General features: G+C 37.0%; 3 protein-coding genes across 3 annotated transcripts; 2 read left to right on the forward strand and 1 right to left on the reverse strand.

Annotated features, from left to right (window-relative positions):
* Positions 1-14,993: 14,993 nt before the first annotated feature.
* Positions 14,994-15,710, reverse strand: LOC105052534 (inositol-tetrakisphosphate 1-kinase 1). Its single transcript, XM_010933372.3, has one exon. It carries the CDS (start codon positions 15,708-15,710, stop codon positions 14,994-14,996), a length of 717 nt encoding a protein of 238 aa, XP_010931674.2.
* Positions 15,711-27,173: 11,463 nt separating this feature from the next.
* Positions 27,174-33,725, forward strand: LOC105052535 (serine/threonine-protein phosphatase PP1). Its single transcript, XM_010933373.4, has 4 exons — positions 27,174-27,449; positions 32,406-32,965; positions 33,052-33,255; positions 33,412-33,725. The coding sequence occupies exons 1-4, from the start codon at positions 27,242-27,244 to the stop codon at positions 33,433-33,435; spliced, it is 996 nt and encodes a 331-aa protein (XP_010931675.1). The 5' UTR covers positions 27,174-27,241; the 3' UTR covers positions 33,436-33,725.
* Positions 33,726-36,013: 2,288 nt separating this feature from the next.
* Positions 36,014-49,843, forward strand: LOC105052536 (U1 small nuclear ribonucleoprotein A). The gene is made up of 5 exons (XM_010933374.3): positions 36,014-36,324; positions 39,449-39,621; positions 43,777-43,870; positions 44,803-44,876; positions 49,278-49,843. The coding sequence occupies exons 1-5, from the start codon at positions 36,237-36,239 to the stop codon at positions 49,569-49,571; spliced, it is 723 nt and encodes a 240-aa protein (XP_010931676.1). The 5' UTR covers positions 36,014-36,236; the 3' UTR covers positions 49,572-49,843.
* The last annotated feature ends 2,800 nt before the right edge of the window (positions 49,844-52,643 follow it).

The following is a 52,643-nucleotide window of genomic DNA, read 5'->3' on the forward strand; positions in this document are numbered from 1 at the left end:
GTGTTGATGTAGAACTAGAGAGTTTGTGACTTTGTGAGAGCTAGAGTCCCAACTACAGAGTCTCCCTCTAGTTTGAGCTCTAGTTTGAGCTTGAGACTTGGGTATCAAAACTTACCTGGAGGATCTCCTGGCCCTCTATTTATAAAAAAATTGATGAGGTCGTTAGAGAGTTTGTTAAGCCGTTCGAGAAATTTGTTTGGCCATTAGAGGTCAACTGTAAGTGAGATAGGGCATAGCTGTATGTATTAACTGGAAATGAGGTCATATGTAGCTATATATGCCAGCTGGGGATGAGTTGTAGTATGGCTATATGTGAGATCGTAGCTAGCTATGGCTTAATTGTAGAGATTATGGTAGGCTCTTGCAAAATGATTGCTGCCTCTAATGTAATGGCTCATCTCGGTAAAAGACCGAGGTGAGATCAAATATCATATGAGATAGGACATCTCATATATATATATAGAACACTTTGCTTCGAGTCGATATTTTATATGAACTGAAATGAGTCAGATCGATATTTATATGAGCCAATCATAATACTTCATTAGAAATCAATTCAGGTAGCTCAGGTCGGTGTTTATATGAGCTGAAATGAGTCAGATCAGCATTCAGCCTCCAATTCAGATCGGTATTCAACTTCCAAGTCAGGTTGGCTTTATATGAACTCAGTTTTTAATTCAGGTTGGCTTCTTTATGAGCTCGGCCTCTGGTTCAAATTGACTTTGTGATGAACTCAACATGTTGAGGTTGGCTTTAGATTGAGCTCAGCTTCCTGATGTTCTCAACTTTCTGTTGAGGTCGACTCTCGTTGAGGTCGGTTTTATGGTGACCTCGGCCTCAAGTTGAGATTGATTTTATGGTGACCTCGGCCTTAAGTTGAGGTCGGCTATATGATGAGGTGAGGTGGGATAACCCCCACAACACTTGTCTCTCATTTCTGAGTCCGAAGAAGTTGCTTTGGACGAAAGAAATAGTCCAAGAAATAAGTTCTCAGCTTGTTTGAGATGGCGAATTTGTATCATTTGATTTTTCAAGTGAACTGCTCGTAACTTTGAGTAGATCGAAAGATATCCTCAATCCAGATATCAGTATTTAATAAAACTTCAAAATAATCTCGATTTGGAGATCGATAATAGAATTCAAAATAACTTCGATCCAAAGATCAACAATAAAATTTCAAAATAATTTTGATTCGGAGATCTGTATTTGATAGAATATCAAAATAACAGTGATTCTGAGATTGGTATCTATATGAGCTGAAAGATAATATTTATTCGTAGATCGATACTTAAAAGATCTTATCTCTATTTGTGCCTCTTGGAGCTCTTCCAATCTGGAGATTGGATTTAGAGAGATCTTATCTCCTTTTCTGTCCTTTGGAGCTCTACCAATTCGGAGATTGAATTTTCATATATTAGAAGATAATGTGCAAGAATAAACTCATAGGAGCATTTTTTATTAATAATACTTTGAAGATCTTCAGAATTTCAAATACGGAGAGATCGGTATTTTGCAGGATAACCTCAATCCTGAGGTTGGTATAATCTTGATCCAGAGATCGGTATTTTGTAGAGCTAAAAAGATAACCTCGATCGTGAGGTCAATATTTATGTAAGCTGAAATATAACCTTGACCTTGAGGTCGGTATCCGATAGAAATCTAAGATAAACTCAACTTTTAAGTCGGTATTTGATAGAACTGAAAGATAACCTCGACCTTCAGATCGGTATCTTATAGAACTAAAAGATAACCTTGATCTTCAGATGTGTATTTTATAGAACTAAAAGATAACCTCGATCTTCAGGTCGGTATTTGATAGAACTGAAAGATAATTTTGACCTTCAGATCGGTATTTTATAGAACTGAAAGATAATCTCGATCTTTAGATCGATATTTTATGGAACTGAAAGATAATCTTGACCTTCAGATAGATATTTGATAAAATATCAAGATAACTTCGATCTTGAGGTCAGTATTTAGGAGATCTTATGTCCATTTGAGAATCTCAAGATAACTTCGACCTTAAGGTTGGTATTTGGGAGATCTTATCTCCACTTGTGCCTCTCAAGGTTTTACCAATTTGAAGATTAAATTTTGAGGAGGTCTTATTTTCATGCCTCTCGGGCTATACCAATTCGAAGATTAGATTTTAAGAAAATCTTATCTCCATTTGTACCTTTTAGGACTCTTTCAGTCTAGAGATTGGATCTGGAAGGACTTGTAATAGAATTTTAAGATAACTTCAATCCAAAGATCAATATTTCATAGAGCTAAAAATAACCTCGACCCTGAGGTCAGTATTTTATAGAGCTGAAAAGATAACCTCGACCCTGAGGTCAGTATTTGATAGAAATCCAAGATAACTTCGATCCTGAGGTTAGTATTTAATAAAAATCTAAGATAACCTCGACCCTGAGTTCGGTATTTGGTAGAAATCCTTGACTTCATATCGATATTTTATCGATCTGAGAGATAACTTCGATTCATAGATCGATATTTGGGAGATCTTATCTCCATTTATACCTCCTGATGCTCTACCAATTAGAAAAATTAAATTTTGAAGAGATCTTATTTCTATGCCTCTCAGAGCTCTACCAATCATGAGGATTGAATTTTGAAGAGATTTTATCTCTATGCCTTTTGGGGCTCTACCAATCATGAGGATTGGATTTTGAGAAGACCTTATTTTATGCCTCTCGAGACTCTAGCAATCCTGAGGATTGAATTTTGAGATCTTATCTCTATGCCTCTCGGGGCTCTACCAATCTTAAGGATTAGATTTTGAAGAGATCTTATCTGAAAATTGGATATCTTACCTTCTGATGAGCCTTTGTTGAGTCTTTCTGTTGAGGTCGATTTTCATAAGCTAGACCTCCTAATGAGCCTTTGTTGATCTTTCTGTTGAGATCGGTTTTTTCATGAGCTTGACCTTTTGATGAGCCTCTATTTAATATTCTCTTTATCTTTAAGCTTGATACTCTTTTGTTTCAGTTGATATGCTCAAGAACTTGTTGTTCTGCAAGAAAGGAATAAAATAATAGATGAGGCTTGAGAGTCTATTACCATGGGGATTATGCATTTTATTTGAGAGCCTTTAGGTTCTGTTTGACTCAGCTTTATTCTTTGCCTTAGCTTGGGCTTATTTTTGCTTTTTATTAATCTGATTTTGACTTCAGCTCGATCATGATTTTGACTTCAGGTTGACCTTGTGTTTCTCCTGTGATCCTGCAAGAAAGAAAAAAGAGGGAATAATAGAAGGAAGCTTAAGAGCCTTGTGCCATGAGTTTTTGTTTGAGAACTCACGAGTTCTGCTTGACTGCTTGTTGTTCGGCTCTAATTTGATCTGTAAATTGATTTGGGCTTTGGAGACACCCACAAATCTCCTCGATGTTGTCCGAGGTCAAATGCACGCGGTGCAAAGTCGATTTCCTGGCCAAGGTGGTAAAATTCCTCAACAGAGGGAAAATTTGCCTTCGTAACAGACTGCCGTGCTAGGAGAACTCACACGTATTGGGAGCTTCTTCTTTTGTGTCAGGATGGCGGAATACCATCTAGGACTTTCCCCTGCTTTTCAATCCGGAGTCCTTTCTTCCATATCAGGTGTCTTCTTTGAGTTCTTTTCCTATTTAATATAAAAAAAAATTATTTATCTAAATAATTTTATTTTAAACTTATTTATCAGAATGATGCAAAATCGGTAAAATGCCATTTTGAATGACGTTTTCTTATGGCCACGTTACCCCCTATTTTCCATGTAGATCAGGAAAAAAAAATTAAAAAATAGAAATGCCAAAAAATATGACGATTTTAAAAATGCCATTTGAAATGGCAATTTTAAAAATGCCATCCCAAATGGCATTTTTAAAATTGCCATATCTTTTGGCATTTTTTTCCCCTGCAAAAAAAAGAAAAAAATGATAAAAAATAAATAAAAAAATTAAATTTATAAAAAATAAAAATTTTAATTTTGATAAAAATAAAAATTATCATTTAAAATTAGTATCTCCATTTGAAATTATCTTTTTAAAAAAATATCTGAAAAAAATTGATGTAAAAAAAAATTAAAAATACCATTAAAAATTTTAAGAAATAGAAATTATAATTTTAAAATTTAAGAAAATAATAATTTTAATTTTAATTCAAATAAAAATCATCATTTCAAATTACAATCTCCTTTTCAAATTAATTTTTTTAAAAAATATCATAAAAGAAGAAAAAAATAAAAACTATAAAATTTATAATTTTGAATGAATTTTAAAGAATAAAAATTTTAATTTTAATTCAAATAAAAAAATAATTTAAAATTATTTTGTTTATTTAAAATTTATTTTTTAAAAAAATATCTCAAAAAAATCTTAAAAAATTAAAAAAATAAAAAATACCATTAAAAAATGAGAAAAAATATAGCTAAATAAAAATTATAATTTTGGATTTTAAAAAATAAAAATTTTAATTTTAATTCAAATAAAAACCATCATTTCAAATTACTTTCTCCATTTCAAATTAATTTTTTAAAAAAAATATGTCAAAAAAAATAAAAAATTAAAAAAATACCATAAAAGAGAAAAATATTTAAAAATTGAGACAAAAATAAAAATTATAATTTTTAATTTAAAAAAATATTTTTTTAATTTTAATTAAAATAAAAAATACCATTTCATATTATTTTTCTCATTTTAAATTATTTTTTTAAAATATTCTAAACAAAGAAGTAAAAAATGAGAAAAAAATGAGGAAAAAATAAAAATTCAAATGTTAACTCAAATAAAAAACATAAATTCAAATTATTTTTTTCATTTAAAATTAATTTTGTTAAAAAAATATCCCAAAAAATTTATGGAGGTTAAAAAATAAAAAAATATCATAAAAAAATAAAAATATCAAAAAATGAGAAAAAATAAAAATTATAATTTTGAATTTAAAAAAATAAAAATTTTAATTCAAATTTTTTTTCAATACCGCACCTACGTAGCTGTTTGTGCTCGTACCAGATCGAGATGTACCAGTGCGGTCTGATTTATCTCATAATTAAATTATCCGATATACTATTATTATTTACATTATAATTTCTATAGTCCTTTTAGCATAACTTTTTCTCTCCTAATATTTTGAGATATATTAGAGTATGTGTAATCATATCCACAAAGTATAATATCTGATCACTTGAAATTAAATAATATAAAATAAAATTAATAATTAATAATATTAAATAAAATAAAAATATCAAACGTACAAAAAATAGTACAATAAAAGTTTCAAAAATACTAAGTACAAATCTAAAAAAGACTAAGTCCCACAAGGACGTCGTAGTGCCCGTGATCGTTTGGACCTTCTCAGGAAGGTCCTCAACGACTGCTTATGCTCCTACTGTGATGGCTCCTCCTCTATATCAGTAGAGGAGGTCTGCTGGTCATGCTGCTCAGGAATAACGGATGCTGTCAGATCATCTACGAACTGAGCAATCCGCTCAACCCTCTCATCTGAATACACGGATGGTCCTGAAAAGAAAGTATTATACTCATGTGGCCAACTGGTATCCGATGATGTCATCTGGGGGACGTAGGAAGAAGAAGGCGCTGCCATCTGTGGATCAAAAGGCGGTGGCATCTGTACAGCATCTAATGATGACATCTGCGAAATATGCGGTGATGATATATGTGGAATATATGGTGATGGTGTATATCTCATATTTGGTGCATCGGCTGCTCCATACCAAGGCGCACAGCTATATTGATCAACACCAATCGCCACCAATGTTCCAAAATTTGTTCTCTCTATCTCACGCAGTATCCGAATCCGTTCGTCCTCATCAGTCATAGATAAAGCACGACGAGCGTCCAACACAAGATCCGACATAGAATCAGTCTACAAAATAAAAATAAAACAGTCAATATACTGTAAAATATAAAATAAAAATATAACACAAATAACATAAACTAATTTTCGTAGTCTTACCAAAAGACGCACAGCAGAACTCTCGCCCTCGTATCCGAGAACTGCATACCGAGGATGTCCAATGACTCGCACTATAATGCTAAAAAATCAAGTCATGTAGTCATCGGTATATGAACGATCTCTCAAAATGGGATCACCATGAACAATGTGATCTCGACGTGCATCCCAAATATCGATGTACTCTGCATGTCTGATACGCCAGTCAATACGAGCTCTCTCTCGTCGATCAATACGATGAAGTCTCTGGTTGGTATCAAACTGCTCTGGGATATCCTGAATCTGACCAAACAGCCACAGGACACGATCGAAAAGATATCATTCTACCACATCAAAACAAATAAGTGGCACCCTAGCAGTCCATATGTCATGTCCAACTGTACACATCTGCGGCAATATAGCCAATATCTCATCTGTATATGGCTTCCACAAAAACTGATAGAGTTAAAATAAAAAAAATTAGTAAGCTAAAATTTTAATAGATTATGAATACTGTAAAATGATATTTATAAAAAAATTAAAATTTATCCGTCTATATGTATTAACTAATGTATCCAACTGGCATCTATAAACCCGTGTCACTCTCGTCGATACGTAATGAACGTTGAATGCAACGTTCCATCTGTTTCACAATCTACTCATGTTAAATAATTTTTATCAAATTTAAAATAGTAAGTTTCAAATAAAAAAATAATATTTTTATACCTATATCCCAATGGTCCATCTAGTCTGAATGGAACATCAGGATCATGCTGCTCTGATGGTATCTCGAGCAACTGTCATCGTAATGGACTGATAGTCGGCATACGCTCTCATACCTAAATCTGCAAATTTAAAAAAAAATCATACATGATATACCCAATGTTTGAAATATAATTGAATATTAAAAATAAAAATTTTTAATTTACATACCTATAATAATATAAGATAACCATCAATCTCACTCTAATCAGCATAAGAACCCCGACACATAGCTCTGTACAGGCAAGCTAGTACTGCACTGCCCCAACTGAGTCTACGAGCGAAGTTTAAATCCTCTAATAATGGCAAAAATATCAACTTCATCTTATTCGATGAAGTATCGGGTAACAGGACACCACCTAACAATCACAGTACCTGACCTCTAACATACTGCTGCACCATCTCCTCTGGTGCATCATCCGCAATATGAAAATGTCGATAATAATCATCCAAACACTCAATCCTGAGTCGTAAATGATCGAAAAAGTGTGTGTTGGGCTCCAACTCTAGCAATCGCAAGCACAAAGCCTGCCACTCCGGAATGGTAAGCGTGGGATCAACTCTGGTAACTGGATCGTCATCAACTGGTAGTCCAGTAAGGTTCCTGACATTCTGTAAAGTGATGGTCGCCTCACCAAATGCAAGATGAAATGGTGTATCTCTGGACGTCATCTCTCAAGCAAAGTAGTAATAAGACCAATGTCCATCTGTATATGACCGATCCGATATACTCCATAGAATCCAAGATATCGTAAATAATCCAGCACTCTATGTGAGATGTCCTTTGTCCTCCAGAAGTCAGCATCAGATCGTCGTAGACGAAGGTGTCTGAGCTCCTACAATAAAATATAATAATTAGATAATGTATATGATTTTTAAAAAAAAAATTAAATAGTAAATAAGATTTGAATGCTTACGTCGCCATCTAAAATAGTCTGTGATCGATGGTGCTCCTGCAATGTAAGAATACTGTTGTCTCGAGGATCGGAATACCACGGATCGTAAGTCATAATACGCTAATGAATCTAAAATAATGATATTATCACAAGTGTATTAAAAAATAAGAAATATGATATGATAGCCATTCATTTTATGAGAAATATATTTTAAACACAATATTATCATACAATACAACTTAAACACAAAATTTAGTTCATCTCACAGAAATACATAAAATAATGACGAAAATACATCTTCGGAGCCTTTAATTTCTTCCACTGCTTGAAGTTGAAGTGTGTTGAAGTATCCTAGGACAGCGATGGTGGTCATGACCCTGTTCCTTACAAATGCCATAGTAGTTCTTACTTCTTATTTGCCTATCATCCATCTCATTTCGTAGTCTTATTGACTTTGATCTACCTTTCTGCTTGGGTCTCAAACGATGATGATCAGGAATACATTTGAACATACGTGTATACATCCAATAATCTTCATGTGGCAATGGATTAAAGTCATCGCTCGAAGCATTCATATATGCTGTAATTATATATGCATCATCTACAAAATCACTAAAATGTACAATAATTTCTTGACACACAGCTAAAACGTGTAAACATGGATATTTGTACATGCTCCACTTTTCACAAGAATATTTTTTTTCAGCTAAAGTAACAGTATGAGAATTTCTTCCACCTCGTAACTCTGCGTTTGCTCTCCTCGTAAGTACTTCATATATACCTCTTTAAAGATTGAATGCTGTTACTCGATGCTAGTTAGCTTTAACTTGATCTTCAGCAATCTTAATTGCAACATGAGGAGTAAAAAGATTATTTGGATTCTCTTCTACATATCTCAAAATTTGGACATACTTCGTATTGAAGTATTTCACAAGACGATAAAATATCATTTGAACACAAGCTGTAATTGGCACATTTCTAGCTCCTTGTAAAAGACTGTTAAAAATCTCTGATAAATTTGTAGTTAAAACGCCATATCGCAGGCCATCATCATGTGCCAACATCCACTTCTCCTTTTTTATCTCGGACAATCAGCTCCAAGCCTCTTCATTCACTGTTCTGATCCTACCCATAATAAAGTTGAACTTACGAACTTGATGAGCGCTTCCTACTTGTCATACTGCTCTTTTCAGCTGCATATTTTTAAAATGAGTGTTGAAATTACTGCAGATATGTCTTAAGCATATCGGTGATAGGCACGTGGTGGACTCCATCCAATAGACTCATCTGCGATGGCATTTAATATACCTGGATGCCTGTCAGAAATTAAGCATATTCCATTTCTATCTTTGACGATATATGTTCTGCGCTGGAAAAAAAATCAACTCCAACTTACAGTTGTCTCCTCATCCATAATTGCATATGCTAATGGAAATATCACATTCTCTGCATCAATTTCTGTGGCAATTAACATCTTACCTTTAAATTTTTCATACAAGTACGTGCCATCAATGCTGATTACAGGACGGCAGTGCATAAAACCCTGGATAGATGGTTTGAAAGCTCAGAAAATATAATTTAAAACTCGGACATTGGAATTCACAGTTTGAAAAAAATTCCATGAAATAACTATACCGGGATTTGCATGTTGAAGTGCAGCCACATAATAGGATAATTTAGCATAAGACGGCTCCCATTCTCCATAAATATCAACCAATGCCTTCTGCTTTCCACACCATGCTTTCCTGTATGATACTATATATTGAAATTGATCATTAACGGCTGCCACAATAGCTTTAACTTTGACACCGGGATTTTTCTCAACAATATATCGAACTAGTGTGCCAATCATCCTTCCACTGACATGTTGTGGTCTCGACTCAACCCCGTAAACAAACAAGTGTGAGGATCTTCATATTTTGTGATTTGAAAATATCCATATTTTTTCAACAATGCAGCACGAAACCTCCATTTATAATTTTGAGCATTATCTGATGATGCGCATCGTACGGATCATAATTTTGAATGCGACTGAACTACATTATATGTCCGATGCTTCATAATATGATAAAGATCAATAGCTCTCCTTACATAATCTTTACTCTCAAACATTAAATTTTTAAAAAATTTAGTCATCGAGGAATCCTAAAACTGATAGTCAGAGTTCAATCTTCGACCAGCACTAACACAACCATCATCATCTAAATTTATATCGTTAAAAAATTATGGGGATTCGTGCAAACGAGGTTGAGGTTCTTCCACATTAATATTAGCCTGAACATCTTCATCATCATTCTCATCTTCACCATCATTATCATTACTGCTACTGTCCTCATCCGTCTAAAAATCTTAATCTCCGCTTTCATCTGACTCAAAGTCTAGATTATCAGAATTTATTCCACCGACTACCCAGTCATCATTTTCTATATGAGTGTCGTCTCCCGCACTTACCACTATTTCTAGCAAAGGAGAAGTCACCATAGCAGAAGACACAGGAGAAGTCACCATAGGATTCTGAATAATTGGATAACTAGGGCCGGCAATAGTGAAATATTGTTCTGCAAATACGGCCTCAACATTATCGGTTTGCACCATAGGAGTTACGAAAGGTAAGGAAGGCCCAACATTATTATCCGCTTGAGTTAAAAGCCAACTATAATATCCAAAGCTCGATACATCTTTCTTTTCAATATATAATTCTAAAAATCGACATTCTGCATATTTCAAAGGAAAGGTCAGTATTTCTTCGACATCTTCATCGTCATCAATTGGAACTAAGATATAATTGCTCTCCATTAACTATCCTGACAGATTAGGAGATTTTCATTTCAATTTTATTTCATATTTTTCTTTGTCTATAGGAATCTGTTGTATAAATGGTCCAATAATTCTTAACGTGATAATGATGACGATATTCTAATCATCTGATTTGCATAGTGACTGTACTGCACACCAGTTTCATCATTTTGTATCATGTCATCATAATACAATAGTACACGAACTCGAGTACTGGCCATTTTTTCGAAGAAATTTATGATAAAATCAAAATCAAAATATTTAGTATTACTAATTATTTTATCGTTTCAAAAGATTTACATGATAAATGCATCATATCATCAACAAATAGGTACAGATAGATCCTATCCCATTCGGGAATTGCAATAATTCTATAGGTTAACTACATTAATCAAATGATACGCAAAAAGGACCGAAAGAAATTTCGACAGTATTTTCTCTTAGTTCTCTCCACACGATTGAAAATGTGTGAGGAGAACTAAAAAAAAAATACTGTCCGAAATTTCTCTCGAACCCTCCACATATTATTTGAATAATGTAATTACCTATAGAATTAAATGCAATTCTCAAACTGTCCAAACTAGACAATCAATTGACCAATGTATATATTTTATAGTACCCGTACAAAAATATATAATCAAATATATATTTTATACGGATAATGTAAAATATCCTACATTGCTCAACTGACAGGTCTACGTTTTCATAAAATGCTTAAAATTTTTAAATTATGATCGAATCGAATTTTAAAATAAATCTTAATCTAATGAGATAAAAATAAAAAATAATGAGATAAAAATAAAAATTAAAAAGACTAAAATAGAAGGGTGCCGCAGGGTCGCACGGACCCATCGTCGGAGGGCTGCCGGGGCCCACCACCGAGGCCCGCCACCACGAATCGAAAGAGAAGGGTGCCGCAAGGCCACACGGACCCGCCGTCAGGGCCCGCCGCCGCGGATCGAAAGAAAAGGGCGCCGCAGGGCCGCACGGGCCCACCGCTGGAGGGCCGTCGGGGCCCGCGGCCCGTCGTCGGGGGGCCACCGCACGGCACGCCGTAGCCCATCGCCGGGGGGGCCGCCACCGGGGCCAGCCGCGGGGAGCCACCGTCGGGCCGCCGTGGGGAGCAGCCGTCGGGACCCACCACCTGCCGCCGGCCGTCTGTCGCCGTCGGCCAAGGAAAAAGAGGGAGAGAGAGAGAGGAAGAGGGAGAGAGAGAGAGGAAGAGGGAGAGGAGGGGGCCGGCCAAGGGAAGGGGAGGGCCGGGGCCCGCCGTCGGGGCGCGCCGGCCCGCCGCCGGCCCTCTGTCGCCGACGGCCAAGGAAAAAGAGGGAGAGAGAGAGGAAGAGGGAGAGAGAGAGAGGAATAGGGAGAGGAGGGGGCCGGCCAAGGGAAGGGGAGGGCCGAGGCCCACCGTCGGGGCGTGCAGGCCCGCCGTCGGCCCTCTGTCACCGACGGTCAAGGAAAAAGAGGGAGAGAGAGAGGAAGAGGGAGAGGAGGGGGCCGGCCAAGGGAAGGGGAGGGCCAGGGCCGGCCAAGGGAAGGGGAGGGCCGGGGCCCGCCGTCGGGGCCACCGCCAGAGTGCACCGGGCCGCCACCGGCCCTCTGTCGCCGACGGCCAAGGAAAAAGAGGGAGAGAGAGAGGAAGAGGGGGAGAGAGAGAGGAGGGGGCCAGCCAAGGGAAGGGGAGGGCCGAGGCCCGTCGCTGGGGCACGCTGGCCCGCCGCCGGCCCTCTGTCGCCGGCGGCCAAGGAAAAAGAGGGAGAGAGAGAGAGGAAGAGGGAGAGAGAAAGGAAGAGGAAAGAGAGAGGAGGGAGCTCACCGTCGTTAGGAGGTCACCGTCGTGCCGCCGGAGAGGAGAAAATGCCGGAGATAGCCGGAAAAGAGGGAGAAGAAGGAGAGAAGGGGATTTTTTTTTTGGAATTTAAGCCTAAAAAATGCCAAAGGGAATGGCGTTTTCAAAAACGCCATTCCCTTTGGCATTTTCATCCAATTTTTTTTCTTTTTTTTATGGTTTTTTAATTTTTTTTTTATTTTTTTTACTTATTTTTATGTGATTTTGTAATAAATAAAATTAATTTAACATCAACATTGGAATTTGAAATGATAATTTTTTATTTGAATTAAAGTTACAATTTTTTTAAGTAATAATTATAAATTTTATTTTTTTACCATTTTTTATTTGAATTATAATTAGAATTTAAAAAAAAATTCTACCATTTTTTTTTTCAGATATTTTTTTTAAAAAAATAATTTGAAATGGAGAAAGTAATTTGAAATGATATTTTTTATTTTCATTAAAGTTAAAATTTTAATTTTTTTTAAATTTTAATTTATAATTTTATTTTTTTTCATATTTGTTCTTTTTTTTACTTTTCGTATGGCATTTTTTTCTTTTATTTTTCTTCAATTTAAATTAAAATTTTAATTTTTTTATAACTTAAAATTTTAATTTTAACTTTTTTCTCATTTTTACCATTTTTTTCCTCTTTTTATGAAATTTGTTTGAGATTTTTTTTATTTGTTTGTAATATTTTTAAAAAAAATTAATTTGAAATGAAGAAAGTAATTTGAAACGATGTCTTTTATTTTAATTAAAATTAATATTTTAATTTTTTTAAATTTAAAATTATAAATTTTATTTTTTAAAATTTTTGACTTCTTTATGGCACTTTTATTTTTTTAATTTTTTATTTTTTTGAAAATCTTTTTTTAAAAAAATTAATTTGAAACGGGAAACTAATTTGAAATGATGATTTTTATTTGAATTAAAATTAAAATTTTAGTTTTTTAAAATTTAAAATTTTAATTTTAATTTTTTTCTCATTTCTTTCTCATTTTTTCTTTTTTTATGGTATTGTTTATTTTTTAAATTTTTAAAGTTTTTTTAGATATTTTTTAAAAAATTAATTTTAAATGGATAAAATAATTTAAAATTATTTTTTTATTTGAATTAGAATTAGAATTTTTATTTTCTAAAATTTATTCAAAATTATAATTTTTATTTTTTTCTCAATTTTTTCTTCTTTAATGATATTTTTAAAAAAAATTAATTTGACAAAATTAATTTTATGCTATTTTTTATTTTATGCTATTTTTAAGATGTTTTTGGAGATAATTTTTTTCAAAATTTAATTTTTAAATAATTTTAGAATTATAATTTCTATTTCTTTTCGATTCATTTTTTTAATGATATTTTTAATTTTTTTTTACACCAATTTTTTTCAGATATTTTTTTTAAAAAGATAATTTGAAATGGAGATACTAATTTTAAATGATAATTTTTTATTTTTATCAAAATTAAAATTTTAATTTATTTATAAATTTAATTTTTTTATTTTTTTATTTTTTTATTATTTTTTCTTTTTTTAGAGGAAAAAAAATATCAAAACATATGGTGATTTTAAAAATGCCATTTGGAATAGCATTTTTAAAAATACCATATCAAATAGTATTTTTAAAATCATCATATTTTTTGGTATTTTTATTTTTTAATTTTTTTCTGATCTACATGAAAAATATGGGGTGACGTGGTTATGAGAAAATATTATTCAAAATGATGTTTTACCGATTTTATATCATTCTGATAAATAAATTTAAAATAAAATTATTTAGATAAATAATTTTTTTTTATATTAATTAAAAAAAGAACTCTGCCTTCTTTTGGGCACCTACTAATATAAATGATTAGTGAATAAATTGGACTTTTTATATACCTTGTGTTCGGATGTTTCTGCTGAGAGGGGTTCTCGAAAGAATTCTTCGATATTTATCGAGGTCCGTGAAGTGCGTTGCAAAAGAGAAGACAGTAACTACCCACAAGGAGTTTGAGGCGGGCCAGAGATTTTTTGCCGGAGTCGTCTGTCCCTGTTTTGGAGCCTCGCCAGGCTCCGCTACTTCAAACAAGACGGAACCAACTGCTCCCCTTCTCGAAGGTAGCGGGGGTCCCCCCTTTTGTACTCTGTGCCTTTCTTTTGGCACCATCCATAAGCGGATACCGGCACTGGGAGGAGAAGATTGATTCGGATTCAAAAGTAGGGAACGAGGAATTACTGTGCCCCGAGGTGGAAGCGATTAGGACGGCTTGTTGTGGGGGAAATCCTTTGATCCCCGATCTGACGTTGCCGCAGAGACCTGGATTCCCGACGACGAAAGCCCACCAACGAGAAGATGAGTCCACCCGAAGGGATCTGGAGCCCTAGGGCTTTGATGGCTCCGTACGGGGAAAGGGATCAAAAAAGTTCAAAAGGAGTGTTCTCTGTTCTTACTTCTTGGCGACGACGGAGGAGCTTGGGCCTATCGTTCTGGAGAGTCTTGACGTCGAGAGTGCGCATCAGCTCGGGATTGCATCGAACTGACCGTGCTTCATGCCAGGAGTCACACAGGGGCTTGAGAGCTTAGGCTCACAGCAGCTCGGGAGAGAATCAGACTGTCCATGCTTGATTCCGAAGGTATGCGGCAGCTTGGGAGCCCGAGGAATTATCGGCTGGGCCGGAGAGTTTTGAGCCCAGGGAATTACCGACCTGGGTGGTTTGGTGCTGGGAGGCATATGGGAATGCGCACAGACTTGATGGCCAATTTAGAGAGTTTTGAGGTCGGAGAATCACCGACCTAAAATTTTCTGCGCTGTACATGTGCGTAGACGCGCAGGAGGCTCAGAGATGACTGAACTAATGGGGTTTGGCACTGGGATGCGTAGGAGAGCGGAGTCGGCCTTAGCCCGGCGGGATTTGATGCCGGAAGGTGTGTGGACCCTAGGAAGGGAGCCGGAGACTTCTGGAGGCTGCTGATTCGGTGGCAGACGAGGGACATCTTGTGCAATTTGGTGCTGCCATCAGCAACAAGGGGCTTGGCACCGACTGGGAAGTGGAGGGCACCGACAATGCCGGAGTTCGATAAGGTGCTGGAATCGTTGATCACGACCTGGCTGGGGAGCCTGAAGGTTTCCTGGTGCTGGAGGATCTCAAGCTCGGAGATGACCCGGAGCATGGAAATGCGGTTGTGGAGACGCTCGATGGCATGGGGAGAATCGATGACAGGGTCGTCGGGGTATCGGGCAGCGAAGTCCAGCAGCTGGGCCTTCCAGTCGTCACCATAGAGCTTGTGGATGATGCAGTCAAAGGGCCCCTGGTCGACGAGGGCACAACAAGGGTCGATGGAGATGAGATCGATGCCGCGACTGGCAGCGAGGCCAACGAGCGAGGGCTGTATGACGACGCTCTGCTGCTTCTTAGGGGCGAGGGCGTACCCTATCACTAATCTTTGCTGGAGGTTTTCTCTCTCTCTGTTTTTTTTTAATCGTGTCACTTGTAAGGCGACTTCGGCCATATCCGAGGCTGGATGCATGATGATTTTCTTCTTTTTTTTTTTTTTTTTTTTTATTATGTTACCTGTGGGGTGGTGTGATAGGCATCATTACACCCATTTGATGCAAAAGAACCAAATCGAAAAAGACTGCCATAGATTTTCGAAATTTGAGTTTTTTGGAACAGATATCCCATTTGGACAGATTTTTTTATTCTATTTTTTTTTTTTTTTCAGCTCATGTGTCCAAAAATTTATTGACATGCCAAAAAAAAATAAAATAATAGATAAGATTTGAAAATTTTTTATCATAAAGGTCAGAAATTTTATTTGAAGGTCTTGAAAAAAAAAAAGTCGGCAAAGATATTTTTGTCCCTCATAATATTCTTGAGCACCGAGCTTAGTCCTTTAGTTTTCTGAATTGATGAGTGTTATCACTTCACAGTACGTAGGAACTGCCTCCATTAATGTCATTATTAACAATAAGAGAAAGTTGGCATGCTGTCCCTCTGTTCATAACTGCCTCTATATTTAAAAGGGTATAAAGTAACCAAATCACAAGGAGACTTTTTCAGAGTCATCATATCACTCATAGGGCATGGGACAAGAGGAGGGGGAGGCATTAATGCCTCCCATCAAATCCAAGTGATCTAAAGCATATGTGTGCATGGGACAAGAGGAGGGGGAGGCATTAATGCCTCCCATCAAATCCAAGTGATCTAAAGCATATGTGTGGTGGTTGGCGTAGCTCAAAAGTCTTCCATCCCATGTCTCTAGTTGCTACTCTACAATACATTAAAGTGAAAGTGAAGCTGCTTCTTGCACACTTCTAGAAAAAAATGATGAAGGTATAGAGTTGTTTTGTACTTTCCGATTCATTATTTTTCTATAAAATTTTTGGGTGAGAGTCCTTCCTTTAATGCTAATCTATTGCTGCGAGGCTCAAAATCTGAGATAATGGGATCGAAAAAAGCCATACTGGAGGGGCTATAGCAATTCGATCTGGCAAGTCTTCAAGAAATCTGCAAAATAAGTCAAGAAACCGGATGGGGATCTTTCAGTTCTTGACTCTTCGATGCTTAAATCAGTTCGAACTTTGAGAATAGGAGATAGAAAAAATATAATAGAGAGCAAAAGTATTGATATAAAAATAGAGAGTTTGTGACTTTATGAGAGCTAGAGTCCCAACTGCAGAGTCTCCCTCTAGTTTGAGCTCTAATTTAAGTTTGAGACTTGAAAGTCAGAACTTACCTGAAGGATCTTCTAGCTCTCTATTTATAGAGGAGCTGATGAGGCCGTTAGAGAGTTTGTTAGGCCGTTGGAGAAGTTTGTTAGATCGTTAGAGGCCAGCTGTAAGTAAGCTAGAGAATAGCTATATGTATTAGCTAGAAATGAGATCATACTTAGCTATATATGCCAGTTGGGAATGAGTTGTAGCATGGCTATATGTGAGATCGTGGCCAGCTGTGGTTTACTTGTAGAGATTATGGTGGGCTCTCGCAGAATGATTGCTGCCTCTAATATAATGGCTCACTTCGGTACAAGATCGAGATGAGATCAAGTATCATATGAGATCAAACATCTCGGATATATGGAACACTTTACTTCAGATCGATATTTATATAAGCTGAAATGAGTGAGATCGGTATTTATATAAGCCGAATATATTTCACTAGAAGTCAATTCAGATAGCTTAGGTTGGTATTTATATGAGCTGAAATGAGTCAAATCAGCATTCAGCCTCCAATTGAGGTCGGCATTCAGTTTTTAATTCAAATAGACTTTATATGAACTCAACCTTTAATTCAGATCGATTTTCTTATGAGCTCAGCTTCTGATTCAGATCGATTTTATGATGGACTCAGCTTGTTGAGGTCAGTTTTAGGTTGAGCTTAGCTTCCTGATATTCTCAGCTTTTAGTTGAGATCGACTTTCGTTGAGGTTGGTTTTATGGTGACCTCGACCTCAAGTTGAGGTCAGTTTTATGGTGACCTTGGCCTTAAGTTGAGGTCGGCTATGCGACCCCACAACAACTATATTTAGTTGGTGAAAAAAATTATTCTGAAAAATGATATTGCAAAAAATTATTACATTTGATCGAAGATAAATCTATATAGAAATATTATCAAATTTATAAATATACTCTTAAACATAAAATAATTTTTTAATACTAGGATAGCATTACCATTTTTAATTAATTTTTATGTAATGACTATAATCATATAGCCCTTTATATAATACCATCTCTATCATAATTTTTTTACGAAAGTTCTTTATTGAATGAATTTAGAAAGACGTCAGAATAAATTTAATAATCACATATGTAGCTGTTAGGATTTGATACCTCAAGATTCGATCTATATTAAGCCTACAGCGAGGTTTGCGATGAAAAATGAAGTCCAACAAGATCAAGATCACCTCAAACGAAGTTCGGATGGCCGAGATACATGCTTTTGAAGTTTGCACGAAATTCGAGGTGATGAAGGACCACCGGCGGCACGACCGCAGGAGGCAGGACACCGCCCAGCGTGCGGCAGCATGTGGGCCAGGCGCACAAGGCGCGGTCTGGCATGGGGAGTGCAGTCCAAGCACGGGCGCACGATCCGACCAAGGCGCATGAGCGTGGGGCGCGGCCCAGGCCCAGGCGCCCGATGCGGGCGCGGCCCAGGCCCGTGCGTGCGGGCCAGCCCAGGCCCAGGCACCACGTCTGGGGCCTGTATCCCGGTCCATCGTGGATTGGGTGGTCCACAATCCAACGCATGGACCGCATGGGTATTTAAAATACGCATTTCTCGCGGTCCACGATACTATTCCATGGACCGAAGCGTGATTGGACGGTGTGGGTTGATTCGAGACTCCATCCGATGGTTCAGAGACCTAATTGGGCTTGATTAGGAGTCTTAAACCTAAGCAAACTCAAGTTTAAGGCCTTATAAAAGGCCCAGATCAAGAAACAGAGGTCTGGGGGGTGTGGCTTAGTTTTTTCATGGGAGAAGAGACTGTGGACGTGCACGGGTTTCAGAGGAGACCATACCCTTGAAGAAAGAGAGAGACGTGCGGTGCTGTGAGAGAAAGAGCTTCGGGAGGCTTTTGGACAGCGGACAGCAATCGCTTCAGGGGTTCAGGAGGGTCTTCTTAGAGAGAGAGCTTTTATGAGGGGAAACTTTCTGTGAGAGAGAAATTGAGAGTACGAGGGTTAAGGGCGATATCTTCTCTTGTAAAATTTTTTTTCATAGTGAAGTTTGCATGCCCCGTGGAGGCGAGCCCTTTTGTGGCTGATCCACATATTTTGATTATTTTTATTTTATTTCTTCTTTCTTCCTGCTGCATCATGCAGTACTGAAAAGGTCTTGGGAGGTGGTGTCCTAGCCAGACATCCACCCAACAAGTGATATCAGAGCGAGACGGTACAAGGACGCAGATTGCAGTAGTGGTGAGTAAGACTGAAGATGGAGAAGACAGGATCAATCAAGATGGAGATCAACAAGTTTGATGGAAAAAGTAATTTCTTTTTTTGGCAAGCAAGGGTGAAGGATGTGCTCATCCAACAAGAATTGATCGATGCTTTTTTGTGCGAGAAGAAGCCGACCACCATGGAGGTGCGGGATTGAAAATGGCTACAAATGCAGATGGTGAGTACCATCCGTATGTACCTAGCGGATGAGGTAGTGATCCATGTGCTGAGCGAGACTTCTCCAACGGTACTATGGTTGAAGCTCGAGGAGTTGTACATAGCGAAGTCTCTCACCAACACTCTTTTTCTTTGGAGGCAGTTCTACCAACTGCGGATGACTGAGGGACAGAACGTGCAGAAGCATCTAAGCCACTTTCAGAAGATCTTCATCGACCTCCTCAGTGTTAGTGAGAATGTTGAGGAGAAGATCAGGATGCTGGTTTTACTAGCGTCGCTTCTCCCTTCGTATGAGTCCTTGGTGACTACTCTTCTAGTGAGGAAGAGCACCATCAAAATGGATGAGGTCACCACGGTGATACTCCAGAATGAAATTCTCAGTAGGGAGAATCCGGCTTCGAGCTCAGATGGCGATACCTCAGCTTTGGTGGCTTCTGGAAGAGCAGGAGGTGGTAGACGGAGCGACAGGAGATCACGACGAGGTCGATCCAAGTCCATGAGGGACTTGAGCAAAATCAGATGTTACCGGTGTGAGGAGTTGGGACATCTAGCCAGAGATTGCCCTCAACTCAAAAATCGGATGGTGGCTGCTGTAGCGACGGCTGGCAACGATTCAGATGGAGATATCTTGGAGATATCTGACAAGGTATCTACTTCTTCCCAACAGTGGATATTAGATCTGCACACACCCATCATGTATGTTGTAGAGAGGAGCATTTTGATTCTTTGAAAAATAGTGAGGGTACTGTATATCTGTCAGATGGATCGAGCTGTGTGATCAGAGACATTGGAACGGTCAGTTGGAGGACACATGATGGTGCAGTGAGGAGATTGAGAGAGGTCCGATATATACCCGATTTCAGATGAAATATTATCTCACTTAACAGACTGGATTCAAGAGGCTACAGGACGGTAGCTGGTGGAAAAATTCTGAAGGTGCTATGCGATAATTGGATTGTACTGGAGGGGAAGAAGGAGAGCAGAGGACATTATTACCTAGCAGGAAGCCTAGTGCGAGATGGAGCTTCGAGAGTCAGGTGGAGTCCAGAGCGAGGTGGAGCTCCAAGTGGAGGTGGATCAGGCAAGAGACAGGAGACTCGAAAGGACGAGAGGCGACGTCGCAAAGTGAGATTCCTATTGCCGCAGGATGATGCCTCGAGTAGGTCTCAGATCAGGAAGAGCACAGCATACGACGGAGATGGGATTGAGCGATCTGGCTCAACTCTCATGTTTGTCCATCTATGATCAGCAAGCGATTGCCCCAGGACATGGGGGCGAGGAGATTCAGAAGCTCTCAAAAATAGGAGGAGGTTGAATATCGAGTCGAGATGGAGATTGATAGGATTTGATATCTTGAAATTCGATCCACATTGAGCCCACAGCGAGATTCGCAATGAAAAATGGAGTCTAACGAGATCAAGATCATCTCAAACGAAATTCAGATGGCCGAGATACGTACTTTTAAAGCTTGCACGGAACCCGAGACTATGGAGGATCGTCGGCGGCCGACGGAGAGGCGGTGGTGCGGCCGCAGGAGGCGGGACGTTGCCCAGCACGCGGCAGCGCATGGGCCAGGCATGCGGCGCGCGGCCCGGCCCAGGCGCATGCGCACGGGGCACGGCCCGGGCCCAGGCGCTCAATGCGGGTGCGGCCCGAGCCCGCGTGCGTGGGCCGGCCCAGGCCCAGGCACCATGCCTGGGGCCTGTACCCCGATCCACCATGGATCGAGTGGTCCACGCCCAACATGTGGACCGCGTGGGCGTTTTCCATGTGTTTCTCGCAGTCCATTGTACTATTTTATGGATCGGAGTGCGATCGGACGGTGTGGGTTGATTCGGGACTTGATCTAACGGTTCAGAGACTTAATTAGACTTGATTGAGAGTCTTAAACCTAATCAAACTCAAGTTTAAGGCCTCATAAAAGGCCCAGATCGTGGAACAGATGTCGGGGGGGTGTGGCTTGGTTTTTTCACGGGAGAAGAGACCATGGATGCGCACCGATTTCAGAGGAGATCGTACCTTTGAAGAAAGAGAGAGACGTGCGGTGCTGTGAGTGAAAGAACTTTAGGGAGGCTTTTGGACAGCGGACAGCAGTCGCTTCAGAGGTTCAGGGGGTCTTCTTAAAGAGAGAGCTTTTGTGAGAAAATTTTTTTTATGAGAGAGAAATTGAGGTACGAGAGTTGAGGGTAAGATCTTCTCTTGTAAAATTTTTTTTTCATAGTGAAGTTTGCATGTCCCGTGGAGGCGAGCCTTTTTGTGGCTGATCCACGTATTTTGATTATTTTTATTTTGTTTTTTCTTTCTTCCTGCTGCATCGCGCAGTACCGAAAAAGTCTTAAAAGGTGGTGTCCTGGCCAGACATCCACCCAACAGTAGCTTTATTAGAAGTAGTTTTATCAAATATGGATTACCGTCACTCAAAAATTTATCAAATACCAACTCCCAATGATATTTGATTTACCTTTTCTATTTGAAAAATAAACATGGAACCTATCAACTTTTTTACCATATCTTTCTTCTTTTTTTTCATACCAAACATGGTAATCTGACATGAGAATCATTTTTCCATGCCAAATTACCCCCAATCAAATGGCCCCTTAGAGTAGTTGCTAAAATGCTAGGAAATTTTTTTTTAAAAAAAGGTTTTGTTTCTGTTGCTGTTGTTGCTATCGTGGGGATCAAGTGGTTGCTTCCGCTACCGTATGGATGATGTTATTGGAGAATCCTAACTGTATGTTCTAAGGGATGTGCTTAGATCCAAATGGGTCATTTGCTTGGTCAAATTAGGTTATGACTCATGCCTATTGCCTAAACTTGGCATAGATTCAAGTTTGAAATTCCGATCTAAAACTAGGGGTATGTTTGGTTAGAGAGAGATGGAGAGTTGGACTCTAAAATGGAATGAGAATGAAGGACTCCTATTCTAATCATTTGATTGGAAAAAATCTCATTCGTATTCTAATTTCAGAAAGAAATGGGAATGTCTCAATCCTCTAAAATTCAATCCTTATTTTTTTTTAATATTTAAATATCTAATTTTGATTGTGAATCAAATATATTGAAAATTATGATCATTTCAATTCTCATTTCAATCCATTCTAATTTTGATTTTAATCGCCAACCAAACATGTCCTAAATTTATTAAATGGCAAGACACAAGATCTGGCCATATAGAACAACATTATTGCTAGGAAAGAAGATTTTCGGCCTTTGTCCGTGGCCTCATTAGTGGCAATCAAGTAAATTATTGATCAATCCCATTTATTGATCGGGTCAAAAGGAAGAATAAATATAAAACTTAATCTCTTTATCAATAACCCGATCCTTTAAACCTGCTTAAACAGATGTTGAATAGTTCAAAAAAGTTAAAAATATTTGAAATGGTTCGAATCATGACCCGAACCAAACTTGTTTAATACAAGATTAAGATAAGTTAATTTATTTACAACTTGGGCCCATTTATATCAAATCTTAACTAGATTAAATTAAATTGCAGGTCAGATCATAAATTGCTACTGTTGCTGTCTGTCTCTGACGGAATAGACGGCCGAGAGCCGAACACTGTGCCAGAGCACCGAACAGTGAAAAGTCGGGAGAGAATGCCCGCTTGTCGGAGAAAAGACACAGTTGAGAGGGCCGAAGACGAGATCGAGGGCTCATGATGTTCAACTAAAAATTGAACAGAGGTCAGATCAATGGAAATTGGACGGAAAGATCGATCGACGGCATTCGAAAGCAGCAACGAGACCCACAAGGTAAGTCTTCATCGGAGGTTGCTCCGACGAGGACCCTCCGATGCTCAAATCAGTTTCTACCTCAATAGATGGAGGAGCGAGAGGGACAGAGTTTTGGCTCTATGTTTTTGTGTGTACCTGTCGGGGATCCCTTCTTATCTCTATTTATAAAAGGAGAAAGATCAAGGATGGAAGAATAGAAGATCATTCCAATTGTGTTCCATCATACGGAGCCACATGGGGCATCTTTAAATGGCCCTAATGGCGGGCGTGCCTTTTGTTCGGCGCACAGATGGCTACGGTGGCAGGTCTTACTGCGCATGTGGCGCAATTAATGACTTCATAGTTTTTCATCACAGTGCGTAACTTACCGCCTAAGGTATGACTTCTAGATGATGTGACTTGATGTGACTCAACAAGATAGCGTGGCAATCATACTTGATGTTTAACTGCTCATCTGTCGAATGGTGCTACCCAATCATTGATTCCGATAGTCGGTAGGGCGTCGAATAAGTAATCGGCTATATGTCGAATATTACATCTCATCGTAGGCGACACGTTGAAATAAATCGGCTTAGTGCCGACTTGATTATGTGTGCTGCCCTTAGTCAGTCAAATATTGTCGATCTCAATCGGTGAAGAGCTGATTGAGGTAAAACTTACTGATCTAAGTTGGACTGGACCACAATAATCTGATCGGTGTAACGCACTCGATCAGTCAAGAGACGAGGAAGAAAACTAGCCGGCTAGGTGACGAAGATCTACCTCATTAAGGCTACAGCCATCATTATTCTCGTAGCACTCAAAATTCTTGCAAAGAAAAGCCATGCAAGCTGATGTCAATAGCCCATTACTCCATAAGCCATGTTGATCGTGCAAAGATAGCTTTGTGCCTCCCTAACGTCAAAGAGGAGATTGGGAGAAAAAAAGGTGTACAATTTTGATCCTTCCAAGGCTCCTAAATTTACTTCAATATGCATTGTTACAAGTCAAAATCTAGTAGCTTTCCACCCTAATGGATCTAAGTTCAAGAATCTCTCTGCCGTCTTTTTACACAAATCCTTGTTAATAAGGTTTGATTTGTCACCGGAGTTGCATAGTTCTTCCAGCATCATGAGTCAGATCCTCTACAATTGAATTGGTCTAAAAATTTGGATCGTTAAATATTAATAATATTTGGATGTAGAATGTAGTTAACTTGCCATTCAAAGCCAGCACCAGATGTGTTGCATGAGAACCAGTAGCACAGCTATTGAAGACATTTTATTATCCCGGAACACAGGTTGCAGGAAATCATATTGTTGGCCCAATATTAATGCGGGCCAAACTTGGGCCCAATGTCCCTTGTTTTTAAGCGACTAAGATGGAGTAGTTAAGCCAACATTCTATCATCTATTTGGGCCAATTTTTTCTTCTTTGTAGTGCAAAGAGAAAGTCTTTATGCATCGCATGTAATGCAACATGGAGCGTACCACCCAATCACATTGAAACACATAGCCATCACTTTCCAACGCACTGCAGTCTATTTTTTCCATTTAAAATTTTGAATGACAAAAATACCTCTTCTGTTCTTAAAAAATTATAATATCCTATGACCATATTATAAATATCCCGCAGTCAATTATGATTTCATGTATACAGGAAATCATAAATTTTTTTTAAGAAGTCATAAAGAGGAAAAAATATTTTCATCATTGAAAATTTATGAAATTTTTAAATAACAAAAATGCATCTTTCTTCTTTATAATATCCCGTGGTCAAATTATAAATAGAAAGTCATAATTTGACCACAGGATATCATAATTTTTTCAGAAGAAGAGAGATATTTTCGTCATTCAAAATTTCAAATAAAAAAGCAGAACTACAGATATTAAATGCATGTCAGAAAGCGATGGCTACATAGTTCAATCAGATAGAGTGGTGCATTTTTTCTACAATGTATGCGGTGTAAAGAATTACTCAACAAGATGGACTCTTGGACAAGTAGCCATATTATCCCAACTTTTCTTACATTCTAAAGCTGGAAGCATTTTACTTGGAGCCAGATTGCAAAAGCTAAGTAACTTGGGTGGCCTTGCTTCAGATATGATCAAAGAACAAGAAGAAAAAAGAAGAGAAGCCAGGCGTTCTAGATTGGGCTAATTACTTCATGGAGAAGGAAAGATGGTTAGTGGAAGTTTACAACTTTACAAACTTTTCATGGCATCAAAGTTTACTAAAGCAATGCCTATCCCTTGAAGAAGAAGTGGACCTTCTTTTATGTTGATTACTTTCTTACTGCTTTTTTTCTCATGTAATTTCTTCCAATCCAATCCAACGTTAGTATGTGTTGTTCCTCATCATTCTTCATCCAATTGGTCCCCCATGCAATCGGTTTTCCTTTTAAATGAAGAAGCTTCACTATGGAGACATAATTAAAGATATCATGTTATCAATGCAATTATTAAAGTAAGCTTTTTCATTAAGTGTAAGGGCCATAATGCAAATTTGTGGTTCCGTTTGGAACTATATCTACTAAAAAATGAGGGCTTAAACCCATGTAGTAAGGTCATGATTGGAAGATTATTGTGCACCACTTTGTTGTCTACAACTGAAGGAAAGTAATGTTAGTTGCACTCATTTTTCCCAAGAAAAAAAAAAAAGCTCAAGATTGTTGGTAACAGTGTTATAACCATTATAATGGCTGTTGTAATTGTTTTGGCCATCCTCCACTACATTATATACATAAGCAGGTAGAAAAAAAATAGCCATTATAATGTGTTATTCATCGTTATAATGGCCCACCATAATATGACTAATGAGCAACGTTTTCACTTGTATGAGTATCTTTTTCAAATAAAATACTAGTTTTTCAAAATTTGAAGTTCGTTTGATGGTACAATCCAAAATTTTTATCCAGCTGCTGTTATTGTCCATTTTTCTACCATGATACCATTATAGCATTTATTATTTTTGTCCTCTTATTTTTTATTATAATACCCACTATAAGTGCCCTTATTGTAATTATTATTTAAATATTAAAAAATTGAATTGTTATCTTTTCAGATAAAGTATGGCCACTATAACTGTTACAATTTACGGTTTGACATGCATTTAAAATGTTATTTGGACATGCAGACAAGTGACCTCAAATGTAGCTTGCAATAATGATATAATGCTTCTGACAGGGAAAGTAGCTTGCAATTATGATATGTTGCTTGCCCAGTTGATGAAGCCCCACCAAGCAATAATTTGCAAATGAAAACAAATAAAAAAATAAAGCAAACTAAATGGCCATTTGATATATTTATTTAATTTTTCTTCATTGATTATATCAACCGAAAGCAGAAATGGCCACTATTAATTCTTCATGCCTTTAGTGATACCTTAGCAAAGAAATCATGTGTTTTATTGGATATCCATTATTGTAATAATTCAATCTCGGAATAAACTTGTAAAAAATATATACCTTTATTTGACATCGTAATCCTAAGAATTTACTGCATCATCAATTAGGACTACATCAAATACCATCAGTCAATCACCATCTAAAACAAGTCAATAAGCCTACACTCATCATCACCTAATCATAGATAAACATCACAAATCATAATGCTTCAACAGTGACCATGTATCTCTCCCCACCATCCACTCCAAAAGTCACACCGACCTAGTCAATCACATAGCACACCCATTTCTAGCTTCAATCATGCACCACCGATTCTTGCATCTTAAAATTAATTCTCATCATGTCTATTTAACTATGCCATGACATATTGTCCAAGATCCACACCTAACTTTCCTACCAGAATCCATATCTCACACTGGGTACCACACCTAACTATTGAAACCCAGAATTTCAGGTGGAATGTAGACTCTCTCTTTCACCAATTAACCATGTCAAGGCCAACTCTATCCAATCTATGCCAACCGCAACCATTATTTTGTCGTCTTCATTTTAATAAATTTTGGACTCGACCCACAAAGCCAGACAAAATAAACCGGACCCAAACCGGTCCAACCAAACAACCGCAAGCAATAAAGTCAGCCTGTCTGGGTCAAAAATGACATGGATTGGATCCCTCCACCGCAAAAGTAAACCACCACGTCATCGCCTCAAATAAATAAATAAAATCCAGCGAGGGACGGAGGCGAGCGAGAGAGGGGCAGGAGAAGGGGAAAGCCTTGGGGATTTGGAGGGCGGGAGACAGATGATGATGACGAAGAGCTCGATGGGGGCGATGGAGGGGGCGGTGGTGGACGACATTGTCCGGCGGCTCATCGAGGGCGGCCGGAGCGGCGGCGGGAAGCAGGTCCAGCTCTCGGAATCGGAGATCCGGCAGCTCTGCGTCGAGGCCAAGCGGGTCTTCCTCTCCCAGCCCAGCCTCCTCGATCTCCACGCCCCCATAAAGATCTGCGGTGAGTTGGATTCCCTTTCTCTTGATTCCTTTTTGTTTTCTCGGGGTTCTTGCTATCGTTGGCGCATTGGGCTAAGTATGAGTTGGTTTTGTGGAAGAGTTGGGGCATGAGATGGCAGGTCGTTGGGATTTTTATTGGGTGGTTTGTTTTTGAATCTGTGCCATAACAATCTCTTCTGGTTGAGGAGATTTTGGGATCCGGAGGTGGATTTGGGGTGGTCTGGAGAATCTTTCTGTAAGGTTAGTTAGAATGATGTCTCGATTCGTTGTCTCAATTACAACATCCGTGGAAGTTGTCTGGGATTTTTTTTTTAATTTTTTTTTTTAAAAAAAGGCTTCCAGGTTTGACTTTGCAGCATGAAGGCAATAGAGTTTCGATTTTTCTTCTGTTTGGGTATTTGGAGTTACAATGGAAGCACGTGAACTCTCTCTAGATTAAAGAGATGTGTATCTAAGAAGGAGAATGCAAAGCTTCGAATAGATAACGTAAGCAACAACAAGGAAGCACGACTTCATAACCAGTGTTTCTAAATGGAAATTAAAAACAATGATCTGAATGTCGAGACATTGCTGTCTGCACTGTGTAACATATCCATAAACAGTGTTTTTTCCTCCCTTTTCACAGAATACGTTCATTTATAGGGCTTCAATCGGCTTCTCATATATTTCTTTGTACATCCAACCAATGCAACCTTAATTCTCCTTATAATAATATGATCTAATATTTATAGTTCTACTGTTGGCCGAGGATTTTCCTTATGTTTCATATGGAAGCTGCGAACACAACACCTACAGGCACCTTGCCGCTTGATCCACTCATCTGTGATTCTAGTAGTCATACTTTGGTTTATTTATCTGCCTGTCTCCAATACAATGGCCATCACATTAGACCATGTCCTTATTTTATCGCTTTTGCATGCCTTATACTTCATTAACATCTGGTGCTTTCTAGCATGATTTTAATATTTTAGTCAATTTTACTTTCATTTTATTAATCAAAACTAGTATCTCTTTGAATGACATAAATAGTCAAGTCTCCTGCTTATCGTCTTTAATGATCATATCTTAGGACTAACTATTGGTGAGGTCTCACAAGTCACTGCAATCAAGATCATGTCTTAGGACTCCGCACATGCTGAAAAAGAAAAATTGTCTAACTTTCTACCTTAACAGTGACCTAATTAGCCCAAATTAATTTTATTGCATGAGTTCTTCAAGCCAATAGAAGTCATGTTTATTCTTTCAAAATATATGCCACTTCAAGCAACCTTGTCATTTAACCTTCTCAACATGACCCTGAATTAATTTTTTAGGCATGTTGCAGTTTTCCATGGTCTCTGTTCCGGCACACTTGCACTATAGACATAGATACTTAGCTTATTTTTAAGCTTATTTCAATGTAATTGGTTAATTTTATTGTCACTTTTATTTTTATTGTGAATATCACTGCCCTTCTTCGAACATTGGCATTTTCCTTAATATGTTATTAAGACAGTTTACCAAACTACTCAAATTTTCCTTTTATCTTTTTACTGATGAACTTGTATTCCTTTGATTGCTTGCCTTTTTGCAACTTATGCAAAAGCTATCTGTAGCCTTTCCTTCATTTATCATAGTCAAGGTTTGCTGCACCACCATCCTCCGTATCTTTTCTCTTCTAAATTACATCCTCAATTTGATTCATTCGATGCACTTTGAAAACAACCTTTTCGTATTATCTTGGTTTCCCATTTTCCCACCAGATTTGAATTCACTACACTCTTAATGCACTTAACTTGTTTTGAATGTCTCATATTAGCTTTCTTGTTTACCTTGATCTCTTCAATATTTTTTCATTTTTGCCATTTTTATTGTAGTGGATCCTCTTTTCATTTATCGACTTTTGGATCTTAAGATACCCCACCAAATTTTTTTCCTGTCTATGCAATTTCCCTTTAGATATTCTGTACTTTCTGTTTGAACTTGGCAACTGAAAATCACTGCCAATTTATAACATGCATTCAGCTTTCTTTTAGGGTTTTCATCCTTGCTGTTTCAACTTAAAAGCTGAAGCTGACAGTTCTGTCAAGTGGATTTGGTCCAGCTTGGATCATGAAAGGCTAAAGTTTTCTTGCCACTCTGGAAGATGTTGTTTTAAAACTTTTGTGTTGTTTTTTATCCACGTATAGCAGTTTATTGGTTGGAGCTGGTGCCACCTGTGTGGTCATTATAAGAGTTGAGCTCATTGTTGTCACCAACAGCCACCCTTTGGCAATCCACCCAAGGCAGCCAGCCTAGTGCCTTCACTATTTTAAATGAAGTCCCAGAAAGTGGCTATAGCTTTGCAAAAACTCTTAAGTGAGAGTTTCTGTGCCTATTTCAAGCATTTATGTAACACATTAAGCCAATCTCTCTTGAGGAGTACTTTTCTTGTTACCAGATATCCATATAAGTTAAAGATTATATATTGAAATGAGGGATGCAAATGGGCTACCTGCTGGCCAAATTTTTACTGTTCAGGCTGGTTTGTCATGTCAGTCCTATTGAAAATTTTAATTTTCTTGATTGAAAGCCAGCCCATTAGCATACTTAACTAATATTAATCTTAATATCTGCATAGATAATTGGTAGGATATTCATAATTTCCAAAATCAGTGATTTCTCAGAGCATAGTTCCAAAACTAGGGATTCTCAGTTCCATTAGAATCCATGGTAGTATAACAATTTGGCTGGGTTCCTGTCCATAACAATCCAAGTTCCAGATCACTGCATAGAAGCCCTCCCCATCCTATTTGTTGAAAACCTACTATTTTATGATCATATCTCTTCATTTCACCTCATATTCTTCTGAATCATCATAATGCCATATCAATCGTTTCTTGTTTGAAATAGGCCTAATGGGACAGAATCATATAGAATTCTGGCATGACGAGCAACGGTGCTTCAACAACTTACTGTCAAGTTCAGAACCTATGAAAAATATAGCAACGGGTCATATACTAAGGTTCTAAATATCAATTCCCATTTCCGGTTCAGACAAGTGAAACGAGCTTCTTTTTCAGGAGTCTGGGTAGTTCTTGCTCCAGCTTCAGTCACTTTGGCCAGCCAATAATAAAGTAATCCTAAAGTTGAAAATAAAATGGTGGTTCTACCATCTTTTACATCCAGAAGAAAAAGTATAATTAATCAATATTCAAGAAACAAAGTAGACATCATTTTTAAGTAAGTATTGTTTGAGACATTGAGTATATTGTTTTGGTGGTTTCATGATGAAATAATATATGTATGTACATATGTATTATTTTAACATGCATTTATATATATATAATAAGTCTTATAGAAAAATAATTTGAATCTTGTTTCACATTATTTTAGATCATATTATATCATTTTATAGTTTGATGAAAATTTCAATACAAAAAATAGATGTCTATAAGGCTTAAGATAGCTAAGACTACATCAAAAGTTTTACTTCTCTAAATTTCTTTGGACTCCGATATTGAATGCTTCCAAATATTCACAGAACTTGAAAAATTTAAGCTTAATCTGGGGAAATATTTCTTGGACCTGGTATGATTAGAAAATGATAAAGACTTAGCATGAATTGCCTACATACACAACAAATTTGGCCCATAAGACGTTTCGGACAAAACTGAGTCCAGATTCATATCAGTTCTAGTTCAAACTGATGAGTTGTGGTTTCAGAATTAGACTATAACTTCAACCATGGCATATACATATCCAGATCCCTTGTCAAAATACAAATCCTGGTCCACTCACTAAATCTGAACAGGCTACATGACCTTACAACTGCTCCATTGAGCATCCAATTCACCATCAAGAGGCATATTATGTAGCTTTTGAGAGATGGTGTTAAGCCAAAATTCAGAAAGAGTGTCAATTTAATATTAAACTGATATGACTTGGCCGTTTCAGAACTAAAAACTATATCAATATATCAGTCATTTGTCCTGTTGACCTGTAACAATTGCGTAATTGTTGGTCAAAATTGTTCTTTTTATTATTCTAATAAATGTTTAAGTTAGATTTCTCAATCTACAGTAGTCACTGGCCATTTGTCCATCCCATAGGTGCACAACTTGCAAGCTTCTGCTACCAAGGCTGGTAGAAAATGTTAGAATTACTTCTGATTGTGCTCAAAAAAAAAAAAAAAAAAAAGAAAAAAGAAAAAAATCTGATTTTTCTGCAACTAGGTTCAGTTATCAGATTTATCTGAGTATGAAATTATCGATATAGTTTACTTGCATCATAAGAATTAAAATTATGTTGATTTGGCCAAGCTGCAGTGTCTAACATACTCTAGAAATTGATGTGATTATAGCTGTAGTTGGAAAGCTTATTCTTCCATTATTCTCAAATGTTTATGTTGTCCTTTTATTATTAAGATTCCAACCGTCTCCTGAAATGTAGAAGTAATAAATGTTCATATTTGTGCCTTGTTGTCTTGGGAGTTGTCTACTCCACTTGGGGACATTTTGTAATGCACATCATAGGGGAAATTGTTGGAGTCTTGCAGAAATCATATTTGAAAAGCTGGAGATTTCTACATCCTTGATCATTGTGTAGCAATGCTTAAAAGTTATCGAATGACTTAAGTCTTTACTGAGCTGATGAGTGGCCAACATAGTGTCCAAGTTCATAAGCATTGCTAACTGAACTTGCCTTACGGGCCTATGCACTTCAAAGTTCAGTGTGCTATTATGCTGGTTGTGATACCTTAAAAGTTCATAGATTTTATGATAAATTTTGTCTAGGATATCCATCTGATTATTTTTTTTTAATTGTAGGCTAAGTCTCTGTTGTACAAGGAATGAATACATGTGAATATTACAACTTCTTGATCAACTTAGAATCCATAATTTAGCTTTCTCTCCAGTTAAAAGTGTGCATAGTAATATATTGAATTCATGCAATCTTCGAAGTCCTGTCTCTTTCTAACATAGTTGATGTGTTACAGGTGATATACATGGACAATATCTTGATCTTATAAGGATATTTGAATGTGGTGGCTATCCTCCAGCTTCAACTTACCTATTTCTTGGGGACTATGTTGATAGGGGTAAACAGAGTTTGGAGACAATATGTTTACTTCTAGCATATAAAGTAAAGTACCCTGACAAAATCTTTCTTCTGAGGGGGAACCATGAAGATGCAAAAATCAATAGGGTATATGGTTTTTATGATGAATGTAAGCGGAGGTTCAATGTTCGTCTCTGGAAGATATTTTGCGATTGCTTCAATTGCTTACCTATTGCAGCGCTTGTCGATGAGAAAATCTTGTGTATGCATGGGGGGCTTTCACCAGAGTTGACCAGTTTGGACCAATTAAGAGATATTGAGAGGCCCACTGAGATTCCAGATGATGGTCTTCTTTGTGATTTGCTTTGGTCTGATCCTGATCCTGAGGTTCAAGGGTGGGGAATGAGTGATAGAGGGGTTTCATGTACTTTTGGTGCTAATAAACTTGTTGAGTTTTTGGAAAAGAATGATCTTGATCTTCTATGCAGAGCTCATCAGGTCAGTTAAATTTAACATCATTTTTCTCATTCTTTTTTTTTTTGTCTTTTTGAAGGAGCTATTATCTCTAACATGTGAACTTTCAGGTAGTAGAGGATGGATATGAGTTTTTTGCACAACGGAGATTAGTCACGATATTTTCAGCTCCAAATTATTGTGGTGAATTTGATAATGCTGGTGCTTTGTTGAGCATAGACGAGTCCCTACTGTGTTCATTTGAGATATTGAAACCCATTGGAAATAAAGCTGGACCAGGCAGCTCTAACACATTAAGACCAATACCGAAGAAGGTAATTCTTATATCCCATTGTTGCGGGTTTTTTCCTGATGACTTGTTGGTGAAATTATGTAATTTATCTTGTTGCTTAATAAGCAATTCATTTTATACTTGTTTTCTTGGACCCTATTGTAGACACTAATTCACTATTCTGGTTTCTGGTTAGCAGTTGGCAAAAGGCGGGAATATTTGATGTCTCTACATTTATGACCAATCCGCTCAGCTAAAATGACAATGTCCAGAGGGTTTTCATCCAAGCTTACATTAATTCTCTTTTAGCTTCTAGTATCTAGTCTGGCAGGCGTTGCAAGACATTTAACACCTCTTTAGACCATCAGGAAGTCAAAGCTTGTATATTAATTCAAAGCTTGTGTATCAATTTCCAGGAAAAATCTGTCAATTAATTCCAGAGACTTTCTTCTTATGTACAGCAAAAAAGTGTTGTTTAATGTAATTTTTCTCCCTTCCTCCTCCTTTACCCATCATCTACCTAGTGGATTTGTCGTATGTTTAAGTTGGACGGCTTTAGACTTCTCTCTGGCTTGTTCTTGATTTGAGGTGGGATCATTGGTTGTCATACTCTATGATACTTTTCACTGCAGCCTTGGTATCTTTGGAAGATGGTTCATAGTTATCATCTTTTCTCGCCTCATAATAATGTGAAATTGCTTTAGCAATGAACCACTATTTGAAATGTAGAATTCTAGATCGTCCTAAAACAACAAAGTGCACTTAGACTGGAAGGCTGTCTATGGTTTTGTCTTTCCCTTTTCTCATTCATCAAATTAGTAGTCCAATGTAAGTTCTATCATATGGGTAACCGTAAGCTCCTTCAAGAAAATGTAATGTCGTTACTTGGATTGTCTATATTTGATACTGCATTTATAGAGCTTATTAAATCCAATGTAAAATGCTTGGTTACTGCAGCACGTGAGAAACAGGGTTGTTTGCCAACTTCAACAGAGTTTCTGTGCCAATGATCAGCTACTATGATGAAATAGACATAAGATATGTTGGACCAAACTGCTTGGAACTGATTTCTATTCCCCCCCTCTTCCCTCAAATTTAGGGATTAATTCCACCATTTTTTTTAAAGTTCTATGTGGATGCTAGGGACCAAGGGAAAGGTAAGGAAACGAAGGAGGTAGATCTCCATTGGAATAATTGCTTTCTCACAATTTGCAAAATATAAAATCCTCCCTTTTTCGTTCTCTTTTGTGGGTTCTGGATTGTAGAGTGGTTTATCTGACTAATTGTATCGTATCATGACCAGTGGCTGTTGGAGTATGACTGGACTCTGATAATGTTTTTCCAACTTCCAAGAATTTAGAACAATACTTTTATAGAGGGAGACTCCTTTTGGATGGCTAAGATGGATTGCTTCCAAAGCCCTTGAAACTCTACCTAGTAATCTTGTTCAAATTAAAGTATGATGTGATATTATCAACCAAACAGCAATTAATTATATAGAAAATTTAACACAAAAAAGACTAGAAATCCAGTGCTCAAAAGATTCAACTTATTATATAGTGCTATTAATCAAATTTTTGCAATGAAATTGGTATTTAAGTTATAGGCATGGCCACATATTGATCTAGATACAATGAAATTCCATTTGGTTCATTCATTTCTCTTATTAAAAATTTAACTGGAGCCTTACAATAAATAACTATATCACAACAATTTTCATCCAAAGAATGTACAACATTCATCTAATTTTTTTTCTATATTGTATAGAAAAATAATGGTTTTAAAATTACGGAATGTTCTTTCTTGATTTAATCTATTATTTTAATACCATGTATACCCTCCCATTTTTCTTAAAAAATTAAAATTACTTTTGTAAGATATCTGAATAGATTAAATTCTACCTATTTCTCATATTCATCTTCCAACAAAATTGGACTCTATTCAACTCCTAAATAGAATCACTTGCTCTCTTCTCTTTTTCCTCAAATATGTATAGAATGTGCCTAGTTGGTAGCCTAATAAAACATGAATCTCTTTGAGTTGAATATATATACAATGAAGAGGTTTCTTATAATTCTAGAATATGCTGCCACGAACGTACAAACATTTTTTCAAAAAACAAGTTTTAGGTTATAGCTAATTGTGTTCATAAGCTTGTTGTAGTATTGAGTTGTTTTGTTAACCAATGTGCCCAAGCTATCTCATGAGGATCTAAACATGATCACATATAAAGATCTATGAAATCCTCTAGTTTCTCTTTTTTCTTAGAAAAAAAAAAAGAATGTGAGATAAAATAGGATTCAAACATACCCATTGGATACTTTAGGTTCAATATTAGATCATGACATACAAAGAACACATGCTGAAGCATAATCGATAGTTCAAAATTTTTTGAAAAATACTAATTAAAAATTCAATATTTTTTTTTGAGATATATATCCGCATCTATTTATATTTGACAAATATAGATGTGGTTATGGATATTAGTCGGTTGCTAAAATTTTTTTTCGTATCTATTTCAAGCAAATATGATACATATAGGATTATAAAAGTATAGATCTAAAAAAAGATATAAATCAAATAGTTAAAAATCATAAAATCAAAAATATTGTTGAATAAAGACTAAATTAAATTAGCAACATATTGATACGATTATTGATTTTTTTATAAAAAATTATAAATGTTATATAAAATTAAGATTTATTAATAGAATCAGGTATATAAATATTCGGATATTTAAATTTGGACCGACATGCGGATATGAAAATTGATTCGTGCAAGTATTATCTGATCCCATTTTATGCCTAAAAAACAGGAAGAAACCCAGGTCAGCAAGGTCGCTGGAGGTGCGTTCCACGAATAAGTAGTTCGTGAGCTAAAACTTTGGCTCGAGTTCGGCTACAATCTTGAGCGGGCCGCGAATCAGAGAAGCAAGAGGACTCCTTTGCAAGAATTCGCTCTCCGCCTCCCTGTTTCTCGGTATCTCTCTCACTTCCCTCCCCGCTCTCGCTTGCGAGGTAAAAGATGAGCACCGGTGGTGATGACGCTTCGACGATTCCACCCAACATGACCATCTACATCAACAACCTCAACGAGAAGATCAAAATGGATGGTAAATTCTCTCCCCCTTTTCTTTCTCCTTTTCTTGAGGCGATGCAAGAATCCATTTGCTTAAACCCTAAACCCTCAACACAAGATTAGAGTTTATGTGATCATATCCTTTTGTTACTTCTCTGTCTTTGGTATATCGAGAAAAACCTAGGTTTTATGTATGCCCTTATTGTTTTGTTTTACTTCTCTATCGTTCAGCTATGGAATTATAATCTTTGACCAAATGATATTTCATCAATTCTTTGGATCTAGGAAAATGTTCCATGCTAACGTGTTCGGGTCCAGAACCATAACCATGTAATCCAATGCACGGGATCTTGTAGCAGTTTTCAAGAAGGCCCTATTAATTAGCATTACAAGAAGAAATCACTTATGGAAACTAATATAATTAAATCAGCTCTTTATAGACAAACTTGGGATCTGCGATCCTATGTAAGAGCGATTCAGGAACATGGGATCCTTTTCTATCAGATAGGGAGGGCTGCTGCACAAAATGTACTTCTAAATAATTGTCCTGTGGATCCTATATCCATTTATATGAAGAAGATATCATGTAAAGAAGGGTATTCTTATTTGTGCAAATGGTTCTTTGAACCTGGAATGGGCAGACAAATTAATGATACTTCTTTATCTTTTGGGTTGTGTTGCCAGATCGGTTGCTCGAGATCTTTGGTCTTCATCCGAACTTGATGAAAACAAAGGATCCCTTCTTATGGACTCGTTGAGAAATGCCTGTTGCAAAAAATATGTTATTACCTTTTCTTTTCTTCCAAGCTGAATACCTCAGTGTTGGTGATGGTCTGCTGAATACATGAACTGCTTTACCTGGTCTATAATTTTCCAATTTAATCATAGAGTCTTGATCTTGATTAGTTTGGTGATTGCTAACTTGACATGGATTTGGGAATGAGCCTTGAAACTGACTCTGAATCTGAGTAATATAAGATGGGGTTATGTGAAAGGAAGAATGATGTCAAATTTGGACATTATGTTTTTTGTAGACTGGATTTGTTCAATAACTCGGTAATTTAGGGTACCTCATAAGGTATAGGTGTTTGTTTGACTTGGGGTTTTGGCAGAATTCGTGTGGCTGATGGTCTTTGAGAAATAGGATGTTCCATGTGCTGAAAGATTATCAACTGCATTTAGAGGTATGGTTTTAGGTTTCAAGATCTGCTTGTGTGAATTAGACTGTTCTTATATGACTTGTCTTCATGTGTTGTGGGAGAATTGCTTACTAGTATGCTACATTGGAAAAGGGGTACGTTTGTGCCAGGCTTATGACTGAAAGTTTCTGTAGCATTTCTACCATGTTTTGATGTACTAGCCTGACTGCAGAGAAAATTTCTTGCTTTTCTCTGACCTTTAATTAGATGTAGTGTATTACTCTTTAGTACTGGAAATGGAAGTAAGAAAATAATGAACATTTTGGAACTCAAATATTTCGCCAAAATTTAACGGAGTTTCATTTTTGAAGAAAAAAAAAAAGGCATAACCGAATCTTACAATTATAAAATTTTAATGAAAAAGATAATAATTTGAAAAGGTTACAGCTGTTTGGAGAATTTCATGGCTACCATCCTGACTGTAACTAATTTATGGAAACAGGATGGGAGGGGGATGCCAATAATAAAATTGAATGGTTGGTGTAACAATGGACTCTGAAATGCTTGTATTTATTGTAATAATAAAGAACTTATACAAAGAAGTGAAGAGCATTGGAGTTGATGAAGTAAACATTGATTATTGTAACTGTTCCTCTTCTTTGGGCAAGAAGACTTCAGTTCAGTTCCTATCAACAAATATAGTTGGACATGCTTACATCATAAGGTCAATAAAATTATACAGTGAGTTGAAACCTGCCCCTACGGTTGACAAGCTAAAAGGTGCCTTGTCTGTATCTCAGATTCCCAATATTGTTTAGTAGCAATAAGCAACATCAGAGGAGGATTGTGGCAGTATTTGATTTGGCCAAGAATCAGCAAATAGCAGATAAGAAGTGTTATGCATTAACATTATGTATCCCCAGGCCTTTAGATTTTGTCTGCCTAATTCATTGTGGAATTTGATATTTGGGGCTTCCTTTCCACTTTATGGACATCATCTATGACTGAATATTAACCTCTTTACTCATATTTTGATGCATCTTCACCTTAATTTTGAAGCAGTAATAAAAAGAAGCTAAAATTTTCACAATCTAACCATCCTAACAGGCTTGCCATAGTTTCTTGCTTCTTTGCCTGTACACCTTTCATATGTTCTCTCTCCTAGATTTTGTTGTATTTATTTGTTCTGCTAACTGTTAAGGAGCATAGGAATTTGACTCAAGAAACTCGTGCAAGCATTGGAAAGCCAAATATTCTGGTCATCCTTTTCCATGGATTGTTATGATGGATATTTAAAGTAGATGATGTGTTATGTTTGTATTTGCACCATGCGGAGGCATTTGTTATGCCTAATGTTCTTCAAGCTTAGCAATCATTTAGGTGCAAGTTTTTAAAGAAATCTAACTTGTACGAACCATCGACCTCCTAAGTTGGATCCATTCCCACTAGGATCTATTAGTTGGATCTATTTCAGAGGATAATTAAGATTTGACTTCCTGAACTAACTCTCTCCATTATCATCTCTTCTTCTATGCTTCTCAGTCTTGTTTTATCTCATTCAGATTTTTTTCAGGTCTCTCAAGAAGTCCATAGCAGCCTGCATAAAGCCTCTAACATTAACTGTGGACCTGTGCAAGTCCCAAAACATTGAATCCTCCCACAATAGTTCTTAAACCTCCTCTTTTTTTTTGTCTCTGTTAAGCTATTTACCTGATCAGACATCTGACCTGAACACCTGCTATAGAAAATCTAGATCAAAATGACCAAAAACCAGAGAGCTGTTGTCCATTTTGGGCCCTTTGAGTACCAGTGTGGTGAACTATGGTACTATCTCTTAGGAATACTTATCTGTGATTCAATATCGGGAAGTGGTTGTCTATTTTGAGTCATTGATAGTTGTTTGATGTTTCACTTTCTCTATGTTGCTTACGGATTTATTTCCTCTTGTTCCCTTGGAGCTTTTCCTTCTATTTACTTGACTTGATTTTATTTGGCTAATATCAATGTCTTGTTAAACAGAACTTAAAAAATCCCTGCATGCTGTTTTTTCACAATTTGGGAAGATATTGGAGGTGCTTGCTTTTAAGACGCTGAAACATAAAGGACAGGCATGGGTTGTCTTTAAGGATGTTTCATCAGCATCTGAGGCACTCAAACGGATGCAAGGATTTCCATTCTATGACAAGCCCATGGTAAATGTCTAGGCCTTTTAACCCCAATTATAATCTTTATAAAGAAACGTTTTAGAGCTTTTGTAGCAAATTTTGAATTTTTAAATTAGGGCATCATCATATGCCTAATAGCTATTCCTCACATCATGCTTTTATAGTCATGTTGAGTTGGTTGTGCTTTGTTGGAACCATGGTGGATCTTTTTAACGTATAGTTTTTAATGCATGATTGTAATGACTGGGAACAAGGTTCGCCATCCGGGTACTGTACCCTGTACTTGTATCATCCTATTACAGTGACAGTACGTGGTATGGTATGAGATGGCGGGGTGTGTCAAGTGTCGGTACGGTATCGTACCACTACGGTATTGGTATGGTATGGTAGGTCCGTTATGGTATGATAGCAATCGGTACGGCAAACTTTGACTAGGAAACTAGTGTTGGTGTTTTGCTATAAATTGATGCTACATTAAGAGATTAGTGATTGTTCTTCTACAAAATTGGCCACACTTGACAACTGAAGTCTGGTGTAATTTTGTTTTCAGAATAAAACACCATTAAGCATTGATTATTCATTTCCTGGTGTTTATCAAAAAATTGCTCTAAGGAAAACCTCATACTAAGAGTCCTTTTGGTGGTAGATAAGTCGTGATTGTACTGTTTATGCATGTATTTCTGAACTTTTGTCACAATTTAGTTTATCACAAATTACTCTTGCATCTCACGTAAGTGACCAAAATGGATGCTACTTTTGGAGGACAACGCCCCTTATGTTGTTCATGTAATTTCTTGTTTGGTAATTTCAGGTACAAGTTATGAAGGTGGGATATTAACAATTTTTTTAATTATACCATATTGTCTCTTTTTCTTTTGTAACATTATCTAGAGGAAGATAGGAATAAGAAGGTTATAATATTATATACAAGGATTTACATGCCAACCAGTAATAGCGTGGACGAGGCTTTGGTTGTTACAATTATAGAGTCCAACAGTGTGATTCAATTCTGAACTGCTTTGAGACTGTAGAAGCATCAGATGGTGCTCAAGGCTTGGGGAGCTTGGCATTTTTGCATAATTCTTTTGGGCTGCATTTTGGGTATTTGGTTGGATGATATAATTGTACATTGTCAGTTGGGCATGTGCCATTCTCAATCAAAGTTATTTACTGATTTCCTTATGGATGATCAAACAAAAGTATCTGTGGACATATTTTAGCAGCATAATTACCATGAACGCATAGGTTTTATGGCGTCAGTTTGACGAATGACATTCTCAATCTGAGTAATTCTTTAATTTCCTTTTGGATGATATATAACAATAAATATTTTTGGACCTATTAGGGCAATTTAATTAAGATATTGCTGTTGATTAGCTTGGATGAACAATTCTTCAAAGGAAGACTAGCTTTAGAGTAGAGAATAGAAGTTTGATAGTAGACGTTTGCCATGTGAAATGATTGAAAATTTATTAGAATGGTTAGAGACAAGCTTGAAGAAGTGCTCAAGAACTGGAGTGATTCCTAGGTTGGGCACAATGTAATTTCACCTGTCACTAGTAAACTCAAGTATAACAAGATTGATTTTTGAAACTTGCTTTGATACTTTATGGAACGCATGGAAGGGAAGAATTAGAAGAAATTCTAAGGGAAAAAAAAAAGAATAAGAATTAAGATTGTTGGTGTTGTTCTATGCAAAATTTATAAATGGAAACTAGGCTAACATAATGCTGAACATAACAGTAATGGAAATCACTGATAGAAATTCATGTAAATTTGACTTCTCAAAAGAAAAATTGGGGTTTGCATGCATGCATTTTCATTTGTATGGGACTGTGAGTGTACGTGTGTGAGAGGAGAGATTCATATGAAACAAATGTTTTTCTTCTTCTACCTATTGTTTGAGTGATGTCAACCTCAGTAGCTATTATTTCAGTGATGTCAACCTCAGGATTAAGGGAAGTCTATCTTTCCCTATCCTTTTAAAAAAAAAAAAAAAGAATGGTTAAGTTGTCCTGACAGCATTTATGAGCTTATTGATTAGGTTCCATGGTTGGTTGCATTAGTGTGCAAAAAAGCATGCAGTACCTAGATTTGATGTATTTAGAAGTTCTGTGTTTCAGTTTTTATGCTTAGGAAAATTACTGATTGTTACTTGCAGGAGACTTATTTTTCATAATTTTGTCCATTAGGCTGGAATTATGCATCTAATGGGTGCTTTAGTTAGTTACGGATAAAAACTTGTATATGTTTCCCTTAATTTCTCTCTTTTATCAAGTTATAAAGTTTTATTTGTAATCCAGGTTTGAATTTTTGGTATTTGTTCAGTCCTTGAAATTTCATCTTGTTGCCCCTTTCATTTCATTTATTCTTTGTTACTAATCTTGGCAGAGTTTCCTTCTTTTTTTTTTGATAAAAAGCCCATAGGCAAAGAGAAAAAAGATCATTTCTGCTAGCAGATGCTTGAGGAATCATGTGATCATAGCTCAGGTGGCAGTTGTATTTCTACCTTCTGTCTTACCCATGTAAGAAGATAATAAGGGGAGTGAACAAATGATAGTTACAAGATAATTCAGTTGGTGGTTTTATTGGGTTGTGGATGAGAAACACATCACCATTCTAATGATCATGATGGCTCTACTATTGTTACAGAAATAGTGGGGAAGAAATCATGCTAAACTTGGGTAAAGACTTGATGAAGATCAAGTTGTGGTGTCAGGAACTGGTGTTCTTGTAAGGATACAAGATCAAAAATTAGGATATATAGGTTGGCTGTTAGGCATGAAAATTTTTTGCTTGTTATGTGAAAGCAGTAGATGGAGAACATAGAAATAGTCCTCATAATTTTTGCAAGCAAACCGGTCTGCACATCTGTCAAGAAAGTACTTTTGGACTGTTTCCAAACTATAAAACTCCCTTTGCAAGATATACCATAAACTACCATTTAGTTTCATGATAATTGTTATTTGAATTGTGGTTTCAGCAGTTTTGGAGATCATAAAGAAATCTGGAAATATCAGTCAAAATTAAGGTATAATAAGAAATAGTTTAAAAAATGAAATCTGTCAAGAGTAACAAATTTAACATCATCTCAAAATATATAATGTATTTAATTCCTTTAGATGTAATTCTTTTATGGTAGTTTCCCATTGAAACAATAAAAGTATTTTTGAACATTAAATGTTAGAAAGTCATGTTTGGAGTGTACTGTATCAACATTTGCAGTCTAACATATGATAGGAGAAATGTTTGTGAAATTATAGATCTATGATAGCAAAACCTTTGTCAGAAAATGTACTTTTCCTCGAAATGGTTTTTGAAGTCTGCGTTCCAGTGCTTCTAGTTTTTCATAAACTTGCAGTATTCAAGTTTTCGCTAGAGAACAAACACCAAATTTAAAGAAATGAGAATATGCATATGACTAGAATTAAAACAACAAAAAAATTGTATACATTATATTTGGTGACATAAGATAGTAATTCACCCCAGTTTCATATCAGGTTTGTGCTGAAACTGAAACTTCTGATTTTTTTATTTTGGAGTTTTGAACAAAATTTTAATCATGGCACTATATAGTATTCATCATTAGAAGAAATGGATCTCACATGTAAGAATGATTCTTGGATCTTTTATGCATATGTTGTTTAACAGTTGAAATGGTCATGAACTTATGTGATAACCTGTACAAAAATGTCTTTTAATGGGACAGTTCAGTAGCTGGTTGAATATATCCACACTTCTACCTAACATATGGACTCCATTCTGGATTTTCCAATGAGTTTCATGTTGTGTCATGTGGTGTCAAATGTCCAGACATGTCAGCATTTTACAAATCGGGAAATTGAATGTTGAGATGACATGGCAATTAGCATTTGAAAATAAGTTCTTAAGTGGCATATTGTATGATGAAAAAAATGTTGGCAACTTACATCCTACAACCCCAAAGCTATTCAAGTTTCTCAATTTTTCATCTTTTCTCCCGCCAGTGCAAATGTAATAGCAAGGTTGGTCTTTAGTGCATGCTGGAGGTCATGTGTGTCAGTCCAAAATATTTTCTGTTTCAAAGTGTATGTGATATGGTGTTCTACTTTCTTTTTTTTCCCCTCTTACATTCTTGTCCCATAGTTGGATGGCTACCTTCTCTTCCCTTGATAATGATACAGATGGTTTGTTTAAATGCAGAGAATTCAGTATGCGAAGACCAAGTCAGATATAATAGCAAAAGCTGATGGTACTTTTGTCCCTCGCGAAAGACGGAAGAGGCATGAAGAAAGAGGTAAGACTGAGTTTTGGTGTTCTCTCTCTCCATCTCTTGTGTAAGAAAACTGCTTATATCTACGTTTTGTAATCTGGTGATTCAATTTCTGGCTCCTTAGATCTTCTATTCTTCATGAACCGTTTCACGGAAAATATGAACATAACTACATAAACATAACCATCTAGCCTTTCTGAACTATTTGAGATTGGCTTTATGGATCCATGTTTGTCCGGTAGTCCTATTTAGGTTCATTTTTGCTGTTATTCTAAGTTTCTCCATATCCTTCCTCACAATCTCCATCCATGTTACCAAGTATGAGCATAACTACTCAAATACTTCTTTTCCCTGTATTTAACTCATGACAATCAAAGCATAAAATCTGCAGCATCTGCTCTTCAAATGACATGATCTTTTTTTTGTTGTTTTAAGAAATTTCAACTCTAGAAAATTCTATGTATGCCAAAAAAAAATGAGCTAACTTTGAGGTTCTTTAAGTTAATAACATACTGTTTTACCAAAAAAAAAGTTAATAACATACTGTGGCGTGTTTAATTGAAAGGTAATTGCAAATAATGAATGAACAAACTGTTGCATTATTGGCAGGATGCTGTTATTGATTTTTCGAAGCATCAATAAATAATACCAGTTGATTATTTAACTTGGAAAATGCCACCTCAGTTTTCTTTGATACAAATATGATGTACTAGCAGATAAGTGACTAAACTAATGCTTTTCAGATACTAAGTTACCACATTGATCATTTCATAAATATATACAATGAGGGGCTAAATCTTAACCTCTGCCTGACTATCTTGAGCCTTTATATTACATAATTTACCTATCAAAACTGTAAAGAATCTGTTGTAGTAGATATATGTGTTTCTGCTTAATTTGCATTATTTTTATAGGAAACATTGCTTACATTTTTTTCTGGTGGTGATACAATGCAGCTGAAAGAAAGCGGCGGGAGCAACAGCTTGATGCTGCCCAAACTGGATCTGGTCCCTATGGAGCTACACCACCTGTATGTAATCTTTCATATTTTGGATCCTGCCATGACCTATTCTAGAACTGTTATAACTTTCCAGGGAGGTTATGTCTAGCCTTCTTCATGAACTTTGCCAGAAAATGTGTGTTTATCATGCAAATTTACGGTTATACCTTCCAAAAAATGCAAAGGCATGAATATATTTACTACCTTGTTTACCCTCTCATACCTTATATCGGCATAATTAATGCCCATCTAAATCTAATTTGCCATAAATTTGGAAGGTCTAATTCAAGCAGTGTTCTTGTCTTTATGAAACTGAAATCCATTCCATACGTATAAAACTTAATAAATGAAAAAAACTCTATATTTGATTTCACACTTTCTCTAACTCGTGCTGCACCACTGCTTTTGGAATTGCATATTCTGTCTCCTTGTATGTATTCAAAACATTCCATCTGCTCTGTAGTCTTTCATGTAATTTCAAGAAGATCCACCAAACACAATTTTTTTTTCTTGTGCAAGATTATAATCATTGATGCTAGCTTCAAATTTCATTCGAGGTCATAGTTATCCATTCAAGGCCTCTCAACCCACTTACAAAACCCCTCAAATGCGAGATTTTATGTATTAGAATAAAAACCCAAACTCAACAGTGACTTGATATGATTCCCTATAGGTGGTTTTACTTGTAGGACACAAATTAGCTTGTTATTCAGACATATGAACGAACTAATAACAGAAGCAAGGAAAAGAGAAAAGCAGTATTTATGTTTGATAAGTTTGAAATATTGTAGAACAGGAGATGTCCTTAGATGCTTTTTTGTTCCACTATGCACAGATTCTAAGTGTTTTCCTGGAATAAGACATGGCGGTCCAATATGAGGTATTTTAGGTTGTGGTTTTAAATATTGGAGTTCATTATGATAATAGAGCTTGAAGAAATGGGAAAACTACAACTTCTTGCAAGTTTTGACTCAGAAACGTGATTTATTGTGGAGGATAATGGAGGATGAGGATCAGAGATTTAATGACAGTTATGGGTTGTAAGTCTTTGGTGTAGTTATTTGTCACTGGTTAGACCTGTTTGGGTGGCCGATTACTGGGAGATTTGGAAGAAAAATATTAAGGACGGCAAGCAGAAGAAGAAAGTATGGAAGGAAGATGCATGAGGAAGAGAGAATAAATGGTACATAGAGTGAATCAAGATCTACCTAAATGTCGCACATTGTTGGGAGCCTGATGCATTTACCAACTGATTTTCAGCTGAGGTGAAAATCTTGGATGAATAATAGCTGCAAATAGAAGAAAACACCTTGGTTCAACACACCGGTGATTGTAATGATGCATTCATGGAAACAGGGATGAGGGGAAGAGTGAATATGAAGACAAAATGGATAAAAAGAAAGTTACTGATGAAGAATGTATGAGCACACACAAAGAAAAGACTCCAGTGGGAAGGGGTACTTTGTTTTTAAGGATGTAGGGAAAGGAGTGATAGAACTGGAGAGTTGCACAGGTGGTCAGAAAGAATATGGAAAAGCTTGAAATAACATTAGAAGTGGCCATAGAATGTTTGGCAATGAGGACCCACTTAATTGAACCCAAATAGTTGGGACAAGGCTGAATGATTGTAGTTATCACTATATTTGAGGACCTGTCTATTGCAAGAAGAATTCTCATATGGGACAATCTACCAGGCATTAGTATCTAGGTAACAATAGCCCTAAACAGAAATAATAGGTGAGTGAGGATACATAATTTCAACCCCAAATATTTGGGATGAGGCTTGATGGTTGTTAGTTAAAAAGGAGAGGATGGGATAGAAAAGGTACCATGGGAGAGGAGCTGTTCCTGCCTCACTTGCAGCAGATGGTTGATGAGAGAAAATTGAAAGAGAGAGATGAAATTTTTGATTGATCCCCAAAAAAAGGAAAAAATAAAACCAGACAACAAGAACATAAATGTGGTTTTGTTCAAACTATGTACTGATCTTTATAAAAACTTAAATTATATGGTGCAGTTAAGAAGTCTTAAAACAGATATATCCAAACTGTTTAAAATAATATTTAGCTACTAGTAATTAAATAACAAGATGTTATGACTTTTTACTTATAATATGATCACCTTTGCCTATCACATTGAAGTCACAAATGATTTTTCCAGAGGCTGGTAGATTTGGTTCAAAGATAAATGTGATATTTATCTGTTTCATGTCTTTTGTGGAGAAGCTTAGCAAAGTAGTGTTCTCAAACTTCGGACCAAGGTATGCTGAACCGGTACCGCTGGTCGTTTCGGCCGGCCGGCGGTACGGTTCGGTATGGTTTCATACCGTACCAAACCAACGACCCGAACCGGAAGAAAAAAGAGAGAAATAGAGAGAGAAAGAGGAAAAAAAAAGAGGGAGGGGAAGGAGCCAGTGGGGCCGCCAGACGGCCTCCGACTGGCCGCCGTGGCCATCGGAGGGCGCAGTCTATGCGCGCGGCGCCGCATGCATGAAACAGGGGCATCGCCCCTATTTCGTAATTTTTTTTAAAAAACATAGTTTTAAGTGAAGTCGGCAAACGATTTATCGGCTTCACGATTTTTGTTTTTTTAAAAAAAAAATCTTAAGTCGGCAACCCAGTTGCCGACTTCATAAGTTTAAAACAAAAAAAAAAAAAAAAAAAATCGAAACAGACGTTGTCTGTTTTGAAAAAGAAGGGGGCGGAGCCGCGGAGGGGCTCCGCGTCTCCGCCCGCTTAACCGCCCTCAGACCGTCGGCGTCGGCTCGCCGGCCACCGGGAGCCTCGCAACGGAGGCACCGTCCGTCCGGTAGGTTCTCCACCCCTCTTCCGAGCGTTCTCTCTCTTTTTTGTTCTCTTAAAAGTCCTATCGGATGATACGGGGCTCGAAAGCCCTCCGACTGCCGCAACCGGCCACCGCCAGCCTCCGACGGCTCCCACCTCCCTCCCTCTCCTCCCCCCTCTCTCTCTTTCTCACTTTCCGTTCTTTTTTCTTCGGTACAGCCGGTGTACCGATTTTACCGGCCGAATCGTGCCGGTTCCCCACCGGTCCGGTACGAGATGGGGTGTACCGGCTGATTCGGCACGGTATGGCAAACCTTGCTTCGGACCATGTTATGTGATATGAAAAACATGTGGTTTTCTGGTGGCAGATCCTACACTTCTGGCTTATACACTGCTCACATGCCCAACCCACATGCAAATTTACTCCCAAAAACTGACTTTTATTGCACATATTATAGGCATTGCGATTATAAGGATATATATTGTGTTACAAGAAATTACCTGTATAGCACCATTCCCGAGCTGTATTCACATATTTGTATTATTTTAGACAAGAAGTGTTATACATGTATGTGCTGCAGATACCAAGCTTGGTTCTAGCGAGGGGGGCAAAAAAGATGTTGCTTATTTACCCTGATAGTGGTATATAACACCTGTTAGGAAATACAACATCAATAATTATATCATAGCACCAGTTTCGTGAATCCTCTATCTGAACAAGATTTAGCACGTGCAGTAATCTGTGTTAGGGAGTAAAGGGCCCCATGCCTGGGTGACAGGCATCGATATGGGCAGAATTTCTATTGATGGGAAAGGATGTTCGCCAAAGTATTTGTTAAGTTGGGTCCTTCATAGCTCATATAAATACTGCCAATTTTCTGATTTGTTTTTTTTCTTGTTAAGAAATTTAATGTAACAGACCTGAATGGCCAGTTTATTTTTTGATGCTTATGGTTGAACATCAAAAATAATCCCTGCATTGTCGTCTGAAAGTAGGGATGGCAACAGATTAGGTATGGGTCGGTTGGCCAATATCTATGCCCGCTCCATTAAAAACCCCATACTCATACCCACCTCTAGTCAGGTCGGATTGGATAACAAACTCATCATGCAAATTTTATAAAATAATTATAACTTTGAAAAGGAGGATTTAGATAAGGTTATATTGGGTTGGATTCTGGGTGGGGCATACCATTACTCGTATCCAACCCGAACCCACTTCAAATATTTTACCTAGATCCCATACTCACCCTGGCTTTTCATCGGGTTGGATCGAGTACTCGGTTGGTCGGCTACAGTTGTTTGAAAGTGAGCAACGAGCTGTTTAATTGAACCAGCTTACCAGCATCTTTGATATTAAAGGAATGTTGAAAGGAAAAAGGAATGATTCATAGAACCATGCCTCAAATGGAAGTCGACAATCTAGGTCATTGTTGCAACCTATAATAATTTGAGCTGATAAGCTATCTGATAAATTTAGGATTTTTCCTGGTGTGTTTGTATGCATGCTTGTGCTGATGGTTATAATCTGTCTTTTACATATATTATTGCTTGGTGTGCGCTCTGATTTTCTAATACTTTTTCCTTTTCTTTTTTTTTTTAATGAAAGTTTTCCTAATTTACTTTTACATGAAAAAAAAAATTGCAGCTTTCTCAATTGCCTTATCCTGGAGGGGCTAAGTCGATGATTCCTGAAGCACCAGCACTGCCAAACAACATACTGTTTGTTCAGAATCTTCCCCATGAGACTACTCCCATGATGCTGCAAATGCTCTTCTGTCAGTATCCTGGTTTTAAGGAGGTTAGAATGGTAGATGCAAAGCCTGGAATTGCTTTCGTGGAGTATGGAGATGAGATGCAGGGTACACTTGCCATGCAAGGTCTTCAGGGTTTCAAGATTACACAACAGAATCCTATGCTTATCACATATGCAAAGAAGTAGGCTATGTGCGAATTTGTGGTCTGTTTCAATAGGTTTTTCTATTGATGCAGCTTTAAGAAGGGTGCTTCTTCAGTCTGAGAAGTTTTGGATGTTCCATTTTAATTTAACATGTTAATGTAGTATCCAAGGGGGAATTACATTATGTTGAACTTTCTCATTCTCAACACTGACCAATTCTCTTCAAACATTGGCTTGTTATCCATAGATCTTTTCCCAGGCCTCTGTTTGTTAGCTTCTCTTCTAAATGGTGTTGGCTTCTCTTCTCTTCTCTTCAGAGTTTTCTCACATACAATGGACCTCTGACATCAGCAGGCATGTTATTCTGTGATGCCAGAATCATATTTTGATTTTTGATCAGCATGGAGGTGTTGATCTGGATGTAATTTGTCATACGCAACATTGCCATCATAGAATATCTGGCAGTCTCTCAATCTTTGGCTATAATATTCCTCATTGATAGCTAGCTACTGCTTGCATTGATCACCTCAGTACTGGAGTCCTGCATTGGTAAGTCTTTGTTTCCATACATGATTAGCGTACATTAACTGTTAACGCATCCTCAGAATGAGCAGCTTTCTTGGGAAGAGCAGCATCTAATAAATCAATGTCACTGGAAGCCCATGTCCCTACATTTATGAGTGATCTAAATGCCTATATGGCTCGGGAGAACAAAGCATCAGTGGTACGTAGACAACACCTAATTCAGTGTCCTATCATTCGAGTTATTCCTCTTTCATTTTTAGCTGGGTTGATAAGATCATAGGTTAGAACTCAACATTCAGATAGAATTGAGCCAGTTGATGGAAGTATATTTGAGTTTACATTTTTATTATTTTGTGCTGTAAGAATGAAATTAGTTCCCTATATGAACATTTGTTATATTTCCTATTCATCCACTATCTCTAACTCTCAGAAATCTTGTAGGTTACAGGTTCAGGTGGTTGCATGAGCTTAGGCTGCGACCGCTAGACTACAAACCTGTTAATTAGCTTTATGTTGAGTGGCAACTCCTTTGGTTTAAAATTGTTGTTACAAGAGTTACTGCAGTGAATGATGGTTAATACTAGACCTACAGCCTCACAATCTGTCTAAACCTTCCATTGAATTTTCAAATGAGGGTTGATGTGAGTGATGCTTATCATGAGATTTCATCCTGTTATCTGCAGCTAACTTACTACAAATTACTGCATTCAGCTTTATTAATGCAAGGGATGCAAAGCTCATCGATCATACATTTGGAAACCTTTTTCATTGGTAAACATCCATTTCTGATGCCTTCAGAAATCATCAACATTTCTTTGACATGAAATGACCTCAGGATCCTGTATCAACTTCCTGATAACTTCACCTTCAGAAGGTATCTGAATAATGAGGCTCTCTCAGATCTCAGAGACGTTCTGGGAAAGAATCAGAATACCAGGCCAACAATGTTCAGTTCCGTTTCAATGTAGTAAACGAGAGAAGAGAGAGCACCTATTTTACTTTTACTCATCCCAAGCCCTAATCTCTCTACTTTTACCACAAAGCCACCTTACATCTGATTAGCTGACATTTTAACAGTCCTTATTTGGTTATATTTTATGGTAAGAATCATGTCTTCTTAACGGTAACCAAGAAGTTGATCAGCAGGAGCATTTGCTTACTGTGTGACTAGAAAGTAGTAGATGAAGAGTAACATGAAAATATAAACATAATCAAGGCATATAAATTGGGGAAAGTCAGACCTCAGGCATGACTAACCTAGGACTATGCAGTATGGCAAGCATGACAATATAAAATGATGCTGCTAAAAGAGAAGATTGGAGAGGCGGATAATCCTATTTGCTACGTAGTAGAATTGGAGAAAGCAAATGTAGGAATGACCGGAAAAAATAACAACCACCAAAATTAGGAGTGCTACCAATTAAATACAGATGGTTCTCATGAATCGGAGAAACGTGCTGGTTTTGATTGTTATTATTAAAGGAAGGTAGAATAACAATAATGTAAGCTGGATTCATGACAAAAAATATTTTTGGAACCTGTGATAGAAACAAATGTTCCGATACTTGAACAGTTTAAACTGATTGAATTTTCATTCCCTGTTCAAGTGCAAAATATAACGGTTACCCATCTCCTGCTACATGAGAGCCTACGAGATTCTGATATCTAAATCCTCCCACACCCTTTTTTCTGTTGGCTATCGGTTGTTGGCGAAGTGACGACTGATAGAGCGCGAGGATGTTCTTCTAAGACAAGCATGAATCAAGCTCGGTTTGAAGCTAAACAAACCATAAACCAGCAAAATATATTCAAAAGTAATTTCGAGTCGAGTCCAAAACCGACTCAATTCAATTAAACTTAGCTTGATAAAACTTAAATAATTTAAATTATATATTATATATTTTATATATGCAATAGTTACTGGAATAGAGTTTTAAATGGTGCCATGTTTTATTTTTAATCAATTAAATATTAACTGAAATTGGAATCAAACTTTTGAACCAAGTTTGAAATTCTTAATTATTTGTGAAAACCAAGCCTGATTTAATCTCAAGGTGACTTCAAATCAATTTAGAATTATCAAGTTGATCAAATAAGTCCGTGCTTGACTCGGTTTGAAATTGAACTCGAATATAGCTTGAAATGATACAAAACAAATCAAGGTTGATCATGAAGTTTAAGCCCGATTAGACCCAAGCTTGATCAAGCTTGGTTCGATCACACCCCCTAGATCAAGCTAGTTGCTCAAGCTTGGAAACATTTACATAATGGCCTACAAATGAAACTGTTCTATGATCTTTCCCTATGATAATTGCTTCCTTATTTTGGCATTGTCTATTCAATTGGGCAGTGTAGGATGCATAATTACAATTGCGCTGCTATAAGAGATTTTAATATGGACAAAAGCCTTGAAATTTATCCTAAGAAATAATAAAAGATATAGGGAATTCAACGTTGATCTCGTTTTTATTCCCCCAAAAATAACTAGAAAAGGCAAGAAGAGAAACCAATAGTGAAGAACATGTATCAGCAATGGCATATATCCCTAAAAAATAATAGATAGCATATTAATTTGCAATTTATAAATAT

Source organism: Elaeis guineensis, chromosome 10 (assembly GCF_000442705.2).
Source record: "Elaeis guineensis isolate ETL-2024a chromosome 10, EG11, whole genome shotgun sequence".
NCBI lineage: Eukaryota > Viridiplantae > Streptophyta > Magnoliopsida > Arecales > Arecaceae > Elaeis > Elaeis guineensis.

What these genes read in the sequence shown, in the direction of transcription:
- LOC105052534 (XM_010933372.3), bottom strand. Translation starts at nt 15,710, where the DNA reads ATGGCCGAAGTCGCCTTACAAGTGACACGATTAAAAAAAAACAGAGAG.
- LOC105052535 (XM_010933373.4), top strand. Translation starts at nt 27,242, where the DNA reads ATGATGATGACGAAGAGCTCGATGGGGGCGATGGAGGGGGCGGTGGTG. An exon ending in CGCCCCCATAAAGATCTGCG is followed by an intron (nt 27,450 to 32,405) that starts GTGAGTTGGATT and finishes GATGTGTTACAG; the next exon opens with GTGATATACATGGACAATAT. An exon ending in TTCTATGCAGAGCTCATCAG is followed by an intron (nt 32,966 to 33,051) that starts GTCAGTTAAATT and finishes GTGAACTTTCAG; the next exon opens with GTAGTAGAGGATGGATATGA.
- LOC105052536 (XM_010933374.3), top strand. Translation starts at nt 36,237, where the DNA reads ATGAGCACCGGTGGTGATGACGCTTCGACGATTCCACCCAACATGACC. An exon ending in CATTCTATGACAAGCCCATG is followed by an intron (nt 39,622 to 43,776) that starts GTAAATGTCTAG and finishes GTTTAAATGCAG; the next exon opens with AGAATTCAGTATGCGAAGAC. An exon ending in CCTATGGAGCTACACCACCT is followed by an intron (nt 44,877 to 49,277) that starts GTATGTAATCTT and finishes AAAAAATTGCAG; the next exon opens with CTTTCTCAATTGCCTTATCC.